This window comes from Podarcis cretensis (genome assembly GCF_951804945.1).
Source record: "Podarcis cretensis genome assembly, chromosome: 11".
NCBI lineage: Eukaryota > Metazoa > Chordata > Lepidosauria > Squamata > Lacertidae > Podarcis > Podarcis cretensis.
This window is the reverse complement of record NC_137180.1, coordinates 19,017,537-19,089,625: the sequence shown is the minus strand read 5'-3', so window position 1 is coordinate 19,089,625 and position 72,089 is coordinate 19,017,537. Positions and strand designations below refer to the sequence as shown.

General features: G+C 41.5%; 2 protein-coding genes across 4 annotated transcripts in view; one reads left to right on the top strand and one right to left on the bottom strand.

The window, feature by feature from the left end:
- Positions 1–14,552: 14,552 nt before the first annotated feature.
- SRFBP1 (serum response factor binding protein 1) lies at positions 14,553–62,020 on the top strand. Of its 2 annotated transcripts, none has more exons than XM_079995693.1 (8): positions 14,553–14,709; positions 34,783–34,871; positions 35,915–35,987; positions 47,214–47,285; positions 52,863–52,944; positions 54,276–55,008; positions 56,120–56,157; positions 57,619–62,020. In XM_079995693.1, the coding sequence occupies exons 1-8, from the start codon at positions 14,680–14,682 to the stop codon at positions 57,795–57,797; spliced, it is 1,296 nt and encodes a 431-aa protein (XP_079851819.1). In that variant the 5' UTR covers positions 14,553–14,679; the 3' UTR covers positions 57,798–62,020. The 2 variants fall into 2 exon arrangements, with proteins under 2 accessions (XP_079851819.1, XP_079851820.1); XM_079995694.1 differs by lacking the exon at positions 14,553–14,709 and adding an exon at positions 14,829–15,052.
- A 1,666-nt stretch (positions 62,021–63,686) lies between these two features.
- Positions 63,687–72,089, bottom strand: part of LOX (lysyl oxidase) — an 11,759-nt gene continuing 3,356 nt past the window's right edge. Inside the window, exons 3-7 of one of the 2 annotated variants that reach the window (XM_079995697.1) lie at positions 70,482–70,619; positions 68,579–68,735; positions 67,189–67,284; positions 66,944–67,059; positions 63,687–64,810 (exon numbers count right to left, since the gene is read on the bottom strand). In XM_079995697.1, the coding sequence (XP_079851823.1) occupies positions 64,804–64,810; positions 66,944–67,059; positions 67,189–67,284; positions 68,579–68,735; positions 70,482–70,619 (514 nt within the window). In that variant the 3' untranslated portion in view covers positions 63,687–64,803. Of the gene's footprint in view, positions 64,811–66,324; positions 66,846–66,876; positions 67,060–67,188; positions 67,285–68,578; positions 68,736–70,481; positions 70,620–72,089 lie in introns of those variants that run through there. The other variant, XR_013843546.1, reaches the window with a different exon arrangement.

Genomic DNA, 72,089 nt, shown 5'->3' with positions numbered 1-72,089 from the left:
AGGGGAAATGTTAATTAAAACTAAATCCAGATGAATTCATCCTTTGCGGGGACTATATTGAGATGGGGTGATGATTAAGAGACGTCATACAGGTCTACCAAATACCTGCATAAACCTCAGTTTCTGCAGTTCCCCGAGATGCCTAATTTTTTCCATGTCTGCAATACTTACAACCTTTTTTGAGCCAGTTCTCGGTTGCAAAAAAAGAACCACCTTTCTATCTCTGGGCTATAACAAGGCAACTACAAGATAAAGGATAAGTGGTTTTAATGTGACTGAGGAGTTCTGGATATTATTATTAATGATTAATAGCTCTCTGGAAATGCACATGGTGCTTTAGGAAACATTATGGTAAAAAACAGGTCATATATATATATATTCCAGATGCGGAGAGAAAGAGAGAGAGAATATTCTCTGACTGAGATTCTAAAGCCAATTTTCAGGACAGTTTACAAGAGCTTTGACACATACATGTGAAATATTTAGCATTACAGTTTTTGAAAAGGTGAAACAACGCTTTATGTATTTTAATTCAGTTGCATGTGGTTGAGTTAACCATCCCTGCAGTCTTTCCTTTAGAAACTCCTGTTGGCTGTTTTCAAAGTGGCTTGCAGGTTTGATGTAGGTTCTTCCAAAGCAAAGATGCATATGTGTCAGTTTGCACTTCAATTCCCGAGTTTGCCTTTGAGTGAACGTGCTAAATGTGCTTATGATGGCATATGAATCACGGCCCTACTTTAAACCACAGGGAGAATGGTTTACTGACAGGACAGGGACAGGACGAGCAAACACAGCCATATAACTGCTATAAATCCGCAGGTTTTCAGACTTGTGTTTCTATATATTTAGCATCGTGACTCTGCTGAAATCTCACAGGCATATTCGCTCAGTAAATCATGTCAGTTGGGGAGGCATTGCTTTAGTGGAAATAATGACACATAGTGGCAAAAAGTCCCCAGGTATTGTAGCTGAACTGCTACTTGCCACAGTTGTCACAGCTCTGAAAAATGTCCAAACATCAAGCAAAGCACAAAAGGACTAAGTGTTTAGAAATTGCTGAACACACACACACACATTTACAGTGATATCTTATATATTTCATATATATATATATATATATATATATATATATATGCTCCATTGTGTTCAGTTGGGTTTATGGATTGTGGAAGAATATGTAGGGCAGGAACAAGTGTGGTTTTGAGATTTGGAGTGAAACATTTTTAAAAATTGCTTTTAGTTGGTAGCATAACCTAATGTACCTGACTTTAATCCGGTGGGATAAAAAAGGTTGTATTCAACCATGCACTCATGAGTCCACCCATTAAAACCAACTTTAGTCTCTGTATTAACTTCACTAGCTCTATTCAGAGTAGGAGTAGCATTTGCCACCTGAAGTGTTTACAGTAAATAAATACAGATATATATATAATGTTTTATATATTTGTCAGGGGTTCAGGAGCAGAGACACAGGGGAGAGAGGAAACGGAGAGCGAAGGGGAAGAATCTGAGGGCAGCGTAGGGGGGTATGACAGTGGCCCGAGAGATTCCATGAGCCTCTCCAGTGATTCAGAAGATTCCCAGAGGGGGGCGCCGATGGCCAGGGCAAGGGGGGTCCCAGGGGGGACACACCAGAAGCAAGGGGCCAGCGGGGACTCCCAAAGCAGCAGCGGGAGATCAGGACCAGTTCCCCCACCAGAGCGGAGTGGGGGGGAAGAGTCTCATGAATCAGGGCCAGTGTCTCCTCCAGTAGGGAGAGAAGATGAGTCAGAGCTGGCCACGCCCCCATCGCAGAGTGAGGGAACGGAGGGGAAGTCAGGTCCAGCTAGCCCCCCCCCCCGAGGGGGGAAGCAGTGACAGGAGCAGTGTAACGGTCAGGAGAAAGGTTGCTGGCTGGGCGCGCGCGCCAAGTTCAAATGTACAGGCGCGCGGGACAGCAGGAAGCACGGATTGGGAGCCAGGTCCTAAAGCACGCCGGAGGCAGGGGGAAGAATCCGGGGACTCAGCATCAGAAGAGTCCAGAAAGGGCAACACCCCAGCGGACAGGCGGACCCAGAGGAGGAAAGAGCAAAGGAAGAGGTGGAGCAAGGCTAGAGTCTTAAACTGGTGTCTGGGGGGTGGAGATTCAGACGGAGCTTCAGCGGTCTAGGGTTTAAGATGTAGGGCTGCACGCCGCGGCTTTGAAATCGAAACTGCGTTTCAATAAAGACTCTTGTATATAACAACGGACTGGCGTTGGTCCTTTGTGAGCTGGGACCTCGGGCAGCCCTGACAATATTCTTTAATGAAAAATGAAAAATTACAAGTGCCAAGAGTAAGATATGATGCAAAGAAGAAACAGGAAATAGTAGCTATGTAGAAAACAAAAGAGAGAACAAAAAAAGATATTGTGCGTATTATAAAAAGGAGGGGCGAGGACTTGCTAACCTTCTTCTTTGGCAATCACTCGTAGCCGAGTAAGATTGTCTTCCATGAACACAGTCTTAACAGTGAGTCCGTGACTGTGGAGGCCAATTCTGATCATGGTGAGGGCTTACCAAGCATGCCTTCCTCTTAGTATGTTTCTTCCTTTTGTCCTGAATTCGAGCTTCTTCAAAGTCCATGGCACCTTTGGTCAAGGCTGTTCTCCAACTGGAGCGCTCGCAGGCCAGTGTTTCCCAATTGTCAGTGTTTATACTACATTTTTTAATATTTGCCTTGAGAGAGTCTTTAAACCTCTTTTGTTGATCACCAGCATTATGCTTTCCATTTTTAAGTTCAGAATAGAGTACTTGCTTTGGAAGTCAATAATCAGGCATCCACACAGCATGACCAGTCCGACAAAGTTGATGTTGAAGAATCATTGCTTCAACACTGGTGAGCTTTGCTTCTTCCAGTACACTGGCATTAGTTCACCTGTCTTCCCAAGTGATATGTAAAAATTTTCAGAGACACTGTTGATGGAATTGTTTGAGGAGTTGGAGATGGCATTTATAAGTGCTCCATGTTTCACAAGCATACAGTAAGGTTGGTAGTACAAAAGCTTTGTAAACAAGCATTTCGGTTTCCTTCTGGTCCTCAAACACTCTATACTTCAATCGGGAGAAAGCTACACTCGCAAAGCTGAGGCGATGCTGGATTTCGGCATCAATATCAAACCTTTTGTTAACCAGACCTCAATTATAAAAATGAATTCCAAATATTGTTTAATTTGTCCATGGCAAGTCTACATTTGTACACAACTTGTTCATGTGTAACCAGTTTGTACATATCTTCAATCCAATCGTTAAAGGGAGATGCATTTTTATTTTTCTAGTTCAGCAATACCAATCTTTTTGTCATAGTAAGGGTGCAGAGAGTCCCTTCATACTGTTCCTACAAATATATAACTTCTACAAGAATGTGAGTCAGATGAAAAGCTAAGCGAGGGTCACATTTGATGCAGACTTAATGAACAGTGTGCAGCTACGCAACCTTTTCCTTAATAAATCACTGGTGCAAGGAAACCCAATTACTACTGTATAGGCACAGTGCAGAAAGGGAAGGTTTGTGTCTTCACTCCACTCTGAGCTTGGAACGGAGAGTTCTCCCCCACCCTGATTCCCTGTCCGGCTGAGATTGTGTCATGCTGAAGGGTGGATTTAAAATACTTTACAGTGGTACCTTGGGTTAAGAACTAAATTCGTTCCGGAGGTCCGTTCTTAACCTGAAACTGTTCTTAACCTGAAGCAGCACTTTAGCTAATGGGGCCTCCTGCTGCCGCCACACCGCCGGAGCACGATTTCTGTTCTCATCCTGAAGCAAAGTTCTTAACCCGAGGTACTATTTCTGGGTTAGCGGAGTCTGTAACCTGAAGCGTCTGTAACCTGAAGTGTCTGTAACCTGAGGTACCACTGTACTTAAAATCAGCACAAAATAGCTGCCTGCTACCAATTTAAGTGCACATGTAGTTTGGCCCCAAGTGCCTTATTCCACTGGGATCTCTGAGGATTGCCACATCTTCGCTGTTACCTGTAAAAATCATTAATTGAGTGGAGCTGGGAAGGGAGCACACCACTCTTTGTAAAATTAAAGAATGTGAATTTAGAAGAGTCGGTAAAATGGCCGAGGTATTAAACAAGAACTTTGATATATTCACAGGAGGATCTGCTGAAGACCTTGCCTTAAATATTTAATTCCGCATTCGGCTTCCCAGCTGATGGACTCTTATTAGAGAAATGAAATTTAGATTACCTTGGCGCAAAAAGCAGATGGATATCACTTAGGGGTTTCAGCAATAGAGGGGAAGAGATGGAAAACGCAAAGAACCATTTGAAAAAAAAAAAAGACGACTGAACAACAACAACAAACTCTCTCACACACATAGTGTCAAAGTGGAATTAGCTATAATGAATGGGAATGACAGACCTGCGCAGCAGTCCTCACAATAGATTCATTCAGAGATTACTCTCTGGCCACACACGCAGGAGAAAACATGTGTATTATTTTGAAGCAGAAACTGAATACTCTACCTCAAGGACCACCTCTTTCCGTATGAACCTACCCAGACCCTGAGATCATCTTCTGAGGCCCTTCTTTTTAAGATTTACAAAAAGTTATTGACATAATACTTCCTCCCTTGTCTCTACACTTAAACAGCTGCTACAGAATCTGATTGGTTTTGGATCTTTGAATCCAAGCTCTTCAAATATCCTTTTACCATCTTTGAAAAATAGAAACTTTATTTATTTATTTGAGCAAGAGGATATGAGATGATGAGATCTGAACTCTTGCTTTGTATTATCGGTGGCCTGGAATACTGTGTCATCTCCTCTCTCATAAAGCTTCCGTCTGGATGCATCGATAGCTGCACATTCTACAAAGCAACAGCAGGGTTTCTTGACCATGTTCAGGCACATCAAAATATCCTACTTCATTTGGAGCTGTGGAAGCCTCTAATTTTCTCAGTTTCAACACCCCTGAAAAATGACTCATTTTGTTCCAAGGCAAAATAGCAGCAGTCTTAGACAGGCAGTATTTCTGTTGCCTTTTCAGCAACTAATGAAGACATGCCTTTTTAGCCGACCTGGCCCCCTCCAGTCTGCACCTGTTCTGGAACTGTTTTAAAGATGTTTTTATTGTTTTATTACTCAATGTTTGCCATCCCGGGGTACTTTTGGAGTTAGGTGGAATATTGTTTTAATTCATTGATAAATAAGATATCCCGTGAACTATCCTTATTACAGAGCGGGTTACGCTCCTTTACACAACTCCATTATTTTGATGATAATGGAAAAGAGGCCAGTACCGTATTTTTCGCTCTATAGGATGCGAAATGAAGGGGAAATGTATGTGCGTCCTATGGAGCGAATGCAGGCTCCTTGGCTTCAGCGAAAGCAATGCGAAGCCTCCGAAGCGCAGAGGGAGCGCTCCCTCCATGCTCCAGAGGCTTCACGTTGCTTTCGCTGAAGCCTGGAGAGCGAGAGGGGTCGGTGCGCACCGACCCCTCTCGCTCTCCAGGCTTCCGGGATAGCCGCCTGAAGCCTTCGGAGTGCAGCAGGAGCTCCTGCTGGGCTCCAGAGGCTTCAAGTTCCTTTTGCTGAAGCCGGGAGAGCAAGACTCTGCCGGCTTTAGCAGAGAGGGAGAGCTGCACAGCGCCCTTTCAGTGAAGTGGGAGGAGAAATGGAAGGGGCTCTGTTTCTTCTGCCGCTTCACTGAAGGGGCGCTGAGCAGAGGGGGGGAGATTATTATTTTTCTTGTTCTCCCCCTCTAAAACAAGGTGCGTCCTATGGTCAGGTGCATCCTATAGAGCGAAAAATGCAGTAAATTGTAAGTAGCTAGGCAAGTTTAATTTTCCCTTCTGCTTTGTTTAGGTAGGTGGAACTGATGAGGCACCCTCCAAATGCAGTTTTAGGCTGATGGGAGCTGCGGTCAACATCTTCTGAAGGGAAAGGCACCACCTTAGCCTAGGACTATCCGGAACAAGTTCTCCAGCTGTTTTTGGACTACAGTTCCCATCATCCCTGACCACTGGTCCTGCTAGCTAGGGATGATTTGAGTTGTAGTCCAAAAAACAGCAGTAGACCCAAGTTTGGGAAACCCTGATCCAGACCTTTGAAAGAGTTTCTTCAGTAGTCAAAACAAAATAAAAGAAAAAAATTCCTTCCAGTAGCACCTTAAAGACCAACTAAGTTAGTTCTAGGTATGAGCTTTCATGTGCATGCACACTTCTTCAGATACACTGAAGTCACCAGACCCTTCTATATACCCTCCCCACCTTCTCACTATATAGAAGGGTCTGGTGACTTCTGTTTCAGTGTATCTGAAGAAGTGTGCATGCTACTGGAAGGAATTTTTTTCTTTTATTTTGTTTTGACTATGGCAGACCAACACGGCTACCTATCTGTAACTGTTTCTTCAGTAGGTTCATAAAACAGAGTCATCTGTGTAGAATGTGTAGGTGTGTTTTAAGATTATCACACACTTTCATTATTATTTGAACGTTTTAAATAGCTATTTTAAACTCCCTTCACTGATAATGTTATTGTTTTATTCTTTTGTAAACCACTTTGACATGTTGGCAAATTCAAAAAATCCGCCCAGAATAAAATTTCACCTCCGAAAAAGAGGATTTGTGCAGGAAAAACCAGATGTATGACAACCCTACTCATTGTTGTTTTCTGCTAACATAAGTGTTGTAACCTTAGATCAAGTGACAAAGGTTTTTGGTTGCAAATCTCCATTTTGAAGGGAGTTGCCTGTTTAGTCTTTCTCTGAAGACGACAAAGAACAGAAGGGTGTAAATGGCTTTCTAAGAGCTCTCTAGCCTTAGGCAGGCTAAGGTAGGCTGGAATGAGGGAGAGAGACACGTTTTGATTTCTGGAGTTATCTTTTGATTCTAAGATGCTGATCCTGTGCTGGACAGGATTCAGTTCTTATGCTTCCAGTCGCTTCAAATGGTGCAATATTACTATCTGCAATACCTGCGACTTCTCTTTTGTGGAAACAGATTTTCATCTTGCAGTGGTTGGTGACAGGTGCCCACTTGCATAAGTTAAAAGGTAAAGGTAAAGGTACCCCTGCCCGTACGGGCCAGTCTTGACAGACTCTGGGGTTGTGCGCCCATCTCACTTAAGAGGCCAGGGGCCAGCGCTGTCCGGAGACACTTCTGGGTCACGTGGCCAGCGTGACATCGCTGCTCTGGCGAGCCAGAGCCGCACACGGAAACGCCGTTTACCTTCCCGCTGGTAAGCGGTCCCTATTTATCTACTTGCACCCGGAGGTGCTTTCGAACTGCTAGGTTGGCAGGCGCTGGGACCGAGCAGCGGGAGCGCACCCCGCCGCAGGGATTCGAACCGCCGACCGGGAGCATAAGTTAGCTGACTGTAAATATAAAGAGTTGCATGAACCAACTGCATGAGAAGCTGGGTGTCCGTAGTGCCTGGTCAAGAGACAAGATGAATTTTACCATGCACCTCCGGTCTGAAATGCAAGAGTAATAAAAATGTGCTTCCATGTGTGGCTGGATGCTACAGATGACTTCTCCCCAGGGCTTCCGCATGTCTCCTTCCAGTTTACAAGTAGGTACCATATGGCTGGTAACAGTTCTCTGTAGTTAACCTTGTGTATTAAACCTTGTGTAACTGCTTATTAATAGGATTGCCTGTAACTTTTCGCAGCTGCAAGAGAAGCAGACCTTCAACATATGTTGCTTTCCTAACCACTGCATCTCTATGACAATTAAACAAACAAACCAACAGACCCACACCTATTGAATTTTTGCCCTTTGCACAGCTATTAAAGGCACAGAACTTCAATCACGATTAACCGTACTGCCAATGGAGCTTTCACCCAGGCAGGCAACCAACGCTAAGCTTTAAGTGATGTAACCATGTAATCAGCTATGAACCCTGATTACTTCAACTGCAATTAGGTGCTGCCACATCATCTCACAAATATCTACACAGCATGTTCATTATGTTCACCGGCGTAAGAAATCTCTGGCATATTGTCTGCAGGAGATTTCATAAAACATAGTCATATTTGCCTCCATCACATAAAGACAGCAGAATGACTATGTAATCTCAGGTTCCATCAAAGCATTACACACTTCTCGGTATATTTGCTCATTTGCAATTTGTTTCATGTGTGGGTGGCATATTGAATCTCCTGCTTTCCTTCTCAGAAATTCGGTGATAACTTGGCTATGACAGATGTAGTGCTGATATTAAGTTCACATGGGATGCAGCTCAAGAGAAAACTATTTGTCCACCAGAGCATTTTGCCCAGTGTCTGGTCTTATAGATACCATCTCGTTTTCCCCTATGGTTTCAGATGGGCACCACAATTTAAGAAGGATATCAACAAGCTGGAACATGTGTAGAGGAGGGAAACCAAGATGATCAAGGGTCTGGAAACTAAGCCTTATGAGGAATGGTTGAAGAAGCTGGGTATGTTTAGCTTAGAAAAGACTGAGAGGAGATTAGATAGCCATCTTCAAATATCTCAAGGGCTGTCACATGGAAGATGGAGCAAGCTTGTTTTCCCCCCTGCTCTGGAGGATAGGACTCAAACCAATGGCTTCAAGTTACAAGAAAAGAAAAGAGATTTCGACTAAACATTAGGAAGAACTTTCTGACAGTAAGAGCAGTTTGACAGCGGAACAGTCTCCCTCGAGAGGTTGTGGACTCTCTTTCTTTGGAGGTATTTAAGCACAAAGATGTATTAGTTGCACTTCTTCCAGTGATGGAATGCTCTCTAATGTGTCTCGTGTTGCTTTTCATTGCTGCGACTTTTGAATTTTGTGTTACTTCAGTTGTATGATGTTTTTACGGATGTTGATAGGTGAGCTGTGTCGGGTTTGACGTGAGATAAGCAGAAGACAAATTATTTACAGACATAAAAAAATATGTCAAGAGAAGAAAAGAGCTGATGCAAATTCAGTGTCCAGCTTGTCTCACAACTAGAGTAAAACCATATCTTACAGCCAAAGGACTGAACGATCCATAAAAAGGAGCATCTCCACCCCCATCGTTCAGCCCGGACACTGAGATCCAGCGCCGAGGGCCTTCTGGTGGTTCCCTCATTGCGAGAAGTGAGGCTACAGGGAACCAGGCAGAGGGCCTTCTCGGTAGTGGCGCCCGACCTGTGGAACGCCCTCCCATCAGATGTCAAAGAGATAAAGAATTACCTGTCATTCAGAAGACATCTTAAGGCAGCCCTGTTCAGGGAAGTTTTTAATATGTAATGCTGTATTGTTTTTAACACTGATTGGGAGCCGCCCAGAGTGGCTGGGGAAACTCAGCCAGATGGGCGGGGTATAAATAATAAATTATTATTATTATTATTATTATAAAAATCATGGAGATGGCTCCTGTTTGTGATATCAAGCTAATTTATTCATATCAGTCCCCTTTCTTTGCTTGTCCATGATGTTTATCAAACCAAGCCCATGTCTAAGTGTGAATCATGACAGAGGACAAAATGCTTTATTGAAAGAGATGCCCAAGAATGGTCTGAACTAAGGTGCCTGTTAATCTTCAATTGAAATACTTTATTGTCACTTGCACAACTTGTATACAGTGAGATTACACGAGCACCCCCCACTCAGCTCTCTTAGTCTTAATTCCCCTCGTTTACTGACGCACACCCACCAAACCCGAAAGTCAGTTGCCCTGTTGTTATCTTTTCATTCAGCAGCCTAACAGCCCACGGATAGAAGCTGTTCTTTACCCTGTTGGTGCGACTAATCATGCTTCTATATCTTCTGCTTGAGGGCAGGAGATCAAGAAAGTGCAGGCCAGGGTGTGAATCATCCCTGAGAATTTTCCTCACTCTCCTGAGGCAACGTTCTTCCGCGATGTCATCCAGCGGATTCACAGGACAGCCCATAATATCTTGTGCTGTATTCACCACCCACTGTAGGCACTTCCTATCAGTTGATGTCAAACCAGCATACAACACTGTGATGCAGTATGAAAGGACACTTTCTATTGTTGACCGGTAGAAGGAGATCATCTAATGTTGATTGACATCGTTCTTTCACAATACTCTGAGGAGATGGAGCCTCTGTTGGGCTTTCTTAACGGCCTGGGTTGTATTGATTTTCCAAGTAAGGGCTTCACTGAGATAAACTCCTAGGAATTTAAAGGAAGAGACTCTCTCCACACAGCCCTCCCCGATGTACAGCGGGGCTAGTTCTCCTCTCTTCCTCTGAAAGTCCAGCACCATCTCTTGCACTAGACTTCAGCCTTTGCATACCCAGAATCCACCTTTAACCCATTCCTTAATTTTTATAATATACAGTGGTACCTCACGTTACATACGGTTCAGGTTACAGACTCCGCTAACCCAGAAATAGTGCTTCAGGTTAAGAAATTTGCTTCAGGATGAGAACAGAAATCGTGCTCCGGTGGCGCGGCGGCAGCAGGAGGCCCCATTAGCTAAAGTGGTGCTTCAGGTTAAGAACAGTTTCAGGTTAAGTGCGGACCTCCGGAACGAATTAAGTACTTAACCTGAGGTACCACTGTATCTGTCTGGTGATAGTGCTGATGTTGCGACTCACATTACCTGGTAGTCTGTCCTGACTCAACCGTTGGTCTAGCACATTCCTTGAAAGTGTTTGGTGGAATCTGAGTCCCATACCCACAGAGTCTTACCTTTCCACCACAACTTCAAACTCAGGTCTATTGTTTTTAAACTGAAGGGGAGAAAGCAGCAGTACCCACATTGCCCTCACATTCCTGCACAGACACAGGGAAGGCCTCAAAGACAGTAGGGATATCAGTTTTGTTCCCGAATGAATATGGAACACTGTGAAATTTTAAAGCAAACACGAAGTGCAATTAGTAAGTTATTAGTGCGCTGAAAACAACACTTCAATATAAGCCGGAGGTTTCTGCCTTTAAAAAAACCCCACACAACTACCCAAACTCAATATGGAGTGCAGTGTGATACAATTGCAATTATAGTGCAAGGTATCTGAGCTTGCACATAGGACACAGGTGGCGCTATGGGTTAAACTACAGAGCCTAGGACTTGCCGATCAGAAGGTCGACAGTTTGAATCCCCGCGACGGGGTGAGCTCCCGTTGCTTGGTCCCTGCTCCTGCCAACCTAGCAGTTCGAAAGCACGTCAAACCGCAAGTAGATAAATAGGTACTGCTCCGGCAGGAAGGTACACAGTGTTTCCGTGCGCTGCTCTGGTTCGCCACATGCTGGCCACATGACCCGGAAGCTGTATGCCAGCTCCCTCAGCCAATAAAGCGAGATGAGCGCCGCAACCCCAGAGTCGGCCACGACTGGACCTAATGGTCAGGGGTCCCTTTACCTTTACCTTATCTGAGCTTGCAGCCATCCACGACGAGCTATCATTACTACAGGGTGTTGTCATGGCAGTTAAACATATATGACTTCTTCACAGAGTTGGAAGGTAAGCTCACTGGCGGCTGCTAGCAATAATAGCAACCTTGCTTTTCAGAGACAATGTGTTTCTGACTACCAGATGTTGAGGATTAACAATATGAGATGGATATTGCCGTCACGCCCTGCAGGCGAACCTCCTTGAGGCTTCTGTCTAGCCACTGCCAACAGAGCGGATGCTGAGCTAAATGGACCATTGTTGCAACCCAGCATGCCCCTTTGCAAAGGTACACAGATCCAAATGTTAAACCACAAATCCTATAAAACGGAGGCATCTGATTCAGATTTAATTTAGATTTCTCTTTTTAAAGCAAGAATATAATTCCTAGACAACAGTGCCGCCCAGAGGCCAGCGAGTCACAAGTGTACCCCAAAAAGTTTATTTGACTAATTATCCTAAACAACAGTGCCACCCAGGGACCAATGAGTTACCAGCAGGTTTATTTAAGTATATATTAGAAGAAAACTATACGAATTCCGAATAAAGCACAGTAGCCTAGTCTCCATCCTAAGCAGTATGAACTGGAAGCGGCATGCAACTTGCATTACACAGCAGTGCTGCTGCTGTCAAAGGCTTTGCATTTGAAACATCCATACAAACATTGACAGCATGGCCTGTATCCAAAGTAGCACTCAGTCAGTTGTTCCATAAGGAGGATGATTTCTGCTTGTGCAAAGGAACTCCTCCCTCTACTCCCCCTGCACTCCCCTAAATCTGTTCTGGAGGTTCCCCCAACCCTCCAGAGCTTATTTAGGGAGGGTGCGGGGTTCACGTGGGGGGGGGGAGGAAGTTCCATTGCACAAGTGTAAATCCTTGTTCTAACGGAACAACTGCATGCTACTGCCCATTCTGGCTTAAAGAGCTGAAAAAGGCAATATATGTTGGCAAAAGAAGTGAAGGAATGCAAATGTTTGCAAACGAATGTATAATGACTAGAATTATAGCGCTTCAAGAGCCATAATAATAATAATAATAATAATAATAATAATAATAATAATAATTTATACCCCGCCCATCTGGCTGGGTTTCCCCAGCCACTCTGGGCGGCTCCCAACAGAGTATTAAAAACACAGTTAAACATCAAACATTAAAAGCCTCCCTAAAAAGGGCTGCCTTCAGATGTCTTGTAAAAGTCAGATAGTTTTTTATTTCCTTGGCATCTGATGGGCAGAAGCCCCTCGGAGCTGGACCTCAGTGAACGATGGGGGTGGAGATGCTCCTTCATATCCATGCAGACCTTTTCCTGTTACATATTTTCCTAAAGGTGTTGTCATTTGGCTTCACCCCGGTCTGCAATTCGAACCAAATAGACTTAGTCAAAGTTCTAGTCCCATTGAACTGGACAAAACTGACTTTCAAGTGGATATGCACGGGATTGTGCAATGATGGGTCTATGAAACACCTCCCCGACCGCACTTTATTTAACAACACCCAACCCTTAAAAAATAATTATTATATTTTATTAAGGTGATTTCAGTTAAAAGAAATAAAGTGATACAGAAAAAAAGAAGGAAAAGTGAGAGGGAGAGAAATAACAACAAAGATACATATAAAAATGAAAATACACACACACAAAAAGCAACATATAATATTCCCATACATTCTTGTATAAATTGGTATACCGTAGTTTTATTGTCCAAGTGCTTATGTAAATGCTAATAGCCTACTACATTTTGTATAAACTCATTCCAAATGTTATCATATTTATCCATATGGAGTCTGTGCCTGTAAGCAGTCCATTCATAAATTGCCAGTGATATCATATCATCAGTCCAGGGTATCATATCTTTATTTTTCCAATTCCTCAACACCCAACCCTATAAACAGGTAGCGGGGAATCCCACAAAGTCACTGGACCATACTTAGAATTGTAAGAGTTGGAAGGGACCCAAGAGGGCCTTCTAGTCTGAGCTGTTGCAAGGCAGAAATCTCAACTCAAGCCGCCAGGCCATCTACCCTCTACCCTCTGCTTAAAAACCTCCAAGGAAGGAGAATCCACCACTTTCCTGGGGAGTCACGGGAAGGATTGAAGCCTGAGACTTACAAACACCTGGATGGCTCAGTTGGTGAGGGCATGGTGCTGATAACGCCAAGGCTGCAGGTTCTATCCCCCTATGGGACAGCTGCATATTTGGGTTGGACTAGATGATCCTCAGGGGCGCTTCCAACTCCACGATTCTATGAAACTATTATCTGGGTTTGCCACCAATCAGTGTGGGCGTAGCCAAGTGGAGGCAGCTGCCCCGCAAATCAACACAAAACTGAGGTTCTGCTCACCCTAGCAAAGATTCTGGCTATGCCATGCCCACCCAAATGTTGTTTTTTTAAAAACACAGTTTTTCATCATATCTATGAGAAACCCCCCAACTCCTTTCCCGCGCTTCTCTTTTTTATTTCATTAATAATAAATTTTAATAGTTTTCAATTACAATCCAATAACAGCCTCATTATAACAATACCAATTTATAATACAGTTATTCAGTGCTTTTTTTTCCTGGGGGGGTGGGGACGCATACCCCTAAACATTTTGTGAATCTTACGTTTGGCCTCATTGAGGGGCAGTATTTCAATATGAGTAGGAAAATGAGAGCACCCCTAAACATTTTTTTTTAGAAAAAAGCACTGCAATTATTAATACCAATCGTTCAAATACCTAATTATAATTCTTTTTTTTAATTTTAAACTCCTTTTCACTTTACAATAGGAAGGGAACGTACCCTAAATGATGCCGACATAAAAACCTTACTCATGTGCCAAGTTGGAAAAACGAATTTTTTTTAGTGTGTTTATCCCCCACCCTCTCCCCTCTCCTCTTCCCCCACTGGATACCACATTGCCTTAGAATGAACACAACCAAAAGACTACTTATTACAATGATGATGATGATGATGATGATGATGTATTGAATTTATATACCGCCCTATGCCTGGAGGTCTGAAGCAGAAAAGAAAGAGAGGAGAGAGAGAGAGAGAGAGAGAGAGAGAGAGAGAGAGAGAGAGATTGAGATTGCACGTTCCTTTGTCGTTCATGAAAATCTTTCATAAAAATAATTTTAAAAAGCCCACAGAGCTGAAGCGGACTCGAAAGCAGCCAGCTTGTCCTCCTAAACCATAGAGGATGAGCTGCAGAGCGGCACCCGGAAGGAGCGCGCCGGAAGGGCCGCGCACGAGCGTTGTTGTTTCGCTCGCGTCCGTCGTAAGGAGAGACGCGAGGGGCGGCGAGGGTGCGCTGCGCGCGTGTGTTTGGGCTCCGAGCCGCCCCTTCCGCGGAGCCCCGGTGCGCGCGATCCGAGGAGAAGCGATGGCGCAGGCGCTGAACCTCAACAACGAGGTGAGCGGAGGGGGAAGGCGCCCGGCGGGTTGAGGGTGACCGGTCGGGGAAATGCGCGCGCGGGGTCGGCCGCGAAACGGCGCCCTCGCCCAAGGGAGTCGAGGGCGGGAGCTCTGCTGAGCGAGGATCAGGGCCCTCCCAATACACGCCGCCTTCTGAGGGAGTCCTTGCGCGGGGTGGGACTGGATGACCCTTGGGGAACCCTTCCAGCTCCGTGAAGCTCATCCCACTGCTGGGCAGGAAATGTCGAATTACAGATTTGGCCGTGGGACCTTTAATTACTGGCTTCGGCTGAATTTAAACCCCACCGGTCTACTACCCTTAGTAAAAAAGAAAGCAAAAGGTAACAGACTTCTGGATGCTTATGTTCAGTCACAAGCGACTATGGGGTTGCAGCGCTCATCTCGCTTTTCAGGGTGATGAGTGCTGCACCCCATAGCCCATAGGTAGTCAAACTAAGGGCCGGATCAGGCCCAATCGGCTTCTCAATCCGGCCCACGGAATCAGCGTGTTTTTACATGAGTAGAATGTGTCGTTTTATTTAAAATGCATCTCTGGGTTATTTGTGGGGCCTGCCTGGTTTTTTTACATGAGTAGAATGTGTGCTTTTATTTAAAATGCATCTCTGGGTTATTTGTGGGGCAGAGGAATTCATTCATTTCCCCCCCCCCCAAAAAAAAAATATAGTCCGGCCCCCCACAAGGTCTGAGGGACAGTGGACCAGCCCCCTGCTGAAAAAGTTTGCTGACCCCTGATAGCCGAATTCAACTGGACTTTACCATCCAGGGATCCTTTACCTTGTTTAGGTAAAGGTAAAGGGACCCCTGACCATTAGGTCCAGTCGTGGCCGACTCTGGGGTTGCGGCGCTCATCTCGCTTTATTGGCCGAGGGAGCCGGCGTACAGCTTCCAGGTCATGTGGCCAGCATGACTAAGCCGCTTCTGGCGAACCAGAGCAGCACATGGAAACGCCATTTATCTTCCCGCCGGAGCAGTACCTATTTATCTACTTGCACTTTGTCGTGCTTTTGAACTGCTAGGTTGGCAGGAGCAGGGACCGAGCAACGGGAGCTCACCCCGTCGCGAGGATTCGAACCGCCGACCTGATCGGCAAGCCCTAGGCTCTGGTTTAACCCACAGCGCCACCTGCGTACCTTACCCTTTTTACCTTTACCCTTATGGTGTGTATTTTTATATTGTAAGCTGCCCTGGGATCTAAGGTAAAGGTAAAGGACCCCTAGACGCTTAAGTCCAGTCAAAGGCGACTATGGGGTTGCGACACTCATCTCACTTTCAGGCAGAGGGAGCTGGTGTTTGTCCACAGACACTTTCTGGGTCATGTGGCCAGCATGACTAAACTGCTTCTGGCACAACGGAACACCATAACGGAAGCCAGAGTGCACGGAAATGCTGTTTACCTTCCCACCGCAGCGGTACCTATTTATCTACTTGCGCCGGTGCGCTTTCGAACTGCTAGGTTGGCAGAATCTGGGGCAGAGCAACGGGAGCTCACTGCTGTCAGGATTTGAACTGCTGACCTTCCCGATCAGCAAGCCCAAGAGGCTCAGTGGTTTAGACCACAGTGCCACCCACTCCGCTACTCTTAGTATCACAAGATCGTCACGAGAGCACTTGGACTAAAATGGTCAACCCAACACTTTGCGTTTCTGGTTTATCACTGCAACAGTTATTAACACTGGGCTTCGGTAAAGCAAATAATTAAGTCAGACACCACCTATATGATATCGAGCGACAGAGTAATTTGGCCACCATAAGGAAATTTTGTCCATGGTATGGTTATTTGCCACCTAGTCGTTTTGACCCGTTGGCACTATCTGCAAAATGTAACAATTCCAAAATACAGGCGTGCTTTTCCTTACGCAAGATGGAATATACTGCCTTCGGCTGTACTTGAGGGTCAATTTCAAAAAATCCTGCTGGAAAAACAGTTATGTCTCTGTGGAGATGGCAGTATTCAGTCAGCGGCTCATGTGCTTCTGGCTTGCACTCTTTATAAAGATTTGAGGAGTGAGGTTATTACCCCTCTATTATTGTCCATGCGGGGTCGCTCAACTATTGCTACTGTGTCCTTTCTTCCAGCAGATCAAGATAATCAGGTGACAGCAAAAACTGCAATTCTTTTTAGCAGGGAGGGGCAATTAGATCTATTATTTGATTATTGTTATAAACCTCCAGAATGTATTTTGTATAATTAAGTTTTTACCTCTATCTTCGGTATATTTTATTTTATTGCTATGTCTAGTGGCTGATGCAGATAACGATGCTTCTTCTTCAGGAGCTCTGCCTCGGCTGTTTTGGCTTTGTAGTGCTGCTGCAAAACTCCTGAGCTTGCTCAGTGTCCGTTGTCCTGCAGATATCGAGAGCAGTGGCCATTTGTTTATCCATAGGGTCATAGAGTTGAAAGGGACCTGGAGGGTCATCTAGTCCAACCCCCTTCACAATGCAAGGATCTCTTTTGCCCAGCGTGGGCCACAAACCCACGAACCTAAGAGTCTCATGTTCTGCTGACTGAGCTATCCCACACAACATATCCCAGGTGCCTTTTCTTCCTCTTAGAACAGCTGCAGCCCCATGCTCTGCATGTTTACCCTCAGAAGTAGACCCTGCTAAGTGCACCAGTTAAAGGTGCAGTGAGTTGCAGTATTGACTTTCCCTCTCGCCAAAGGGCCACTGTGTTAGGTCACATCCACAGCGTACATTTAAAGCACTGTGCTAACATGGTCATGGCTACCCGCAAAGAAGCCCGGGAACTGTAGTTTCTTAAGGGTGCTGACCTCACAGTTCTACTATTGCTAGCACCTTTAACAAACTATAGGGTTTTCCATGGCTGTTAAACTAGTATAACAGCACTTAAAGTCTGTGGTGTGGGTATGGTCTTAGTCTTTTACAGCAAAAACAACTGAGTGTCTTGTCACACCTGGGGAAAAAATGAAATTTATTATAGCATACTTTTTTTTGCAACTTTTCAAAATGCAAGTTTATATTGATTAAATGACCTGTGGTCCACAAACGTTTACGTCTTAATATTCCTTGTGTTGACCCAACATTTGGTTGAAACATTAACTTTGCCTTTCCTTCATTTCTGTGACTTTTCTCCTCCTTTCTTTCATTCACACACACCTGTCTTCATTATCTTCTTTTCATAGTTAGTTTTGTGTTTCACATTCTCCCACATCCTCTCTTTCCCTGTTTCATAGTGTTGCTGTGCATTTTTTGTGCAGAAGTAAAAGAGCTGAAAACTGAAAACTCTGCTGAGTGGGCAGGTACTACTGCCAGTGGTGGCCTTACTGGTGGTAGCCAGCACAAGCCCTCCAAACAGGGAATTGCGGGAATAGGGAAGGTGTGGAACTGAGCCTGTTAAGGATTTGCTGGTTCAGCTACTGTTTGGGTCTCTGCTGCACCAGCATGGATTGGGTGCAGTGAAAACCAGAAGCTCGTGGCCATAAGTGGCAGAGCTGCAGATGCATTGTTCTGTACTGCTACTTCTTCCTGGGAGTTAGACTCACTCCCTAAGGCTTACAAAATACTTAAGGACACCAATTGTGAAGGAGAAGGTTGGATTTCTTCGTACGTGTGCATCTCTTTTGTGATTGCATGGAACAGCATCATGTCGTTGACACCTGAAGAAGTAGGTCAATTTCTAAGACTGTAAATGATGAACTTCTCTGTCCTCTAGTGTCCCACTGTAGATCCAGTGGTCCTTGATCCTTGATATTCAATTCTTATGATTCTCTTATTTGACATCTTCCAGTGGGATCACTTTGTCAGTCTGTTACACCAAAAAACAAAGCAGGTGAAGTAAACTCTAGTTCATGAAAGCTTATTCCATAATAATTTTCTTAGGCTTTAAGGTATCACAGGATGCCTTATTCTCTTTCATTGGGTGTTTGATATATTGGATACTTGCACCAAGTTTACCCTTGCTATCTTTTATGCTTTTTAACGTTAGTTTTAATTGTTTGATAGTTGTCATGCTTTATTCTTATTTTAGTTGGGCTTTGTATTTTGGTTTTTTGCTGTTTTTATTGTGAATTGTATTTTCTATTTTAGATTTAGATCTGACACACTTGCAAGTGCTAAAAAATACAAGAAGTGGTAGAATATGTTTGAAGTTACAAAAGGGATAATACGTTCCAGCAATACATTTAATTTTGTGGTTGTTTGAATATCAGACTTAGAATTTAACACTGGTTTATACTATATGATTTTTTTTTGTTAAATACACGCTATACTTAATTTGCTTCTCCCTGCTGTCCAACTTGATCATGCAGCACCATGGCTGCAGTTTGTTGTGAGTTCCCTTCTTTTCATATCCATGCAAAGCACGTTTGCATCGGAGATAGCTGTTATTGGGTAAGAACTGCATGAGTGTCTGTTGCTGACTAGGAATCGGGAGTACGGACAAATACGTATTATTTTATTCAATTTCTAAATTGCCCTTCGTAATCAGTTACGTTCTCTGGGCTGTTGACAAAACCAGCTCAAATTATTAAAACAATGACGTTCAACCAACAGTTATATTTAAATCAGAACAGCAGGACATCACTCATAATCCCTTCTCAAATTAGCTTCCCCAAAAGGTCTGGGTGAAGAGGTAAGTCACCAGCTGGGGGCCAATAATGATGTTACCAGTCATACCTCCAAATGAAGTTTCATAGACAAGATGCCAACACAGAGAAGGCCTTATCGTATGTCACTGTCACATGAGCAGATCTTAATGCACAGGCAGGATAATAGGAATATATAGCCACAAGTGAAGAAGCCATTGTGCTGTATTTGTGTGAATATTATTGATCTCATTCAAGTCTCTGAATTGTTGGGAAAAGAAAAATAATCTATTCATACATTGGTATGAAGCAGGCTTCATTTAAGGTTAGTGTTGGAGCATGGAATGATCCCGATTTGCAATTATATTTGCGATCTGGAAACAACTTTTTGCTGGAGACCTAAACAATCAGCGATGCATCATTAATTTGTATACAGTGGTACCTCGGGTTAAGTATTTAATTCGTTCCGGAGGTTCGTTCTTAACCTGAAACTGTTCTTAACCTGAAGCACCACTTTAGCTAATGGGGCCTCCTGCTGCTGCCGCGCCGCCGGAGCACAATTTCTGTTCTCATCCTGAAGCACTATTTCTGGGTTAGCGGAGTCTGTAACCTGAAGCGTATGTAACCTGAAGCATATGTAACCTGAGGTACCACTGTAATAGAATTTTGTTTCTTCTGGTCATCGCTTTTTGGCAGAGAATAATCTAAAAGAAAAAATTAAGATGCAGTGGTATTGAAAAATATACTCATAAAATGGCTTTATGTGCAAATTATACTTGAAAATGTTGCTAGGTGGCAGCACAAAATAAGTAATAAGGTCCTCTTAACCCCCACCCTTGCACTGCTTGTACAAATTCTCTTGCAAATGTGCTTAATTTACGGACAGATTAATTTAAAGGCTTTAATATATGTAGTGTTCTAAACAGAATTGCGAGATGTATTCTTTTAGGACAGACTCCCCCGGCCCTAAATTTACGTATACATTTTTAATGGCACTTGGGCATTTGGGGTGAAACTTCAGGACTTCATTCTGCTTTCCTATAGATGGAGCATAGCAAAGCCCTCTCACCTAGACCACATACGGAAACACCTGAAAGACCTACATTGTCTCCCAGTATGTTTTCAAGCACAATTCGAAGTGTTGGTGCTGACCTTTAAAGCCCTAAATGGCCTCGGCCCAGTATACCTGAAGGAGCGTCTCCACCCCACCGTTCAGCCTGGGCACTGAGGTCCAGCGCCGAGGGCCTTCTGGTGGTTCCCTCATTGCGAGATGTGAGGTTACAGGGAACCAGGCAGAGGGCCTTCTCTGTAGTGGTGCCCGCCCTCTGGAACGCCCTCCCATCAGATGTCAAGCAAATAAACAACTATCTGACTTTTAGAAGACATCTGAAGGCAGCCCTGTTTAGGGAAGTTTTTAATGCAGGGGTAGGCAACCTAAGGCCCGGGGGCCGGATGCAGCCCATTCGCCTTCTCAATCTAGCCTGCAGACAGTCTGGGAGTCAGCGTGTTTTACATGAGTAGAATGTGTGCTTTTATTTAAAATGCATCTATGGGTTATTAGTGGGGCATAGGAATTCATTTATTCCCCCCCCAAAAAAAAATATAGTCCAGCCCACCACATAGTCTGAGGGATGGTGGACTGGCCCACGGCTGAAAAAGGTTGCTGACCCCTGTTTTAATGTTTGATATTGTCACTTTTTTATTATTAATATTCTGTTGGGAACTGCCTAGATGGGCGGGTTATAAGTAATTATTAATTATTATTATTATTATTATTATTATTATTATTTTAGTGAATCAAGTGGAATTGTAAGCTAGGTGAATCAAAACAATTTGTGTATATTGTTCAGAGGGGCTTACACTGTTGGAAATATATTTAGGACAGTATCCATTGGTCTAGTTTACATGTGCATAAGCAGGAAGGTTCACATGTCACACAAAATTATAGCTTTGTGAGGCATGCATTAGCAGGAACCAAGTATTGATAACTTAAAATTTGCGTTCTCTCTTCTCTTCCTTCCCTGTAGCTGCAACAAGTTCTACAGCAGTTTCCCCCCCTGCTTTCCCTGAATCCTGGATTGTCATGTTATCCAGACCAAGGATCATACTTTATAACAAACTTTGGTAGGTTTTAAATCAAGCCAATGTCCAACTGTGGTTTCTGAAGCTCACTTGTTTAACTTAGAGTTTGATAGAAAGCACGATCCTTGGTCTGGACAACACACGAAGTTGATTTGGTAATGGAAAGCAAAACTTAAAAGCTACCCAACTTGTCCGCCCAGCTGCAAGGAGGAGAAGTGGGAACGATGGTGGTTTTTCCCCTCTCATGCACATGAATACCATTTCTAGGCTATAGAAATCAAATCTTGAAAGTAGGTTTAGAACTGAAAGGTCATTTCCTAGCCCTTATGGGTTGTAGCTTGCAAAAGAGGTCTGGAACTACGATGGCCAAAATACTCACAGATCTGAAGTATAGAATGAAAGAGTAACAGAAACCCGGATTTCATGAAACTTTGAAGTGCTATAAAATTAAAACCGTTTGAGATAGAGGGGAAATATTTAAGAGGGTTTCTTTCAACCATAAGGGAAGGGTGTACACCAAGTTTCATCAAAACCCAAGACGGTGGGTGGCATGACCGCGTTGAACTGACGTGGAATGACCTGGAGAGTAGCTGGCCACAAACTTCACACACACACTTCCCTCTGCCCAGAAATAGGCTGATTTTTCCCCCTTTAATTTCTAAGGATAAGAGTGATGAGCTAAATTGAGACTACAGTGGTACTTCGGGTTAAGTACTTAATTCATTCCGGAGGTCTGTTCTTAACCTGAAACTGTTCTTAACCTGAAGCACCACTTTAGCTAATGGGGCCTCCCGCTGCCACTGCGCCGCTGGAGCACAATTTCTGTTCTCATCCTAAAGCAAAGTTCTTAACCCGAGGTACTCTTTCTGGGATAGTGGAGTCTGTAACCTGAAGTGTATGTAACCCGAGGTACCACTGTAATAATAATAATAAATAAATAAATAAATAAATAAATTATATCCCGCCCTCCCCAGCCGAAGCTGGGCTCAGAGCGGCTAACAACAGTAAAACGATAAAACATTCTAAAATCATTTCATTATAAAATTAATGAACTTATTATAGTAAGTTAGTAATTCTACACATCTACCAAGTATCTGTTTTATAGAACTTTGTCAGTGTGTGCTAGAAGGCATTGACAGACTGTATTCAATTCAATTTAGTCTTATTGTCCAAAGGCATGAATGTGTAGATTGTTAATTAGCAAACCATTCTTAGGTTGCCCTAAGCCTTTCTTCATCCTTTGAGGATACGTGTAACAAGTTTGTCTCTTGTTTAAAATAGTTTAATATTCTCTAGCAAGTTCTTTAGTAAGAATTTCCTGTGATGGATTGAGTTCTGCTGAAAAAAAATCTCTTGACATTCTTTCGGACCATGTCAGTGTTCTCAGCAACCATTCCTATAAAGCTTATGAAATTTCCAAGCTCAGCCTCTGAGATAGAATTTAGAAGAACGTTTCCCCCCCAGGATCTCTTCCAGCAGCTATTATTCAAGTTTTGAGTTGCCACATCATCAGTTGCAGAACATTAAAGGCATACTGTGACCAGCAGATTCAAGCACATATGCTTGCAGCAGATTATGAAGAAATTAAAAATGCAACAGCAGCCTGCATACTTGTTGCAAACTGAGCAGTATTAAATGAATATAGATGAAAATGAGATTTTGCCTCCCCCTTCTGCTCAGAGTGGTTTGTGTGAAGTGCATTTGGTTGGGCCACGTAGGCTAGTTAGAGGTTGCCAGAAATAAAACATGTGGCTGCTTACTTGAGCTGGTGCGTAATAAAAAAATTGCAAGCTCAGTCATGGGAGCTTGCTGTAGACTATATTTAAAGGAGCTGTAACATAGCTGTGATGAAAACACTGACTGGTTAACTGGTAAAGCTACAGGTGTCTAAAAGAGATATTAATTGTACCAGGTGACTTTTAATCAGAACTGATCATTCATTTTACTTATTGTATATGACATCCCTTCCTTTTCAGTCATTGAACTGTTGAACACATCATTCATTTTTCTTTGTAACTGGGATGAGGCTGTTTTTTGGGGTCTAAACTCTGAATGTCATTCCTAAACCCGAACAGTCACATTGTGTATAACTGAAACTGTGATGCGTACAGTTCAATTTAATTTGGTGTTTTTCCAGCATATGAAGGGAAGATTCAGGGTCCCCCCCCCAGTCCACTTCTCAGTCTCTCTTCTGATTCAGTGATCCCTACTGCATGCAACACATCACAAAAGAGACCCTGCTGAACCTCCTTTGTAGAAATATGGCAACTTTTGCCTGCCTTCTTCTCACCAGGCTCTGCAGTTCATTTCATTTGTTTTTGCATGGTTCCCTGCTCTAGTTCTGCTGGCGAAGGCTTTGCAGTATGGTGGTTAGAATTCTTTTTGTTTAACTTTCTGATCCTGTCAAAAACAAGAGAGGCACAAGCCACAGCTTACACTCTCTTGGTGTAAACACTAATTTGAACCACTGAGCTTATGTATCTTGGGAGCTATGTCCGTAAGCTACAAGGATCTCTTCTTTCAGCTTAAATGGAGCTACATGCTCAGTAGGTGATCCTCAGTTGTGTCCTGCTTGGCTGTGCTTTTCTTAATCCACAGCAAATATTGACCACAGTCCCAACCATGACACTCTGCACATGTCTAGAGACCCCCTTGCCACTTACTGTTCCCAGGCTCCACAAGTAAATTGGGGCATTAAGTGGGACACTCTGCCCCTCCCCTATACTTTCCCAGCTCTATATCCATCTCTCCATCCCCCCCCCAACTCAGCATAAACTAACAAGGAAAAGGAATAAATTAGTTTGGAATTCTCTGCCATGCTTTAATCTGATTGTCCTTTGCTTTAGAAACACTCGCCTGTTTGGTTTAGGTTGCCCTGGGGAAGATAAAACAACTAAAATTCTAATTATCATGCTGATGATAACAACAACTTGACCTCATTCATTGCTCTCTCAGCACCACACTCTACCCATGTACAGTGTGGGGATAATCATGCCACATGCATATCTTTTTATGTTTGGAGCATTTGAAATGTGCCATTTAAATGCCTTCTTTACATGAAGCTAGTTTAACCAGGCCTTCGGCTGATTAATATTCTACAGCCTTTTGTGTTTGCAGGTGGGTGGTTACTATTTTGTTGCTTTCATTTTGATTATTTATTTGTGCCTTAAAGGGCAGTATATAAATCAAACAAACAAATACATGTGGGAATGTTGTAATAATGTGTAATTTATCATTTGAAAAGAATGTGAAGTGTGACATTGGTTCTTGGTATCTTTCTTCAATGTTTCTTCCACATTAACAGGGATTTTGTCGGTCTTCAATATATTTTTGAACAAGTCAGCAAACACTGCTGTTGATAGTACCAGCTAGGTTCACAAGTAAAAACTTTTGATTTTGGTGACTTTGCAAATAAGATTTAACATCCAGGTTAACATTCCCGTTTTATATTTCCTGTCATTTTAGGAGTGTCAGCTGTTACAAGTTTTGGTTATGAGACCATGTATTTGGCATAAGAAAAAAAATTATTTCTTGCAGCGACTCCATGATAGATGGTGGAATATAGGTGGCGAGTATTAAGTATGCAAGGAATGCCAATTGTCAGAAATGGTTGGGAGGAATAATGTTCTACACTACCCTAGAACGAGGTATAACTGCAGCTGTGAACACAAGTATGCCACGCTGCAAGAGTCATTATCGAACTTATGGATAATGGATATTTCCTTCCCAGTCTTGGTTTCTTTTTGACATTTAAAGAGAGTACAGAGTGGAAAACCAGTGGATGTGGAGAGGAGGTCCTTAAAACCTTTCTGATCATTACAGTATTTATTGATTTGGATGGGGGAAAGCTAACACAGAGGTACTTCACCTGTTCCCACCACAGCTTATCCCCTGCAACCCACAGTTGCTGCTTCTCCTTGCAACTGTGTGATTCTGCTTTGTATATCAGAGCTAAGCACCAAACTGGCAATCCTTTCTTGGGCACTGATATTTAGTTCCAATCTTAGTTCTTTCTTTTTTTTTTTTAAGAAAGCAACCACAGCAGATAATGGACTAGTATCCATACCAAATTAGTTGCACTTAAATTCCCTTTGCAGTTATTGGGACCAATTGCTCATTACTTAAGTCAAATTGATTTCAGTTCATTAACTTTTTGCTCTACAGTTTTCTAGTGTGTTTCTTTTTGTCTGTAGCTTTCTCTCACTGTGATGATTATGCTAATTTGTAAGTGATTATACTGACTTCCATATTATAATCCAAATAAGTTTAGCTAAGTGAAGCAATTTAGTCTATATTTGGTCTTTGTATTCCATCCAAATTGGATTGGTGGCTTATCATATTTGAATTAAGGCAAGCCATGAGAATAAAGCAAAGAAGAATCCAACAACTTTGAAAGGGAACTTATAGCTTACTGCCAATTTAAGAGAATTGTGGCCATAGCATGTGTGTTCTATATAAAGCTTGTTACAGCTGTTTTCATGTCAGTTAAGGAGGCCTGAAAAAGGGGCTAGAATCTAAAATTCAGAAAACATCATTCTCTTAGAACTGACCATTCATAAATCTTCATTTTATTTATTTGGTTTTTTTGCAAAATAATTTAATCTGCTAAAATATATCTACTACTGATTTAAGTGTAGGTATTCCTTTGTATATAATTTTAAGTTTGCAATGCCTACAATTGTGGCAGCAGTTGGGGGGGCACTGCTGCCAAGTTTATCTGTGTACATTTCTTCACTCAATACTCTCTTCATGCGGGAATGCTGAACAGTAGAAGAAATATTGTTTTACAGAAATTCCACAAAGTAGGCAGACATTTTGTAAGGAAATACTCCTCACCTCCTTCTTAGTTTTTAAAGCATTTTTTTCCAATTGAAGAAGGGAAATCTGCTTGTAATTGAAATAACACACCCGCATCCATCTCGTACCCTAATTTATGTCACAAGTCACGGGTTATTAGTCTCTGTTTTCTAATGGTTCCACAGACCAACTTGAAAAGCAGGTGCAAAATTTGATGCTTGCTTGCGTAGCAGTTGCTCTTGGGGCAAGCAGGTGAGCGGCTGCATCTGTCTTTCATCACCACCACCACCTTCCAACATGAAAAAGCATGTTGCTGTCAAAAGATGTGTCTGGCATCATCAAAACTCTCCCTAGGGGCCAGTGAAGCCTAGGATGCTGGCAAGACAAAGCTGTTTTAAGACTGGAGATTGCTATCAGTCCCAAGGCAAAGTGTCTGCCAGTTGCAATTTGCAAGATGCTTAAGGAAGAGTGCATAATAATGGGTACAGAAAAGCCAGTGCTCTTAACAAGATTGTCCAGGTAAGGATGTCTAGGGGGAAGAGGAAGGGAGTGAGACTTAGCCTGTGGGAACAAAGCAGGGCAACTTGAGTGAGAGAAAAGATCACTTATTTATTTCACCAGTTTATCTTGCTCTACAGCAAAAAAAAGCAAAAAACAAAAAGCCAAGCCACCCCTATGTTGTTGTTGTTTAGTTGTTTAGTCGTGTCCGACTCTTCGTGACCCCATGGACCAGAGCACGCCAGGCACTCCTGTCTTCCACTGCCTCCCACAGTTTGGTCAAACTCATGCTGGTAGCTTCAAGAACACTATCCAACCATCTCGTCCTCTGTCGTCCCCTTCTCCTTGTGCCTTCCATCTTTCCCAACATCAGGGTCTTTTCCAGGGAGTCTTCTCCTCTCATGATGTGGCCAAAGCATTGGAGCCTCAGCTTCAGGATCTGTCCTTCCAGTGAGCACTCAGGGCTGATTTCCTTCAGAATGGAGAGGTTTGATCTTCTTGCAGTCCCTGGGACTCTCAAGAGTCTCCTCCAGCACCATAATTCAAAAGCATCAATTCTTCGGCGATCAGCCTTCTTTATGGTCCAGCTCTCACTTCCATACATCACTACTAGGAAAACCATAGCTTTTACTATACGCACCTTTGTCGGCAAGGTGATGTCTCTACTTTTTAAGATGCTGTCTAGGTTTGTCATTGCTTTTCTTCCAAGAAGCAGGCGTCTTTTAATTTCGTGGCTGCTGTCGCCATCTGCAGTGATCATGGAGCCCAAGAATTGTCATTGAGAAGCCAGTCCCAGCCCTCAGGCTCACAACATAGGAGACACAACATGAAAGGAGAATGGACAGGAGGGGAGTAGGAAAAATGAGCTCAGGCACTAATTCTTAGTTACAGAGATCTTGTGGTGAATTGCAGGAATGGAAAAATGAGGAAGCCAAAATTTGCCAGTCTTAAGAGAAGCCACTCTCACATCCTGATGCAAAGGCTGTTTGGGGGCAAATTCACACTGTGATTGCTGAAGATAGCCACTGCCATGTGCAAAATTAAGCTTTGTTCATGATGCTGAAGACAATTGAAAAAGTGACCTTGGCAACAACATTCAGCAGTTGGATGGTCACTGGGTGCTGATGTCTTGTGGGCTCAGTAGTCATATGCCTTGAAACTAACAGAATTGAAGTGCGATAGGAATAGTGTCCCACTGAATGGCTTCCAAGTTAACATTGTTAGAATCATAGTCAAACCTGCATTTTAAGTTGTTTTATAGATGTATATTCTAAGATGTATATATCTAAGTGATGTAATAGTGTCCTTTGGCTTTTACTATAAATTCAATGTCAGTTTTTCTTGACTCTTTTTTACTACTTGGGTGTTCAAGAACAGAATGTAGCTCTCATCCTAACACAGGTTGGTGTTAATGTTTTCATACTTTGACCTACCCACGGTTATACGCTTTAAGCTATAGATTTGTACCGTTCATGAGAGCTCTTTCCCCTTTTGGTCAGACTTTCCTATGAATGTTCTTAAATTCTTGGCCGTGGGTTCGCTTAAGTTGGACCCCTTCTCTCTCTTCAGATTTAAAGTAAGCCCCCAAAGTAGCCAAGCATAACATTTTATTCTAATGCAATACATCTTTCCAATATCTGCCACCCCTTACAAGGTCTTTACAATGTATAATCTTTGGCTGTGATCCAGTGAGTCCTTTTAATACACCCTCTTAGCATTCCATCACCCTCCGCAATCTCTAAAGCATGCCTTAAACTTCTCTGCAGTTTGTTAGTTGACTAGGCTCTGCTAGATTTTTTTCTTTCTTAAACTCGCTGCACCACAGTTGTCATGAGTGGAATAATCAGATGCTTGGGATTCCATTGGGTGTAGGAAAGGAAGCAAGGAAGTGTATTTGATTAACATTCTCAAGTAAGTTTAATCTGTAAGCCTTCTCAAAGTCGGGTTTATTTTGGCTGCATGGGAAAACATGATTACAGTTGAGTAATTACGTGAGAGTCAAATGAAGTGATATTTGAAAATGACGCAAGAATGACCTACACTTGTGAATTCGCTAGAGGAGGCATGGTGGACACATGGACCGCAGAAGTGCTGCCATTCCAATTTCCAAGTTTAGAACATGAATCCCCATTTCCTTTTTCTTCGTTCTCATCTGGCTCTAATCCAATTCAAACCTTACCTTGCATGATGCTGCCCTTCCTCTTCCCTCCCCCTGCGATGCTCTGAAATTGCTATGTTAACCATCTTTAAGTATCTTCAGTTCCAAGCATGGATTCCCCAACCATCTGCTACATATTTCCCCATACCCAGGTCAATATCTTGCATTGTTAAGAAAATAACATTAACATTAGAAATATTAATGTTTACATTTCAAAGCACTGCGGTCTGCACAAACATCCCAAGCCAATGTGTTCCCACCATGTGCACAGTTGATATCTATTTGCTTTTGCACTTTACCAGCCCCCTTGGGTGAATAGGGTCCTGGCTTTTGCCCCAAACCACACAACAAAGGAAATTGCATGTAAGTGAAGAAGTAAACACTTGTTATATCAGCCTAGCAATACAGACTCAGTAGCTGAGAAAGAGCTCTTGCAAAGGCAGAGGAGCAGCAACGAAAAATTCAGTCCGACAGCAAAGGCCAAGGTTACTGGCAAGAGCTCCAAGACTTCAGGGGAGCTGCTATGTTGTTTCAGTAAATTTCCCCGCCTCTCTGCCAAGCTTTTAAGCAGGGAGAGGAGGCAGATGAGTAATGAAGTCCATAGACAATTACCATGTTTTTCTGTGTATTGGACGAGGTTTTTTGACTCAAAAATTACGTCAAAAAACTGGGGTTGTCCAATACATGGATAGTGGCATAGGGGGAGAAGCGGTGCGCCGCCAGCCAGCTCATTGGTGAGAGCGCAAATTCCCCCGATGGCACTGCGCATGGCTGGCGCTCCCTGGATCGTTTCCCGCACAGCGGCATCAGAGGAGGTTGTGCTCCCAGGAGCACAACTTGCCCCGATGCCGCTGCCTGCGGGAAACGATCTAAGGAGTGTTTCTTGCCCGCAGCTCAACAACTTTGGGTCCTCTCCCCTCATTTTACTAAAATTGAGTCCCCCAAAATGGGTGGGGGGTGTCCTTATACAAGGTGATGTCCTATAGACAGAAAAATACGGTATTTCCAGGACTCTGAGGGCAATGGTAGGATCTGCAGAAGCTGGTTGGTTTGCCAGACACATTCTAGTCCCTTCACATTTTCTGTCAGGCCACCAGACACCCAAGTCATTGCATGTAAGGTTATGTATTGCACAAAAAGGCCAGCTGTTCAGCTGCCACAGCATCGCTGACGTGCCTGAGCTCATAATGATTCAGGAGGCACATACATGCACAGTTAACAGTAGGTAAGCCCTCTTGCATGGAAAAGGAAGAGTCTTTGGCTCCTTTCCCTTCTGCTATTTCCTCCAGTTTGGTGAGCACAAATAGGTCTTGCAGTTACAGAATCATACAATTGTATTCATACAATTTTCACTGTATTCATGCTGCTAACCCAGAAGTGGCTTCAGCTAACACCCCACCGAAGCCAGTGAAATCCTCTTTGTGCCAGTCTTTGGCATCTAAATGCAAGGTCAGATCTAATAGCTCTGTCAGGCTGTGGGAAATCCCAGTAATTTAGTAAACTGCACTTCCAGAGAACTCTGCCTCCATCTTGTCTGGATTGGGCATCACTTTATTACCTTTACTCTCTCTCATTGCTGATCCAAACACGTGTTGAGAAGATGAGTAAAAAAGGAAAAAGGAGAAATTGGAAGCATATTGGTTGAAATAAGCTTGCTGGAGATATTGGACAGCAGCTGATTTTTCCACATTATACTGATTTGGATTAATGTGCCAAATCAGTATAAGATAACATGTCCATATGTTCTTACGCCACAGGGTGTGTCCTCTTTTTTGCATTCATGGCCAGCAGTTAGTTGACCTTTGGTTAAATGCGTTCCTAAAAATATACTATGTCTCCACACGTAGTCCTGGAAAGAATAAATTAAATATTGGATAGGAAGTTAAAAATATATGTTTGAGTACGTAATGATCTGCTGTGATTTTCTAAATTGTGGGCCTTGCCTGTGCCTGGTTGTTGTTGTTTTTATTATAGCTTGTGAACTTTTCATCTATATCAGCTAACGTATCCATGGAAGTAGGTGGGTTTGACGTCAGTTTGCCAGATCTGTGACAGGCAAGAATTGAACTTGTGCAGCTATTCCTGCTAGAGAGAATGTATTAACAGCTGCAGACGTGTCAAAATCCAAGGCACAGTCCCTTGCTGGGGAGCAATGTTGTAGTGACAAGTCAGATGTACAAGTCGGAGCACCTGATTCCTTAGGATAACGTTGGAAATCTGGTTGGAACAGGTTGGATGGGCAGGTACAGGAAAGAAGATGGGCCTTGTTTGGCCCTGAAGTTTTGGCAGAGAAACATTGATCTAGGGTGGCCAAAAACAACTGCTGGGAACCCCAAGTTTAGTTAGAGTACTTGTTGTTTATAAACTCCATTTTCATATCCGTACTTAAAAGAGTGGCCTAGTGAGTTCCGATTAAAATATTTTTATTTTTTACATCATAGTTTATTTTAAGCTGTGTGCGTTGAGCCTTTTTCCTTATAAACACTATCAGGGATAATATTTATGGACATTCATTCGCTATTACAGGCATCGTTTATTTAAATTTTGACTCTGCAGAAGTGTTTCTGCAAGCCAGTGCTTCCTGTTTGCACGGTAGTAAGATGGAACTGTAGCATGACATGGTCACTCTGGCCAAATTTCTAATTCCTGACCCAATTGGTTGCAGATATGCAAACACTTCTACCTTGCAGTAAACTGTTTTTAAAGGGTTTTAGTATCATTTTACATCAATATTTGTTCCACATGGGGTGCATTTTCCCAGAGGGAGGCTGTCTTTTTGGAGACTGTCTTTTTGGAGACTGTCACAAGGAAAAGGAAAACAAGCCTTGCAAATTATCTTGACTCCTTTTCCCCCCAACCTTAAATAAGAGGTCAGGCTGATGGTTTGGAATTGGCTGTTACACTTATACTTCCCACTACTAAACAAATAGGAAGTGTCTACAGAGTCGGAATTTGAATAATAAACTACCCCTCCCATAGCAAGTAATATTAATAAATATTTTCTCAGGTCTTAGGGGAGGAAATAGTGACATTTTACTTATTTGTTTTTTATTAAATTTCTAGCCTGCGCTTCCAAGGACCGCAAGCAATACAATTTACAATTTAAGGCAATGCAATTTAAAATAAAAAAAATTTAGAACATCTAAAAACATTTTAGAGCAATCACATATCTTCATAGTTGCTAATTTCAAGGTTGCCATGGTCAGTAGTATCCCATCCAACACCTGGCTAGAAATAGATGTTTTTTATTTTCTCCTGAAAGTCAGCAATGAATGAGGCAGAAGCAGCTCACCAGGGAGGGCATTCCACAAATGGAAGCAATCCCTAACCCAGTCCCTGGTCAATGCCAACTGGGCAGCAGCTACAGGTAGCACTACCAACTGGGCCTCCTATACCCGCAGGTCTCAGGGCAGTTCACAGAAAAAAATCAGAATATAAAACCACAAAATATATAATAAAAATAAAAACAACAACCCAGTAACCCCCCAACACACACAAAACCACATTTTAAAAGGGCATAAGATGTCATTCAATGTAAGCCAAGGCCCAATTAAAAAGGAATGTTTTTGCCTGGCACCTAAAGGTGTATAATGAAGGCGCCAGGTGAACCTCCCTGGGGAGAGCATTTCACAGACGGGGAGCCACTGCAGAGAAGGCCTGTTCTCGTGTTGCCACGCTCTGGACCTCTTGCTTGCATTTATAGCTGATAGTCAGTCTGGGAAACTTTGCTGTACTACTAGCTCTCCATCCCTCACACCATTGTAGCGTAAATCCCTCTCTTCTGTCCTTGTTAGCAAATGACCCAATAACTCTACAGTGGTACCTTGGGCTACAGACACTTCAGGTTACAGACTCCACTAACCCAGAAATGGTACCTTGGGTTAAAAACTTTGCTTCCTGATGAGAAAATTGTGCTGCAGCGGCACGGTGGCAGCAGGAGGCCCCATTAGCTAAAGTGGTCCTTCAGGTTAAGAACAGTTTCAGGTTAAGAACAGACCTCCAGAACAGTTTCAGGTTAAGAACAGACCTCCTGAACGAATTTCAGGTTAAGAACAGACCTCCAGAATGAATTAAGTTCTTAACCTGAGGTAGGAAAGGTAAAGGGACCCCTGACCATTAGATCCAGTCGTGGCCAACTATGGGGTTGCGGCGCTCATCTCACTTTATTGGTCGAGGGAGCCGGTGTACAGCTTCCATGTCATGTGGCCAGCATGATTAAGCTGCTTCTGGCGAACCAGAGCAGCGCACGGAAACGCCGTTTACCTTCCCACCGGAGCAGTACCTGTTTATCTACTTGCACATTGACGTGCACATTGACTACCAGTTTTCTGAAAGCCGCTTCCTTCTGCCCACAGAGGCCTTCCCTATCTTCCCGGGGAAAGGGAGAGAGGGGGTCAAATGGGCTCCTTGTTCTGCTTCTTCCTGCAGAATTCGCACCAGCAGCTCTCCAGGCAAGTAAATAGAAATACGGAGTAAGCTGAAAGGGCTACTTTAAAATGTGTTTCAGGTTCCTTTCTAGTGTTGAGTCTGTGAGGTAGGCTTCAAAAAACACCATCACATCCAAATCAGCTTTGATCATGGTGGAATTAAATTAGATACACACACGCATTCACGCATTGCCACATAGCAGCTTTTCACTGAGTTGGATCCAAACTTACATTTTTGTGAATGGAAGAGCTTCCATCTGTGTACTTTTGATCCAGCAGAGGTCTCCTATTAATGGAAGGGGAGGGAGAGGCAGTATTTACCAATCTTCCCTACCTCAAGGGTGTGAGGCACTATAGGAGAAATTGGCATGTCACCTCCGTTCATCCATCAGTGAGAACAAAGTCTAGATCTGGTGGTGTTCTCTGGTTAGAATTTAGTGTTCTTACACAGTTGTACCTTGAAAGCCAAACAGAATCTGTTCCAGAATTCCATTTGACTTCCAAAACATTCAGTAACCAAGGCTCAGTTTCTGATTGGCTGCCAATCGGAAACTGCGCCGGATGTTCGGCTTCCAAAAAAGTTCAAAAACCGGAACACTCACTTCCGGCTTTTGATTGTTTGGGAGCCGAAATGTTAAGCAACTAAGCCATTCAAGATCCAAGCTACGACTACCACATTTCAGGTTCTCAAAGCAATGACCTCAACTATGGCAGCATTGTAAGAGAGGCTAGTGTTGCTATTTTTTATTATTAAACATACTTTAAATAACTTGGGTAGGCTAGCATTCTATTTTTAACTTTGGGGTGTGGTGATTTCTGTCTTATTTATATGGGTTGCTTTTTTTAAGGCGTTAACCCTGTCTTTGTGCTTCATTTTGTTATTTGTTTTTGCCTATTTATTGCATGCTGACCTCATGTTGTAGGACATCATGGAAGTGCTGTAGGAATTTATAGGGTTGCCTAGAAATGTTTGATCTAAGATAAAATTTGGGTCTTCTTGACTGTCAGTGCCCATTTAGTCCATTCACTGCACCAGAAAACAGTCTATTTCTCTGTGAAATGGAATTTGAGAGAGTGTTTTACCGAAGAATGAGTCAGGTTTGCATTAACATCATCTTAAATTAAAACATTCATGTGGTTAACTGAAGGAAGTCTTGTTCTGTAGAAGACTTAGAAGAAAGTACAGGTGTTTTGTGGTAGTGTGAGTACATAAATGAACATGTAACACAAATAAGCTGTCTTCACCTATAGCCAAGCTTAGGTCTAAGAAAATTAAACATGACTGCATAGGAATGTCCTGGCTATTTCATGGCTTGTTTCTTTTCAGAACTCAGACATGTTTTGAGACTTGGTTTGTTCCTCAACTGGCTGGCTGTTTTTGGAAGCAGTTTTGACTTTTAACAGAAAAACTGAATTCAGTCTTTTGTTAAGCAAGGGAGCTAACTATGCTCAAAGCTGTTTGTAAACTTGGAGTGTTTATACAAAATATGCTATTGGTGGTTGTTGTTTTTTACAACACATTTTCTTTCCCCCCCAAAAAACAGGTTGTGAAGATGAGAAAAGAAGTGAGGAAGGTCAGAGTGCTGACAATTCGCAAACTAACTAGACATATTGCAAAACTGAAGGCAAAAAAGTAAGCTTAACTATTATTCTTTTTATGGTTTTCCTGCAGTCCCAGGGCAACAGGTAGTAGGAGCTAAGGGCTCTTTCTAGCAGGAAAGTGGGAAGCAAGCCTCCTGCCCCTGCCCCTCTCTGGCCCAAAAATATCCCTCTTGGTGACATATTTCTACCTGCAGCCTCCCCAGTGGTCCCAAGTCTCCTGATTGGTAGTGAAGGTCACATTCATTTTCTATAAAGTGTTTTAGAATTTCTGGGTCAGTTTGGTAGCTAAGCCAATGCACTGTCCAGGCCTGGAATCATGGTTAAGGAATCTCCTCCTTAACCAGGGGGATAGTGTGGGGAGGGCCAGGGCGACCATGGTCCTGGGCACAGATTTTTGAAGGGGCACAACGAGGGGGCGCAGCCAGGGGTCGTCATCAAGTTTGGAGCAGTGAGAAGGCAAGCCAAGCTGCACCTGGTCCAGGCCTTGCGGGCTGGGGCAGCAGTGTACTCCTCCTCCTCGCGGCTGGTGAAGGGCCACCCATGTGTGCCCTGAGCCGGCCGAGAGGGAGGAAGGGGGAGGGCACCACCACCAAGGAGAGAGCCGTCTCCTCCTTTGCCAACAGGGCACCTCAGCCCTCAGGTCTGTCCTCAAATGGCAGCTTTGAATCTCTTTCTTCCTCCCCTCCCCTCACTTCACCTCACTTGCTGCCGACTCAGACCGCCATGGCTCAGTTGGCAGTGAGGGCTTGGGCTGGCATGGCTGCCCCTCTCTCTCTCTCTCTCTCACACACACACACACACACCCCGGGTGCCAGCAGCCCATGCTACACCACTGTCCTGTAGCCAAGCTAAGTCAGACCTTGGATTAGCTGCCACTCTGCACTCATATGATGTGCTCCCAGTGCAACTTTTGCATTTCCTAACCATGGATAAGAGATTGCAAAAAAGAAAGGGGGGGGGGAGAGAACTGCACTAGGCCTTGGTAGCTATTACCATGAATTATTTTACAGTGAATAATAACGGAACATAACATATGCAGTATTGCAATATTATTTAAATACCTTCCTCTTTCAGGGGCACGGAAGATGCAGTATTGAAAAACCATAAACGTGCAGAGAGGTTACTGGAAGAAATTCATGCCATGAAGGTAACACTATGCATATGCCTTTGGATATCTAGTCTACAAACTGCTTAAATTACAAACATCTGTACAGGCAGGTCTTTTTTTAAAAAAAAATCCACTTCAAATAAATTTGTTTCAGATTTTTGTATGGACTAGTTTTGGCTGTAAATAGAACATATGGGAGAGCAACAGACCACAAACGTGGTGGGAGACTATTTTTAAATTTATATTTTACTTTTTATTGGTGTAACTGTCAAGGTGCTAGACTAATTTGACTTGTACGTGTTGCCAAGCTAAACTAGCATTTGTTTCCAACAGACCAGTGTGCCTCAATTTTTAATTCCTGAACTGAATGATGACTGTTAAGTGCCTCTGCTGCTCAGAAATGCGATGGACATTTTGGTGGTTGACATCATAGTTCCTAGTCTTCCCACTTGCCAACTCCTTACATTTTTCTGCAATGCTGTCACTGCTCTAATGTGCAAAGCAGTAACTGACAAAATGGATTGAAACCAAAGTATTTTTTCTCTTCTGAAGCCAGGGTATTCATTAGCATTTGCAAGGCTCTTTCACTTCTCTTACACTGACATGCTGAGCCAGTAAATGTCTGGCAGGCTTTTGAATAACAGGTCTTTTTTGTAGCAATGAATAGCTTAATTACAGTCTCTTTTCTTCGTACAATATTTATAATTTTAAACGTCAAAGTGCAAGACTGGTCTTTCAAATTAGCCATAAGATTAAGCTGCAGGAATGCTGTTTTGCCCTGCTAATGAATGCATAGTTTACTTTTCTAAACAGGTGAGCTATAGTAATTTTACACAATATGCTGGTTCTTGGAAGTATTTAAGAACTCATTATTAATGAAAAGTAGATTAAACAGCTTCCACTTTGGTGCCTATAGAATTGCCTTAAAATGTATACAGCAGTTTTCAAAGCACATAGAAAATGCTCTCATCTTTGTGATCGCCGAAGAAGAAGATAACTTTAAAAGAGGGGAAATAAGGATATGTTATTTTAAGTCTCTCTAAGACAGGCTACAGACAAAAAACAAAATAATAGCAGAACTGGGTTGGATCCAGAATTTTGCTTAGCAGAGTTTTACTGGCACTGGAAGGAATAAGTGATTTTAGTTTATTTGTCCTTTTCTCTGACAACCCCTACACCTCCTGAAAACTGTTCCATAGGATTGGAGACCTGCAGGAGCTCTAGAGACAGTATGGCAAAAGGAGAAGTCAATGGAAATCCTCTTCCATTCCTCTGGACAGAACCAGAACCCAATGCCTTCTATGAATGAACTCTTCCATTGAAGAAATAGCCACTCTGGATCCAACTCTTTGTCTTTTAGCTATCTTGCCCTTTCTTCATTCCATCAAAAATGAAGGCATTTTGGTATCTGTGGAATTGCAGGACACAGCTATGTTTTTGGACAAGCAAACGGACTTGCATTACAGAAACTTGATGGTGTGTTTCAGGTATCCAGTTTCCTGCAGAAATCAGAAATACTGATTACTTGTGCCATTAATATAGCTATTCCAATTTCCTTCAAGTTCACTAGAAAACTCCCTGTATAGGAATTTGGGCATGTTGCTGTCCCTGAAAGGGGTCAAGCCTTTGAAACTTCGAAGCACTCCTAAAGTGAACCATTGCAAGCTTGCATTTGGAGCACGTGCAGAAAGCTTAGAGGACACACACAAATTTGCCCCTGCCAAGATTGTCAACTTGCTTTCCCTGCTCCAGGGCCTGGAAACCTTCCTTGGTGAAAGGAAGGGAAGTGGGTGAGGCAGTGAGTGTGCCTTGGGCTCCTCCAGTTGTCTTCTTCTCCTGCTGTTGATGGGTCTGAGACTACCAGACCCAAAGTGCCCAAAAAGGCTTCTTTGTTTGTGGAAATTCTGTGTAAAGTTTCTGTTTCCTACCAGTATTCTTGGGCTTGGAGTCCAGTATCATCCCTGGCAGGAAAACACTCTCTGCCGTGGCCTGTGTAGCATCCAGTTCTGCTGTCGTCTTCTTGTGCCTAGTGCATTTCAGAGTTTGGGGCAGTTTACGGGACTGAAGGCATTGTTTGCTTTGATCCTGCTTGCAAACATTCAAGCAGAGGCTCTCACATTTTACAATGAACTCTGCCTGAAAGATTCTGTAATTCCTACTGTCAAGCTCAGGCATAGGCAAACTCTGGCCCTCCAGATGTTCGGGACTGCAGTTCCCATCATCCCGCCCACTGGTCCTGTTAGCTAGGGATGATGGGAATTGTAGTCCAAACATCTGGAGGGCCGGAGTTTACCTATGCCTGGTCAAGCTTTTCTCTAGGTGAAGTTCATTATGTCCGTACCTCTTTCATATGTAAATGTGATGTTTCTTTGCAAAACAGATTTTGAAATGGATTCAGGGGCAAAAACAGCTTCAGCATGGAAAATAAACCATTTCTATTTTGCAACGTAACTTGCGTTATATGAAATTTGAAATACAGACCTCTGTGTGTCAAGGACTCTAATCTCATGTCATGTTGGGCTGTGAGTTTACCTGTTTTTTTATTTTAATGTAAAATACTTTTCGGGGTGAAAACATTCTGCTAGGTGCTAACAGTTACATATGAAGAATTGTTCAGTAGTCACTGTGTATGGTACCCAATAAGATTTAGGCACTTGTGCTTGAAAAATGAATACCAGCCAGAGGATGGTATGTATTTGATGGAACTTGAGAAGTCCTGTCGCTAACTGTTAAAAAGATTAAAGTTTTTCTCTATGGCAGGTTTGTTCTTATTACATCAGTGTGGTCTGGTCCAAGGGGCTTTCCCCCTTGATATTTGCACTTTATATTTATTAAAAGAGGACTAATAGGCATTTGTCTAAAATGCCTATTAAAAGAAGACTAATAGGCATTTGAATCATCTGAATCAGATGATTCAGAAATCCCAAACATTCCAAACTCAAAAGCTAGAAATATCCTCTTTGCAGGGAAACAACACTGGTTAAAAATTCTAGCTACGTGGATGAAAAAACTGGGTTAATTGTTTGCAGGAGTTCTTGAAGCTATTGGAACAGAAAACTGTTTTTAGATTCTCCAGGCTTCATTTTGCCAGAACTGTATAAAACATTTATTTTAAAATACAGGAAAGAGACAAAGAACGCTATGAACCTAGCTAGTTCTTCCTCTGTACGTGATTTATTTTATGGATGTCCAAACTGGACATATAAGATGTATTTGTAGAAAAAGAGGGTGGATTACAATAATACTATTATTTGGCCTTCATTGATTCAATTTATCCTATTTCACAAAATACTTTTATCACATGACATGTTACAAGTTTTTATGTAAACCCATGTCACTGTTCTGAAATGAGCATTCTGGGCCAGTGTAACAGAGCTGGGGTGATGCCCAGCTAATCCCTACTCACGGTAGACCCATTGAAATCAGTGGACTTATGTTACTTAAGTTCATTGATTTCCATGGATCTGCTGTTAGTGTGGATTAGTTGAATGTTGCCTATGATCCGCAAACCCTAATTAAGAAATGGGGAACTTGCCATAAGATTCCATGGTCCCGGCAAGGAACAAATTCCCTCTTCCTGCCTTAACAGCAGTTAAGGCACACATCAGTATCAACACAGCTGATGGTTAAAGCTAAATAAATTTCAAGAATAATCTGCCTCCTATGGTTCAAAGTTGGTTATGAATTTGTCTGCATTCAAATACAGTGGTACCTTGGTTCTCAAACGCCTTGATACTCAAACAACTTGGAACCCAAACATTGCAAATCCGGAAGTAAGTGTTCCGGTTTACGAACTTTTTTCCGGAAGCTGAACGTGCTCCGTTTTGAGTGACACATCTGTCAGTTTTGAGTTCCACACTTCCATTTTGAGTGTTACGCTGAGGTCTGTCTGGTTTTGCTATTTATTTTGCGTTTTTGTTTTTGCTGCTTTTTTGTGACTGTGTGGAACCCAGTTCAGCTACTGATTGATTGTGTGGCTGCAGTACATTGTTCATTGCTTTCATTTTATGCATCAGTGGTCTCGTTAGGTAGTAAAATTCATGTTAAATTGCTGTTTTAGGGATTGTTTCTAAAAGTCTGGAATGGATTAATCCATTTTGCATTACTTTCTATGGGAAAGCTCTCCTTGGTTTTGGAATGGACTTCCAGAACGGATTAAGTTTGAGAACCAAGGTACCACTGTATGGACCTTATAGATATAAACAGTTTTCTAGATAAATTTGTATATTTGTTTGTGTATTAGCAATAGTTCTTTGGAATTGTTTGAGTGTATTTCTTCAAAGTGTGGTGGCAAATGACAGCGCATTGATCAAGTTGCCATGTTCATTAGCTACACCTTGGATAATAGTTTTCCTTTCGCCACAGAGGAAGTGGGGAAATCCTTCAACAGGAAGGAAATGGGACTGAGCTGTTATGGCCAGCTCTGAACAGCAGGGTAAAGGTAAAGGACCCTGACAGTTAAGTTTAGTCATGAACGACTCTGGGTTGCGGCACTCATCTCACTTTCAGGCCAAGGGAGCCGACGTTTGTCCACTCCGCAGACAGTATTTCCAGGTCACATGGCCAGCATGACTAAGCCGCTTCTGCCGCAACGGAACACTGAAACCAGAGCAGCGCATGGAAACGCCGTTTACCTTTCCGCCTATTTATCTACGTGCAATTTTTGGTGTGCTTTCGAACTGCTAGGTTGGCAGGAGCTGAGTCAGTTCGTTATCGTTAATTTCTGAAATAATTGCCACACATCATTTAACAAAACTGGATATATCTTCTCGCATACTCTTTCATCCATAAGGGAATCTTCCATAAGGGAATCAAGTCTTTAGGAATCAGCTGCCACACAGGTGTAGTAAGTTAAGTTGAAATGCTATCAGTCAGAGTGCTATTTGAGGATGTCAAGTACAAACTCTTAAGAGTAATACGATGACTGTTTGGGGATAGTACCTGAAGAAAAATACCCAAAGAGGCAAGGCCACCCTTGGCGTTTAATCGAGGTGTGATCACTCCTTGTTCTGTTCGTTGTCTCCACTCTCATCGATTTACTGCCTCCAGGACTGCCTTCCCCCACTAGCAACCTGTTAATCTTAAAAAGGAGGCATTGTACGTATTCAGGAAACAAAGTACTGCCTTGCTTTCACAATACAGTGGTACCTTGGTTCTCGAACTTAATCCATTCCGGGAGCCCATTTGACTCCCGAAACGGTTTCAACAACCAAGGCATGGCTTCCTTCACTCAATCGGAAGCCATATCGGACATTCGGCTTTCGAAAAATGTTCACATACCAGAACACTCACTTCTGGGTTTGCGCGTTGGGGAGCCAAATTTGTTGGGGAGCCAAGCTGTATAGTTTCCTTGCAACTCCCTTGCCTGCTTTAGAATGGCTGCAGTTGTACATGTATGCATGTTCACTTTTTGTGCCTATAACGTGATACATGTAAGACAAAGAAAGATATGGAAGAGAGTTGCATTTTTAAAAAATGTTTCTGGAAGGAGTTGCAAGCTTGGGGGGTGTATTTGCGTGCTTCTCTCCTCCCAGCGAGATGCCTACGTTCCTGGCATGAAGACGCTTCCTTCTGTGCGTGAAGTTGCCACAAGTTGCCTTTTTTCTACAGTGGTGCCTCGCAAGACAAAATTAATCCGTTCCGTGAGGCTCTTCGTATAGCGGTTTTTTCGTCTTGCGAAGCAAGCCCATTGACAGCTTAGCGGATTAGCGCTATTAGCGGTTTAGCCGCTTTTAGCGATCAGCTGTTAAGCGGCTTATCAGCGGATCAGCTGATAAGCGGCTTAGCGGCTTAGGAAAAGGGGGGGAAGGGGGGGAAACCCGCAGGAACTCGCAAGACGTTTTCGTCTTGCGAAGCAAGCCCATAGGGAAATTCGTTTTGCGAAGCGCCTCCAAAACGGAAAACCCTTTTGTCTAGTGGGTTTTCCGTCTTGCGAGGTGTTCGTCTTGCGGGGCACCACTGTATATGTGAGCTGCTGTAGCAGGATGGCAAATTATAAGCAGATTAGAATGGCTATGGCAGCTTGAACTTTTGCTTTGTGCAAGGAAGAGTATTAATATCACAGAAGAGAAGAACAAATGGCTTCAAGATGAAATTTTTATGTGCCGCATTGTCTCTTCTGAAGTCAGTTCAGGGAGCAGGGTCATAAATAATGTTTGTTTTTCTTAATTATTGGGTAATGACAGCAAATACAATCCAAAACAGCTTAATGGCTTGCCTTGTGACCAAAATGGAATTTTAAAAATCTGCTCTGTGTTCCGACTGCTTTTGCTGCTTCTCTCTGCTTGAATATCAAACATTTTTAAAGTTATTGCAGTTGTTTTTCAATGCCTGTGCCATGTTGGTAAATATGATTGCAAGAAAATGGCTTCATTTATTGTGTGTGTGTGTGTGTGTGTGTGTGTACTTCTTGAACTTCAATTCTAAATTTGCTAACAAATGGAGTTTAGAGTTTTCCTGAAGAATTTATAAAGCAAAAAAGGAGACAGAACTATGTGCTTCCTGTGAATTTACAGCTAGCTTTTCAAGCGAAGGATTTTTTCTACTTTACTTTTACAAAGTGGCATGAATATTTCATCGAATGTACTTGTAAGAGCAGTGGCTAGCTAAATTACAGTTATACCTATGCCAGTGAAATACCATCACATTTAAATTTTAGGACTTCCAACTGTAATGCCATTTTCTGCCAGAAAGGGTTTTAGTGGACTGTTCAAGTTCTAGGCCATGATGAGTATAGATTGGCTTTACCTGCAGCCAATCAGAAGCAGTGGAAGTCCTGTTGGACATTCGGGTTCCAAAGAACATTCGCAAACCAGAACACTCACTTCCAGGTTTGCAGCATTCGAGGGCCAAAATGTCTGAGTACCAAGGCGTTCAGGATCCAAGGAACAACTGTATTTGAAAATTAAAGAGAAAACTGCTTATGGTGATAGTTACTACCTAAGTCCATGCCCACATATCAAAACTAGGAAAGCTTATTCTTCCTTTAATCCTGATATTGCTTATAATTGAAATTTGATTTTGACTTTGGGGAAGGTGATGTGGAACACATTTCAAGGAAAAATTAGAGGATACTATCCCAAGCGAATGCTGACATACACAACTGAAGAATTGCTAAGGAAATGGAATGTTCAAACATTGCAATTTTGGTTTTTGTGATTGCCCCACTGAATGATGTTATGACCCAGCTTTTTCCTTTTGTCCAACTTGGTTTTTGTAGCATCGATAACCAAAATACTTTCTGCAGTAGCTTGCAAAGAGCAGTTTGGAGAGCGACTGTTTTTAAATCACCACAAAATTACGGTCTTGCAAACGAATGTTTTCATCCTAGAGGAAAGACGGTTAATTATATTTCCTATATGTGACTACTGACTTGAATGGGAACCATGGGGCTGAAACCGTTCCTCTAGTTACACTGTCTAAAATGCTCATATCATAGTTTCCAGTTTAAACTTTAAGCTGAAGTCATTGCTTCCATTTTGTTTTGGAAGCCTTTTAAAATCATGAAAATAAGTTTAGGAACATGTCACTGCATTTGAAAAGTTAACTGTGCCAACACTTTGTACTTATCTGAATCGTATCTCACTGATTTTGTTGGTACTTCTCCCAAATTCAACAACTTCAACAACAACAACGACATTTTATTACAGTCATATACCAGCATAAGGAAAGGGGTACAATCATTTAAAATCATATAAAATCTAAAAAACAAAACAAAACACTAAAAGGAGTTAAAACAGAATATATATATATATATATATATATATAGTCCAAAAGAAGCTAAGAAAGTCTAAAAGAAGGGTTAGGAACATCAGACAAGAGTGAAAGAGTGCAAAAGGCTAGTATATATAAGAGCACAGATATCAGTCTTCAGAGCACTCGAACTAAGTATGCACAGAATTACAGTCTTAAATCTAGATGTGAACCAGTAGAGTTTAGTTTAAAAGGAAGCATTATCCAAAGGGGTTATTTTAGGGATTCTAAGGGCATATGCATGCCCAAGGCCTTTTTTTAAAAAATGGTTTTTTTTGGTATAATTTTAACAACATATCTTTGTTCCATGTCGCAAACTGCATTACTTGTTGGTTTTGAAGAAAGACTAGTTCAACTCTGAAGGTTGCAGCCAAGTAAGACTCACTGAAATGAATGAAGCAAAGATAGTCATTAATTTCAGTGGGGCTACTCTGAGTAACATTGAATACAACCTCCAGTTTTTATAAAGGAATTATATTTATTTGGATTCTTGTCATTATTTGGAATGATATTGTGGCTGAATTTAAGTGATTGGGGATTCTTAGCAGCAGAAGATAAATTTGTGTTGATTTAGTACATTGAAATAATGTCACTGTTATTGGTAAAAATACCAGTTCATGAGTTTACTTCAAGATTGAATTTCGTCTTAAATTTTATGTACTTGTAGACTATTTTATATTTTATGAAACTTTGATAAATAACAGCTCTTGTCAACAGAGCAAAATGTTTTAGCAGCCTGCCCACATCTGTCTACTTTGTGTGTAAAGATATTTGTGGGTTTCTTTTCTTTACACCTGTAGACTAAGATTTCCCTGTGCCATAGGGTTGCATTCCTTACCACAGGAGTGGGAAAACTCCACTGGGCAGCCCTAACTAGGCTCATCATGAGCCCCATTTGGTCTGCGAGGTAGTTTTCTCCAAACTACTCCCCCCCCCACCGCCCTATACTTAATGTCCTTTGTGACATCATCTGCAGGACAGGTAGTGACAAAACTGCCAAGGAGCAGTCAGTAGCCTTAAGGTGCCCTTCACAAGGCTGCCAATCAGCCTGTCAAGAACTCTGTAGCATAGCTGGCCCCGCCAAAAGTGAGGCTTGAAGTCATTGCCAGTCAGCTGTAAGGTACTGAATTTAACCTGGCTAGCATGGTTGCACTGTGGAGTTCCCGATGGAGAACTCGGTATCACAGCTGCCCCTGTTGAAAACGCAGCTTGAGGTCCGCTGCCATCAGCTGATCGACACTGACTTCAAAACCTAGGGATTGGTTGTGTGCTCCTTGAATTCCAGCCACAAAGGAAAGATTGTGATGTTGGGGGATGGGGAAGTGGGCATCCCTTCTGGGCATGGGGGGAACCCTGGATCTAGCCCACCAGCTAGAAAAGGCCCCACCATGCCTTATGCATTTTGTCACTACTTGTCTAAGCTGGTCATTCTCATTTTACAGAGAAGCTTGGAAACGTAACCAGAGAGATTGTGACTTGGTTCAACCGGCTCTGTTGGAGTTGTGATTTTAGGCCAGGTCCACTGCACAACTTTATCAGTTACACGCTATTTCTGTGCCATCACACAAGATGCACGCTCAATGCTTCATTGTTAGCCTTAAATATGAACTTGGAGATACAGTCGTACCTTAGAAGTCGAATGGAATCCATTCTGGAAGTTTGCAGTGGACGTTTGGGTTCCAAAGAATGTTTGCAAGCTAGAAGAATCGTTTCCAGGTTTGCAGCGTTCAGGACCCAAAACATTTGACTCACAAGTGGTTCGAGATCCAGGGTACGATTGTAGTGGGTATCAAGTTCAAATTAGTCTTAACTGGTGATTCTTCCTTTAGATTAGGTGGAGGTGGTGTTGGAACTTCTTGTGGGTGAAGTTTATTGTAAAGCTAGTAAGTGGGGTGGGTGTGTTTTCCCTCCGAAGGCATGAGGATGTTTTTCCCCAGTTGGCACCAAAACTTCAAATGACATTCCCATCTGCAAAACCTGGTGTGAATTTGACCACAGTAGCTATCAGACGGCTGGAACTTTCATCACCTTGCTATGACCAAAAGGGGAAAAAATCCCCTTGCTATTTTAAATTTGCAATGCCAGATGTGATGTGTTACTTGCATTTCTTACCAACAACCAGACAATAAACAACAAGTTTTAAAATAGAATACTGGAACGAAAGTCACAAACTGAATTAGCCTAAGCCATTCTCCATATTGTAGCATATTTTAGAAGAATTAAGAACATTTTAAATGATACTCGGTGAACTGCATGTTCAATCCACTGCTCAATCCATTACTTGAATTGTGTCTTGTATGGAGTTGCCAAGATACAGAAGTACATCAGGGTACCATAGGAGACAACTCCCAGGGGCTGTGGGGGCTTTGACCCCCACAATGAAATATTTGGGGGGCGGACCCCCACAAAGTTGATGGGCATTCCCATTCAAATGGTGTGTGTGCACTGTATCATGTGATTGATTATGCAGGGTGGGGCTTACCTGCCCCCCCCATATTTTATTCAGGTTGGCACCCCTGCATTGTACAGAACATCACTAAAGAATGTAATGCCTTATGTCGGTTAGAAATCATTTACTTTTCCAGGGTGACCCGAAGTGGAAACTGTGTGGATTGTTCAAATGCAGATTTTAATTTTTAATTTCATATCCAGTGGTACCTTGGTTCTCAAACGTAATCCATTCCAGAAGTCCATTTGACTTCCGAAACGTCCGAAAACCAAGGCACTGGTTCTGATTGGCGCCAATGCCCAAGGAAACAATAGCCGACAGCCACATCGGATATTTGGCTGCCGAAAAACATTCGGAAACTGGAACACTTCCAGATTTTTTGCATGTGGGAGCCAAAATGGTTCAAGCACCAAGGCGTTCAAGAACCAAGGTTCCACTGTATTTTCTAAATAACATGCATACTACCTGTTAAGCCAGCTGCTGTTACTCTGTATTGTAACTCTACCTCATAACTGTACATTGTATCTCTACCTAGTGTAGCATTTACAGATCACCACCAAAAAAAGGGGGAATTGCAACAAAATAAGGCTATTGTTGCCAATGTACTCCGAAAGAAAACTGTACAGGAGGTGGAGAACTGTAAATGTGGTTGAAATTTGGGGACATTGTTTACTGCACTATGCAGCTGGCGTTATCCTAGAAGGGCTGTGTTATAGGTCAACTTGTGTACATGTGGTGGATTTGTTTTATTTTATTAACATACAAAATCGAGCATAAAACAAAACCATCACAGAAAATAGATATGAAATATCAAAGCAGAAACAAGAAGGAGACCAGAGACATCAGTAATGCCTTCCAGATTTTTGGTATAATAGAATTACAACGAGTCTATATATTAAAAAAATTTAAACACCATTAACATAGATATCTCTTATTTTTCAAGAGGGATGAGCTGCATTTCCAGTTAGATTTTAATCTAAATTAGATTTTAATCCTGTTTTGCCAAAAAGGGGAAATGAAAGCCTTTAGCTAACTCTATTTCTCTCTCTCTTTTCCCCCCACAGGAGATAAAGCTTGACCACGTTACCAAATTAGCACTCGAAAGAGAAATTAATTTTGAGATTGTTTGCAAAAAGGTAGGATTCTTTGTGCATTTGTGTTAAGTCATCATGTAAACATGCTTGCGGGAAATAACCCACTTTCGACCTGAGCAAATATATTTACAATGGTACCTTGTATTACGTACTTAATCCATTCCGGAGGTCCGTTCATAACCGGAAACAGCTCATAACATGAGGTGCGCTTTCGCTAATGGCGCCTTCCGCTGCTGCCGTGCCTCTGGAGCGTGACTTCCGCTCGCATCCCAGGGCAAAGTTCGCAACAAGGAGCATCTAATTCCAGGTTAGCGGAGCGCATAACCCAAAGCTTTCGTAAGGGGGACAGTATGTAACACAAGGTATCACTGTACAGCCATCCCAAAGATTTGTCACAGGGTTTCATGTTATGTTGGTGCTGATGGCGTTTGTCATTGTAGATCCTTCAGAGCACTTTTCTAACGTTCTGACTTTTCAACAACAAAGGTATGTGCAGATGCCTGCTTTGGTCATGATGGGTGCCTTGATGAGATTTCTGCTCTCAGTTGCAAATGTCTCTGTCCTTCATTTTTTCGGTGCACTGCAAGTTTAGAAGAAGAAAAACTCCATACATATCTCATGGAGATACTTTACAAGTGTCTATTTAGATTGTCAGCACTTTTGCTTTTGAGGTGGGAGGTGAGCTGGGGGATAGGACTCTAGATGTTTTTGTAAGCACCTCACAGCTGATCTGCATTGTCCTATTTTATTTATAAACTAGCATCTCTATACGGATGCCAAAATAAATTGTATTTCAAATCTCATCTCTGGTGCAGTTGATTACATAGGTTTTAGGTGCTGTTGTCTATCCAAGAAAGAGGGCAAAAGTTTCTGGCTGGCATTTTGAGATACATTTTGCAGATTTTACTTTGGGTGACATTCAACCCTGTCAGACACTTGCACAATGGACTTCAGTTCAAAGAATTGGGATTCTCTCTTCTCCCTGAAGCCCTTCATATGTCCCCAAAATCTGCTGCAGAGGCTTGGGGGAAATCCCATTTGTTCCTTTGGAGAAGAAGTCCCATCATGTTAGCTGGTGCGACATTGGACCTTGCTCATTTATTTTTTCAGGGATTGTTTTTTCCAGGGGAAAAAAAGGATTTGGCTGCAAGTTGATCATTTGCAATGAAAACCTTTGTGTTGTAGGTTTGTCATTGCTTGAAATGGTCAACATTTGTTTTAAAAATCGTATATTTCCTTTGGTCAGTGGATAACTTAATAGCAAGGATATCTTATCGCAGGATGGAGCAATTTATTTATTACTGAGATCCATCTTGTTCGTTAATGGATATAGTTAGTAAGAGGCAAATTTCTTGTGCCTGCCGGTGTCCAGCTTACAGCTGTTTTTGAAAGGGGAGAGTTCTCAGATTTCTACCAATGCCCTAGCTTTCCTTTCAAACTTTGCCAAAGCGGAATGAGCTGATGTAGGCAGATTTGCTTACTCTGTGTAATATAATTTAAGCATGTAATGTGAGTTTCTTTGGTGGAATTTCTGTTTCTAGCAAAACCACAACATACATACAATTCACCAATATGGTAGTTTAGGGTTTGTTGTGATCTCTTTTTGTTGTCGTTGGTTGATGTTTTTAAAGGAAAAACCAATTTATTAATACAAGGTACAGGAAGCAGTGGCATTTCTCCTTTCGGTGCTTCTCAGTGCATTTCGTTTTGGCCACCACGTTTTAACTAGTATACATACATTAAAAGGAAGCGGAAATTATTTTCAATGCTTGGGGAAGATGAAGAATTAGAATGTAGAATCGAGTATGTTTAAGTGGAGCCGCTGATTACGGTCAACCTAGCACAATGTTCTCCACTCTCCTCCCCCATGTGCCCCCTAAACCTGTTCTGGGAGTTCCCTCAAGCCCTCGGAGCAGATTTCGGGATGGTTTAGGGCATGTCCTGGGGAAGAGGGGGAACCCCATTGTGCTAGTGCTGATCATTGCGTCAAATATTTGTGGGGTGGGGAGTCTACTTTAGAGAAGTACACGAAGGGAGAGTTTCTGTCACGTGCCCCTCAGTAATGGGAACCTGTGGCCACAGGCCTTATTAAGTGGGCCAGGCTTCTCTGTTTGGGTCGTGAGGTCGTTTCAGCTAAGTCACACCCACCTGTACTATACCTGACGTCATAGATATACGAAATAAGGTACGGAGCAGGAAATGGGGCTTGACAGCACCTGCAAGCTACACTGCTCAATACTCAGCTGTGCACTGGGCTTTAGAAGTTGCAAAACACTGACAATCAGCTTATCGGCAGTGCCTGCAAAGTACCGTCTTCAGCCGTGTGGTTTGATTTGAGACCACACAGACAAAGGGAAATGGGTCATCTGATGTTATTGTGATATCAGGTGACTGACAGGTGGATGGCTCCGCCCACCTGTCATACAGGGCACCTAGTGGAGAGGAGAGAAGACTCCAGTCCACGGATCAGACCTAGTTCCCCCACCTTCCATTGCAGTGATCTTATAAGGAGACCATTTCTCCATCATCCAAAGTGTAGATGCACTAGTTTTCTTGGTCCACATGTGGAACAGTCTGCCTCGACCATCACTTTTTTTGTATTTTTTTGGAAGATAGGTGAAAACAGGTCTTTCTCCAATATATATGCACCAATAGATTGTCAGTTATTTGGGACTCAGTATAACTTTGGCAAGCTTTTATGGCTAATGATTGAATAGTATTTTATTGGTAATACTGTTACTGTGTTCTTTGTGAGCCATTTATACACTTCAAAAATAAATTAATATTTTTTAAAAAAAAAAAAAAATACCTAAGCAATGAATGCATGGGAAAGCCCGTTGCTTTTATGCAGTGTGCATTACAGCCACTTGAAATTTATTGATTCAGAAGTTTTGGAATCCAAATCATGATGTTTCTCTGCTGGCTCAAGGCCATTAACTTTGAAAACGTTATGTTTTCTTCATGCTAATTATACATTTATGTTGCTTGATAGAAGATGCTGGCATTTGTTACGACATTAATAACAGAACACATAATTACTTACTTGGATTTTTAACATTCTTTGCTTTATTTAAAAATTCTGTGTGCAGTCCTTAAGCCAAGAAGAAACAAACTTCTGTGAAATCTCTGCTGTCATTTTTAGCTAAATAAGTCTTGGCATTTGTTGGTGACATCTTATACTTAATGTGTACTTTGTAGGAAGTGAGTGCTTGGGATTCTGTCAATATGCATCTCATCCTAAAGTCCAAAGATACATGTGGTGAGCAAGTGTCATTGCTTTTGTAATCTGCACATCTTCAGGGCCAGACCTTATACTAAGATATCCCAAATTACTGCAGTGGGGTAGCCCTGTTAGTCTCTTGCTGCAAAAAACAATCAAACCCCAGACTGTTGTAGCCTCTTAAAGGCCCTTATGGCATTATCTTTTGTGAATTCAAACCCACCTTGTCAGACCACTCTGCTCAGTAGGGCTTTTCTAGTAGGTTAAAAGGCTGCTCGGAGTTCCCTGGACATGAATGCATTAAGAAGCAAGTTTAATGTTTCTTCATAAGGCACAAGATAAGATACCCTAGGAATAACCTTTATAGAGCCTGAACAGTCCCCTGATTCTGTCTGAAATGGAATTGACTGTGGGTGTTTAAAAACCACTGTTTCCTGATAAATTTCCATGGCAAACAGATCCTAACTTCAAACACAAATGGTTGTGGTTACTCTTAAGAACATTGGCGATGTGGGAATGTTTCATGAAGGTGTAAGATTTGTCTCCCTGTGACTAACTCTGTTCCTGTAATGCAGATGATTCAGCCTTGTGGTCTTCAAAAGATTTGTACGTTTGAACTATGTTCTTAAATATTTTCACAGCCTTAAGAATTTGTTGTCTAGCTTAACGTCTCCTCAGTGCCAAAGGTACACTGTCTGCCCGATGATTTTGGCTTTTGAACGGAAATGAACTAGCTCAAAAAAGGTTTCAAGAGTTAATATCCAGTCCTGGTGCCCGACAGTGTATTTTTCCTGTTGGTTTACCTCTAAACACCGTGCAAAAGCATAATGGATAGTTTCCATGTGTACTATAGCCTGCCAAATGGCTTTCCCCATCACATAGATTATTTCTTCACCACCAGGAGCCTGGGGAAAATTTCAGTGAGAACAATCCATTTAATGGGGTTTTCTGTGGCCACCATACAGAACAGCTGCTACAAATAAGCTGTTTAATGGAGCTTTGCAATGGCAATGCAATTCTGAGACCCTGAGAATCCTGAAAAATGAAGGGTCCCCTCCGCTCCTAACTACAGAGGAAGTGAGTTCAGTTCCTAAATCAACGTCTTATGAATTTTGTCTCATACACTAGTCCAAAATCCTGCCTCATTGTTGAGTCTCCTACTGATGCAAGGCATGCACTTCACATAAGGAGTATGGGCAGCCGAGATCTGGATGAGATCAGTGGCTACAGTCACTGTGGGAAAGACTTTAAAATATTTTTGTTTTGTTTGGCATTTTAACATCTATGAATAAGCCAGCCTAGGATAATTGTTATCCACTATGCAGTTGACTTTTTATTTTATTTTATTTTACATTTTTAATGCTATAGCATCAGAGGGAACTTTTAAGCTAAGATTGAGAAGTGAAAAGGTAATGCAGCCTATACATACAGTGGAACCTCTACTTACGGACGTAATCAGTTCCGGAGGTCCATCCTTAAATCGATGCAGGTTGCTGGTAGAAGCGCCGTTGGGCGCAGGCGCATTCGGCAGCAGCGCGCTTTTGCACAGGCGCAAATCGCAGCAAACCCGGTATTTACTCCCAGGTTTGCCGCAGTCGCAACTTGGATCGGGCCCAAGTAGAGGCGGTTGTAAGTAGAGGTTCTACTGTACTGACTTTGGAATAAGCCCCAATCAACTTGGTGGAATGTCCTTTTCAGCAAACATACAGAGCATCAGGTTTTAACTCGATTCATCTATCCATGCAGTCCTGTATCTGCTCATCAGAAGCACATCTTACTGAGTTCCATAGGATTTAGGATTGCAGCCTATATGTACTATAATCTGCATACCCTGGATGCTTTGAAAGACTTAGGCCAATTTTTTTTGCATAGTGTCATGGGCATTCTTATGGGAAAATATGACTGCTACCATTTTTGCCAGGGTTTTATGTAAAGAAAAATACTAGTAAGCTATAAAAATGTGGACGTCACATTGTATGTTTAGCGACCCTTACCTTCTCAGCTGTAACTATAAATGGGAAGAAACTGAATTTGTTGTAAAATGAAAGATTTTAGTGTTTTCCATTCGTGCATGAACTAAAGGTATTTGGTACTCCCACAGAAGCTATGGCTGCTCTTTGGTCACAAGAAAGTGTTTCCTAGTCCCGCAGGTTGGCAAAAGCAAGTTAGATTCATTTTTGGAAATACAGATTCTAGCTGTTCCTAAGTCTCTGAAGATAATAGTATTTGATCTTCAGAAATGTTGACTAGGGTGTAGTTTGGTGTAATACCACTGCCATTGGTAACCTTTCAAGCCCCTTGTTATAGCATATGCAGATTTAATCTTGATAGGGTTCATTTTCTTTTTCTCCTTTTTATTTTGTCACTCAACAAGATGCTTCACCATTTTTCTAATACAGCCTAATTCTACAGTAAGAGAAAGAGCCGTTGCTAGATTGACAACACACCCACTACTGAAGACAAAAATTGCCAATATTAAAGGTAAGCCAGAATTTGCCCAGCTAATCTTCGTACACTGGAGCATGTACAGCTTTAATAATAATAATAATAATAATAATAATAATAATAATAATAATAATAATATCATTGTCTTAAGCTGCAGTGTATCTAGGCATTGATGATCTTCTCAAACTGAGTATTTGCAATAGTCAAGTAAGCTAAATGTATTGTATTCTGTGTACCTGAAACAATGGGAGAGAGAGATCTCAAAAGCAGTGCATCTACAGATGCCTAGCACGCTCATAAGCCAAATGTTTCTGGGTGTGTCTTAAGATTTTCAGGGCTATTCTACAACCATGTGCACTATTGCACGCATGTATTGTTACTCATACCAACAAGTTGAGGGATTACGCTGACTCATAATTACCACTCTTGCTATTTCCATAGTTGCTAAACTAGTGAAATTAAACAGTGATTCAGGAGGTTCTGGTAGAACAATGAATACATACTGTTAAAGCAAGACATGTGCAGTTCAGTTTTTATTTAAAGGCTTTAAGAATGAGACCTTCATGAACTGCTTAAGTCTGTGTGTGATTGAAAGTAATTTCACTATGCTCAGTAGGGCCTGTGACTAAGTAAGTGTGTCTACTTTTGCAGCCAGTGTTTCTTGGTAATTTATCTTTTCATCTTGTTTTTTTCTGAGAGCCCTGGAAAAGAAAGAGTCTCTAATTCCCTCACCTCTGTCTTGGAGAGACTTGGAGTTTTTCAGCCTTGAATCACTGGGGTCATCTTTAACTTCCTTTAAATTTTTCAGTTGTCTTTTTCCATTGTTCAACCTGGGCACTGAGGTCCAGCTCCAAGGGCCTTCTGGCGATTCCCTCACTGCGAAAAGTGAGGTTACAGGGAACCAGGCCAATGGCCTTCTCGGTAGTGGTGCCTGCCCTGTGGAACACACTCCCATCAGATGTCAAGGAAATAAACAACTATCTGACTTTTAGAAGACATCTGAAGGCAGCCCTGTTTAGGGAAGTTTTTAATGTTTAATGCTGCATTGTGTTTTTAACATTCTGTTGGGAGCAGCCCAGAGTGGCTAGGGAAACCCAGCCAGATGGACGGGGTATAAATAATATATTATTATTAGCATTAGTATTAGTATTAGTATTAGTATTCTCTTCCTGCTACCAGAGACCCTCTTCACATGAGGTGCCACAGAGAAAAATATTTTTTTTTTCTACCACTGCACTATAGGGCCCCACTCCAGCACCCTCCACAACGAAATGAGTTTGCTTTAGAACCCCTTTTATCATTTCCGTGTTTGTATTTTTACCATTTATGCTGCATTATTTTTTAAAAAAATCTTGCTTTTTTTTTAGCTGCTGTAAAAGCCTTCAAAGACGCGAGACAGAAGCCAGCAGGACCCATTTCTTCAGAAGAACATAAATCGGAAGAACAACTTACCAAACAATCTGAGCTAACCCAGCATTCCAGTAGCAGTCTACATAAGAAAACAATTAAACAAGCTGGAAACCAAGACCAAATAAAGGTGAAAGAGAAGCCAGGCTCTGACATGGGAAAAGAACAAATTTGTGTGAGAGAGAAGCTGAAAATGGCAGACGGTGAGGAAATATGCCTGTTGGATGATGTTACAGTGCAGGCTGCAGAGCATCATAAATTAGCTCCTCAGGCTCAAGCAGAAAAGTCAGTATATTCCGAAGTTACAAAATGTTTGGATGACCTCCTGAGTAGAACAGAAGTTGATGCACCTGATAGAGTGACAAGTGAGGAAGCTGGAATGGAGAAAGAATACTTTGATGACAGCACTGAAGAAAGATTCTATAATCAGTCTTCTGGCTCTGATGAAAATGATAGCGATGATGACTTCTTTATTGGCAAAGTAAAGAGAACGAAGAAAAAGAAGGGAGCAGCTGATATTTCATTACCTAAAGACCAGAAAGGCAAATGTATCCAGCTCAAAAAGGGCTCGCAGTCTGACACAGCCCAGGACACAGACGCAAAAGGCAAAAATCAAAGCTCAAAAACAATGAAGCTAGAATCCATGTTTTACTCTTCACTGTCAGACACAAATAAGTCCAAATCAGTGAAAAGGTAAGCCATCAAAACCCTCAATCTAGTTTGCAACCTTTTTAGACAAATGTTTTCACCCTTCAAGTGGCTTACACGTTGTGAGAAGTCTTTGCGTGTTTTCTGACTAGCATCCTCTGTTGAGTCAATTTTTGCATTAGACTTTCCCTAGAGGAGCTACCATGGGACGTGGGTGGCGCTGTGGGTTAAACCACAGAGCCTAGGACTTGCTGATCAGAAGTTCGGCGGTTCGAATCCCCGCAACAGGGTGAGCTCCCATTGCTCGGTCCCTGCTCCTGCCAGCCTAGCAGTTCGAAAGCACATCAAAGTGCAAGTAGATAAATAGGTACCACTCCAGCAGGAAGGTAAACAGTGTTTCCGTGCACTGCTCTGGTTCGCCAGAAGCGGCTTAGTCATGCTGTACGCTGTCTCCCTCGGCCAGTAAAGCGAGATGAGTGCCGCAACCCCAGAGTCAGCCACGACTGGACCTAATGGTCAGGGGTCCCTTTACCTTTAGAGGAGCTACCATTGTCAGATTCAATAGCTTTAAGGAAGTCATGGAAACTGAGCCTTATTCACGATGAGACCGTGAGCTTGGCTTGGCTATCCAAACCCCATTGATGCAGAGCAGGGGCGAGTTCACCCAACTAAGTGAAATTCTTAACTTCCTCAACTCCGTAGACCAACTGACAAGGGGGCAGGGTCACTGCTTGTCAATCATCTGATGTAAAATGATGTAAAATGATGTAAAAATGATGCCCAGTGAATAAAGTTGGCCTACAAAGGTGGGGACAGAGAAGTCCCCATGCAGGAATGAACGCTCACTCATCAGCATATAGAAAAGGGGGTTCAATGTGACTTTCTTCAAGGAAAACAGCCACATCTCTGCCTGCCCTCCACCTTGTGTCGCATATGATGTCAGGTGTGGAATAGATGGGTGTGGTTTGGAGAAAGTTGCCTTGTGGGACAAATGGGGAGGTCTGGCTGGCCATATTTGGCCCATGGCCAGAGGTTCCCGCCCCAGATATAGATAATTCTCAGGTCTAATTATGTGCTTTAGGTTTCACAGATATCACATGTTTGTTGCACTCAATAATGTCTTGACTTCTAAAAATATCACTTTTTTCTATTCTAGAACTGTAAAAGACCACCTTCCCAGAAGTAAAGCAAAAGGTAAGTCAAGTTGATGTTGCTACTTGCATTCATGCAGCATCAGAACAAAATCTCATTTTGTATTTAAATTGTAGCAGTAGTTTTTCAAATGCATTTAATTGTATTGAATTTTTTTTTAAGCATTGTACTTGAACTTTATAGAGGCTTTTAAATTTTCAGTTTTTGGAAGGACATTTTTACAATCTAGGTTTGTGCAGCTAATTTTACTAGCCCTACTCGAGGTCAAGCAATCGCTATGATTTTACTGAAGTTTGGAATAATGTGCTATCCTTGTTTTCGTATTTTCCAAAAGGGTTTGTAAGGCACAGGAGTCTCATTTTCATATTTTATTAAATTTCGGGAGGAATTCAGTGTTGCACCAAGAAGATCATTCCGTCAGGGAAAGAAAGCACTGTGGCTTGTCATATGTCATAATGCCCTTTTTTCTCTCTCTCTCTCTCTCTCTCTCTCTCTCTCACACACACACACACACACACACACACACGGCACTGTTCTGCAAGTTCTCTGATGGCCCAAGACTTTACCAGTGCTGCATAATTCAGTACTGTTTTATATACAATCAGAAGAAATTACTTTTGAAAACCACCTATCTCTGTACCATATTTAGAAGTTTTGCTTGTCCTCCAAAACTGCATGAAGTTCCACTTTGCATCGTCATGCCTGGAAGCTTTCCATAAGTTAATTAAAAGAATGTCAGTGGCTTCTGTTTAATGTGTACATGTAACTGGGGGTGTTGCGTCATAAATATATAATAAATAATCACTAAAGCACATAGGATAAGGTGGATCCCGACTTGTGCTCAGTGGAGCTCTGCGATCTCCACTCATCTTTTCCCAGGTGCCCCCTCAAATGCTGCTCAGGAGGGATAGGAGACGTTCTGAAACACCATCGGAGGTGGTGCTGGGGGCTACATAAGGAAATGGGAGAAAATTACAGCTTCACCCTCTTTGTATATTGAGAAGTCTACTGCGTCCTAGGTGGAAAATATCCTATCTGTTCGCAGAAGAGCAAATCTGGTTCCAGTTTTTTATCTCTGAGGCACCAACTAGAAGCTGTATACAGTGGTGCCTCGCAAGACGAAATTAATCCGTTCCGTTAGGCTCTTCGTATAGCGGTTTTTCGTCTTGCAAAGCAAGCCCATTGATAGCTTAGCGGATTAGCGCTATTAGCGGTTTAGCGGCTTTTAGCGGATCAGCTGTTAAGCGGCTTATCAGCGGATCAGCTGTTAAGCGGCTTAGCGGCTTAGGGAAAGGGGGGAAAAACCCGCAGGAACTCGCAAGACATTTCGTCTTGCGAAGCAAGCCCATAGGGAAATTCGTTTTGCGAAGCGCCTCCAAAACGGAAAACCCTTTCGTCTAGCGGGTTTTCCGTCTTGCGAGGCGTTCGTCTTGCGGGGCACCACTGTACCTCTATGGTGTGCGAATTGTCGATGCTCTTAATGGTCTATGAATTCTTGTGCAGGTTTGGAAAGAAACAGTCCACAGAAACAGATGTCCAAAGTTTTGAGTATGAAGCAAGGTATTAAGAGAGAACAATTGGAACAGCCACTTCATCCTTCCTGGGAGGCAAGCAGGAAACGTCGAGAGCAAGTATCTCAAATTACAGCATTCCAAGGGAAAAAAATTAAATTTGAAGACTAAGGGGGTGTTATTTCTTCTTAAGGACTCTTTTCTTTTCTTCCCTTTTTTTTATCTCATCTGTTGACAACTTGTTGACACAGCTGTATAAACTAAAAACAAAGACATTTTCATTCATAGATTTCCAATATAACTGTAATATATAAAATAAATGGTTGATTTTGAAGTCATTCGTCACAAGAGGCTTTTTTTTTCTAAAGAAACTATTCAATGTTTGTCAGGAATAGCTCCATTTGCCATGTTTTATCTTCTTAATGGAATCTTGCATGAAAGATCATGGGTATCGACAATTGGTCAAGATGTACCTCTTTAGATTGAATGGAATCCTTTTCCTTCTCCTGCACAACTGTTCTGTGCTCCTGTTTTGTTGCTTTGGTTGTTTTGTGGTTATATTTTATGATTTGAATGCAAATGGTACTCGCTTACATCGAGACATTTTTGTGACACTTGGGAACCATTCAGTGAAGGGCTAGCTAGAAGTTCAAAAATAATAGGTGTTTGTGGAAATCCCATAAGCAGAAAAAAACATTTTGCTGTACATCATAGGATCTTAGAATTGTAGTTGGAAGCAACCCCAAAGGTAGTCTGGTCCAGTCCTCTGCAATATAGGACTCTTAGCTAGATCATACATGGCAGATGGCCATCTAGCCTCTGCTTAAAAACCTCCAAGAAAGGACAGTTCACTGCCTGTTGTGGGAGACCGTTCCACTGTCAAACAGCTCTTGCTGTCAGAAAGTTATTCCTTATGTTTGGTTGGAATCTCCTTTCTTGCAACTTGAATCTATTGGTTCGGGTCTTAGCTTCCAGAGCAGGGAAAAAGAGGCTTGCTGCATTGTCCATGTGACAGCCCTTTAGATATTTGAAGATGATTATCATTTATGCCAAATGAGGATACCATTCTATGCACCTTGATGGTGTTTTGTTGCTTATTAAGATGCTGCAGGGCTTGGCTGTTTTTGCTTGAAATGTCAGGGATTGTATTCAATTACTAGTTCTGGAACAAATGTATGAACAGAAACCACTGGAAAACAGCACGGGTCTTGCAGTGTGAATAACTGACATATGCTGTCCAAAAAAGGAAGACTCTACATCAGAGGTCAGGAACCTGTGTCCAAATGTTGGATTCCAGCTCTTGTCAGCCCCAGTCAGTATGGTCAATGGTCAGAGATTATGGGAGTTGTAGTCCCAACAACATTTGGAGGGACACAAGATCACCATTCGTGCTCTAAAGGAATGAATCTGGTGTTAAATCGTATATTTATCTCCTTTCTACAGTGGTACCTTGGTTGTTGAATGGCTTGGTTCCTGAACAAATCGGCTCCCGGTTTGCGAACATCTTGCGTAAGCCGAATGTCCGACGCGGCTTCCGGTTGAGTGCAAGAAGCTCCTTCAGCCAATTGGAAGCTGCACCTTGGTTTTCGAACAGTTCTGGGAGTCAAACGGACTCCCAGAACGGATTAAGTTTGACAACCAAGTTACCACTGTACTCTTAAATGAAAGTCGGAAATTGGTATCTATACTGTTCAATGGTTCAATTCATTTGTGTTTTGATATTCTGAGATTAGAAGGGAATTTGACTGAATTGAATGTCATTATATATTTTCAGATCAGTTAATTCTTTTGGTTATCTAGAGTGCATTAATTGAAAAGGCAGGGTGAAGTAGTTTGGTTATAATAGTGCAGGATTTGTCTTTCACGTGCAAAAGGAATTATTTTCACATGGTCATTCATTACTCTTGGGATTCAAGCTACGTGTTAACAAGCTGTAACTATTAGTGGCTCCACTGCTTTAAAGGCCTTTCCTCATTTTACGTGCATGTTGAAGAGCAAAATATTACATATGTTAATGCTAGCCCAATATTAGAGTTTCCTATCCCTTTATTATTTAGTATCATCTTTTCCTAAATTTACAAATGCTACACGACATGCCCTGAATCTCTCTAGTTGATAAAAATCTTTCCATTGGAGAAAAACAAGTTGCGAATGGCTAAAGAAAACTTGCACACTACATAAAGTAATAAGATAATGCCTTTTCCTGTTTCAGTTGAAAATCAAGAAACTTGAAAACTTCATAGCTTGGGTAGCATCTCTTTACATGTCTCTGGACTGCCAAGAGTGCTTAGTTTTTCTTGGCAATTGATGAACAGGAGAGAATTTCTTACTGCTATAACTTATGACCCTAGCAGTATTCCTATGGGGTGTCTAGCACATCAAAGCATTTTTAAAAGTGCTGGATTTACAGCAAAGCTTTTGATCTAAGGAACGAGCTATGTAGACTTTGTCTACATAGGAGGGCAATACCAGGTGAATGTAAATCACATCTCTTGTTTTCTTCTATTCAGATAAACCAGTGTTTTTAAAACTGAGACATACAGAGAAGTAACACCAGTTGAAAAGCACTAATATAGAAAGAAAATCTAGCAACCTTAAAATACATTATTGAATGTTTTTGTTTAGCGGCGTTTTGGATGCATGGTGGACTAGGATTCCATTGTGGTTGTACTGTATTGATACAAAAGTCTCAGTCTTATACTGTATTGTATTTTGTAGAAATAGAAACATTCTGAACTCAAGGATACATTTGAACTCAAAGTAATTTTCCAGACAGGCTTACTAAAACAGTGATACAGGACAATAAACTGGCCTACTGAAGACCTGTTGACTATCCGTCTAATCTTGTGGCATGGTCCTGATCATGAACATCACTGTTATTTTTATCTTATGAGCTTTGTCCCATAATAATCTTGTCATAATGCATAATTAGTAGGATTTTTACAAGCTTTCCCTCTGGAAAGTAGAGGCAGCCCTGTTATAGACTGTTCTCCAAGCTCGATATGGTCTGTCAGCGATAAGCAAACTTTCTGCTTAGATAAGAACTGTGATTGATACATACAATTTTCCTTATCCATCTATGATGACTTCTATAAATTCCTTTAGCTCTCTTAGGTTGACCCTCCTTTCCCTAGCAGGGTAACTACAAAATTATCTAAGGTTTGCATCTGAAATATCATGTTTGTATTTTTTAGAGAATGAAATGCTTCCCCTATAGAGAAGAATGATACAATCATGTATATAGAGATTCCTCTTAACCTGTAAGAAAGATTTTGGTGAAAGCTGGAGAGACGTTCTGAGCATTTGAAAAACAAATTTATTCAGGTCATTTTCACATAAATCTGCAACCACGATACAAGAATTAAACAAGAATATGGAAGTGCAATGAAGAATACAAAGCTAGTGTATGAATAATTATAAATAACTTCTCAGAGAAAGATGCAAAGATTTTAAAAGCAAGGCTCTTTGAAAAAAATAATGAAGTAAATATTAGAATTCCTTGCAAGACGTTAGAGTGGCTCTTCACTAAATTTGTAACATTTGGTTGCTTATAAATTTCCTGACAGAAAACTGTTTATTTCAATTCAAGTTAAAATATGTAAGCACCTTTGTAGTATCTGGAATGTGAAAATGATGTTTTTGATGTAAGGCACAGGGTAGACCACTTGTAAGAGTATAGTACTTCAGTTATCTCCAACTAAACCTATGGGGAGGTACAAAAAGGGTGACTGGGGGGGAAATCGGTTTACCATTAAAAATCCCTTTCATCTAAATGTGAAATATTTGAATTAAAAACATTTTCTGTGCTATAGTCCGAATAAGGGCCTGCCAAAAAAAGTGAAGAAAATCTATCTCTGTGTCATGCAGCTGGAAGGGAAAAGGATTAGTTTCTCGCAAAAAGATGTAGCCCATTAATTCCTCGTATGTTCCAAAAACCACAAGAAAATCTTCCAAGCTGCCATGAATCTTCATGAATTAGTACCTTTCTTTGTTAGAACTGATCTTGGCAAAGTGAATCTTGGCTGAGGTCTGAATCCAAAAGTGTCAGATATTCCAGTTCACATCATATGTAACAGCAGATAACCTGCTTCCCTCCAATAAATGAAAACACAATTTTGTAACTGGAAACGCTGCTAAATGTGGGGATCGTGGTCCTATGAAGTTGCTTGGCTCTATTCCTTGAGATGCCACTGTCAAGCCATCAGCTTTCCTGATCCCCTGCTCTTCTCAGTAGTCACTGGCTCCCCAATACCAGCCCACAGTTTTTCCTGCTGCTACTAAAACATGTTTAAAAAGAAAGAAAAATTTCTACATATAAGCAAGCAAGGCTGCTTACACATGTATCATGTGGATAGTTACAGATAGGTAGCCGTGTTGGTCTGTCGTAGTTGGGGGGGAAATTTAAAAATTCCTTCCAGTAGCACCTTAGAGACCAACTAAGTTTGTTATTGGTATCAGCTTTCGTGTGTATGCACACTTCTTCAGATACACTCAAACAGAAGTTGCCAGACCCTTATATGTAATGAGAGGGTGGGAAGGGGTATTACTCAGAAGGGTGGTGGGAATGGGTGATTGGCTGATTTGTGTGGTAGACCTGTTGACAACTGTAAATGACTGCATGGATTCTTATAGGAAAAAGCAAGAGGTGAGATGGCTTCATCATGTATAATGAGATAAGAATCCAATGTCTCAATTCAGACCAGGTCTCTCCATGGTTTTAAGTTTGGTATTAAGTTGCAATTCAGCAAGTTCTCTTTCCAGTCTATTTCTGAAATTCTTTTGTAATAAGACAGCTACTTTGAGATCTTGTATAGAATGTCCTGGGAGATTGAAGTGTTCTCCTACTGGTTTCTCTGTCTTGTGATTCCTGATGTCAGATTTATGTCCATTTATCCTTTGGCGTAGGTTTTGGCTTGTTTGTCCAATATAGAGAGCTGAAGGGCACTGTTGGCATTTGATGGCATACACAATGTTAGAAGATGAGCAATTAAAGAGTCCTGAGATGGTATGTTTGATGTTGTTGGGACCAGTAATGGTGTTATTCCCACCACCCTTCTGAGTAATACCCCTCCCCATGTAAGGGTCTGGTGACTTCTGTTTTAGTGTATTCAAAGAAGTGTGCATGCACACGAAAGCTCATACCAATAACAAACTTAGTTGGTCTCTAAGGTGCTACTGGAAGGAATTTTTTAATCATGTGGATAGCAATTGTTGTTGACGTATGAAAGTGTGTTGCTTATGTTCATGTGTGATATCGGACATATTACACATGGTAGGACTGGTGATTTCAACATCCACCAGAGCTATCCAAGCTAAGGGGAAGGCACTGGCAAGCAGAATAGGCAGAAGCAGGTCTTGTCAGTCTGGACAGACAGCGGTGTGGATGACAAATTTTTGTTTAAATTTGCAAAACAAATTATAGTACTAAAAGTGGGGGAGCTTGAGTGTCTTCAAGACAATCTGAAATGCGTATTCCAAGCCATCAAACATCTCCAAGAAATGGTTATTGAAAATGTCCTTATATTCCCCAAGCTTAATGTATATCACTTCTTTCATATTTAATGTATGGAATGCACTCAAAATGCAGCAAGTTTTAGTTCTAACAGCTAAAAAGCATGGCCAACTGAATATTTATAGGGCCTTTCAGAAAGCTAGTAGTGGGAAGGAAGACTCCCATCTGCTAGAAATTATTTCACAGTTTTGGGAGGTGGAGAAACCCATCTATCGCACTTTAGCCAAAGGAGGAATGATTCTTCTACCTCTAAAAACCAAATTTCAATTTGGAGTTATGATTTTCTTCACTTGAATTATTTACATGTTTGCCTGTTGAATCCTGCATATGGCAGGTATTATCATATAATACAGTACTGCATTATTTAGTATGCAGCCTACTGAATATCCTGCTAGTATGTTTTTTTTTTAATTTAAAAAAAACATTCTGACTGCCTACAAGGTTTAAAATACAGTATTCATGAACATCCATTAGCTCCTTGTGAATCAGTCTTTTAAGCCTTGTTTTGTGATGCTACCAAACTATATTACTCCTAACCTTTTTTAAAAAACCAATTAAAGTTTGCACTAAATAATGGAATATATTGAGAAATTCCCCCTTTGTAAATAGACTTATTTTTTTCTGCCAAGTGTATAAATCAACTTTAATCCAGGTTACCCAAATTCTATTAACGGAGAATAGTTTCTAAATAATTGTAATTTAAAATCTTTAGAGCTGTACGGAAAAAAAAAGAAGAAAATGTGCAAAGCAATCTGCAGCAAACATTGGAAATGGGTAATTCACTATTTCATATTTCTTCTGAGAAAATGGCTTGTCAAAATAACAATAGGCTTCTGGTTTAAGAAGATACTTGCCCGCTAATACGTCTAAAATGCAGATACTTTCATCTGAAAAGGTGTAATGAACAGCCATTGCTATACACTAAGCCTGAACAGTTCTTAAAAAGTGAACAATACATTTTGTCCCAAGGATAGAAAAGTATCATGCTGGGTGTTTAGCTCTGTTGGAAGTTTCATTTCCCCAGATTTTGGTCCAGATTTTGCCCCATGACCACTGATTTTTCCTCCTCCTCCTCCTTACTCTCAGTATTTATTATATGGCTGCAGACCAAATAATTGTGAAATTAGTTCCATGACCCTTTGGACAGCACTGCCCTGGCCACTTGCCATGTAGCAATAAACTTCCAAAGAAAATGAAATTGTAAAAAACATAGTTTTGATGTGGAAGGGTTGGAGTCTGTTGTTAAAAAAAGTAACATGTGTAAGATTCCATTGGGCATATATGAACCTAAAGTAACTCTTTGAATCTCAGCCTCTTTGAATATCCATTAAATTGTTCCTTAAGCTCATTCACAAATAGCATACTGATTTTCCAGTAGTCAGAGAAAAGGCATTTCTGTGAATGGGTTAAAACTTCCTGTAGAATTTGAAATACTATATATAAAGCACCAATCTTTCACTGTCCTCAAAAAGTTGAACACATGAATTGAGTGACAACATTCATTCTGAAGGAGGTCTTAATGCTTCAGAGTCATTAAAATTCTTTTTGTATATACTCTGGTCCTTTTTTCGTTTTCGCTTTCAAAAGTTTTTACATCCTGTCTCAAGTTTATAAAATAATTTCACCTCAAAACCTTGGGCACCGTTGCATAAATTTTCTTTCATCTTAATACCTATTAAAGAGAAAAGAAGCAGTCGTTAAGTATAATATACATCAAGACAAAAGTACTAAATAGACCTTCAGATATCATCGCTGGATTTAAAATTTAAGCAACATTAGCACAACACTTTCCCTCTGCTTAAACTGCTCCTGTTGGATTGACCTAAATGAGATTCAGTAAAAGGCAAATCACTATTGACTATGTCCTTGCACAGGTCTCTAACATTAACAAGTCTTGTTAAGAGTTTAAACACTCGTGCACTTAGACAACATTTCATTACTTCCAAATGGAATTGTGCCAGGTTCTTAAAGAAAAGGGGCTGTTCCCAGAACGTCGTTTTAAATGATTTCTTAGCATAGTGAGAAGCTGTGACAAATTCCTCTTGCTGCTCTGCTAATGTCACAGCTGACCTCTTAAGAATCCTGCTGTTCTAGCTCTTGGGCTCTTAGAAACTCACACTTGCAAGAATTCATAAAAGCCTGTGGCGAGGCCTCTTAACTTGTTGATTCTGTAAACCAACCGCAACTTTGGGCTAGTGGTGACAAAAATAAGTTCAGTGGGTTGTTTGGATGAATAAATATAATTGCCTATTCTTAGGGCTAGTACTGGTGCTGGTGTTCTCTAGAATGCGTTTAATAGCTCGTTCCTTAATGCAAGCTGAAGAATAAACATGGACATTGGAAAAGGGGTATTAAAGACAAACGTTGCTCATGCTAATTACTGAACGCCAGAGTTGCAACTTCCTCTGAAGCACAGATCCCCACCCACAACAGATATCTCCATGCAACCATGTTAACAATTTTATCTCCCCAGGCACACATTTACATGGAAAAACAGCAAGACCAGATACAGTGACTTCCATAATTGCTGGGGGAAGTCCTGTCCAAAAGACCATTGGCAGTGCTATCAGTGTCAAACATAATCCATCTATTTATGCAAGTGTGGGCCTGGACGATGGACCAGACCAACTGTATATGGGCAACCCCCAAGGGGCTTGGTAAAACTAAAGTCAGCTTGGATTTGTTTGAAGTTCCTTAGCAATGTTCTCTGCGTTTTTGTAAGGATGCTCTGTATGTGGAATGCATAAGCAGTATCCGGAAAGTGGTGTGAGCCAGAAATAACAGCTGACGCTTGCTAAGTCCTACTGCTGTAGGAATGTACAAATCCCTTTAAATCCTCAAAACAAGATTTCTAAAGAAGTATTTCAGAAAGAATCTGACTTGAGTGTCTTGCACTGGCAAGCAATTCAACACTTGCGTTACTCTTAAGTTCATTCTAGGCCATTCAATCCCATAGATTTTATGAAAAGCTAAAGGATAAAGCACATCATTTCACTATGAAGAGAGGGTCAAATCTGAAAGCAAAACAACTGAGTCTAAGAAAAATGACATAAACTGGCCATGTTCATACATTATGATAAACCATGGTTAATGGTTTACTATTAACACTAAGATTGTTACTGCTTTGCTCCCCTGCGTCTGTATGAGTGGGAGCAACAGACTAATCCCTGACCTAGGATTACGCAGGATTGGAGTAACACAAACCATAGTCCTTGATCTATATGTAACACTGAGCCAGGGATTGTGTTCACAGTAACTATGATTTATTGTGATATATGAATACAGCCATTGTTACAATGACAGGAAGGGAAGCATGCATTTTATAGAATGAGCCTTTTTAGTCAATAGCGCTAAACTATATGTTAGCATAATATGCACATAACTCAGAATTGCACAATTCCCCCCCCCCCTCCAAGACATTGGAAGCATCTGCTCTCACTTTTAACTTAACCATAGTTCCCCGTTACATTTGAGCTCAGGAATTCCAATTGATTTAAATCATGGTTTGTTCAAACATGGTTTGATCCTAGCTTGTTTGAACAAAGCCTAGTTTGAACTAGCCATTAACCCCCTGGGATGTGAAAAGGAACTCTGTTAGTTTAAAAACACAAATGAATGCTTCTTGAGCTCATCCTTCTACCAGATAAGAGGAGGAAAGGAGGGTTTATGTGGTTTGGCATTATGTGGTTGAGATAAGACCAAAAAGTCTCATTCTATAAAAGACATGCTGCACAACACATTTTTGGAAAGACCATAAAAATGTGTAAATTTTTGTGTAAAAATGTGTAAACAGAAAATTACTTACGGTGAAATTGTGCAGCCAGACGCATATGCATGGTGACCTGTATAACGGATATCACAACGCACTACATTGTTGGAGTAGTCTGATTCTGGTACCAAGTAGCTCGGGTTTACACTAACCTGCAAAAGAAATGCATGCTGTACTTTGCAAGTTCATATGTTGATATCTTATTTTTTTTTATTATTATTATTATTATTATTATTATTATTATTATTATTATTATTAACTTTAAAATGTAATTTCCATACCTTTAAGATGTAATTTCCAGGTTTAACATCTGTGATATCAATCCATTGGCAGTCTATGTCAGCATTGTATGTGTCATAACACCCAGGGCTCAATCCCTAAAATTGAAGCGTAGCAGCATAGTGAAGTGAAAGTCTTAACTTTCATATATATATATATATATATATAGTACAATGTTGACAAATACCAAAAAGCTTCCCTAGATAATTAAATAACATTTCTCAGTGATTCATAACACCTTACTGCCACCATTACTTCTATCAAAATGATTGCTCTCCTACTATATAAATAGAATGACCCTTATAGAAAAGGACTAAATTCTAGCAAAATAATTTTGCCTTCCAAAACAAAAAAAAAGATCCAGCATTTTCCCATTGACAAGCAAAGGAGCCATTTTCATGAAAGACAAGGATATCAATGGCTGCTAGACACAATCACTATATTCTTCCCCCCACTATATTCTCCCCCCAGTTGTTGCAAGTCACAAAGACAGGACCTCCTGCGAGCTTCCCATTAGGGTAACTTGGTAAAACGAGACTTAGACTTTTTTCATGTCTCATTGTTATTTTGCTAGATTAAAAGGGCGGATTGACTTTAGGAAACATATTTTTGTCCTGAAATGACAGCTCCCCTTAAGCCATGAACTCACAGCCCTTTGGGTCTACGTAATGTGTGCGGTTCAGTTCCTTTCCCTACCCTGAAATCATTCTGAGCGGTGCCTGGCTGCCCCTACGAAAAGTACAATGTTTTGCCACAGACTGTGTGTCACTTGGCAAGGGTTGCGTACTTGCTGTGGAAAGAAAGCTCATGGGTATACTGAGAGCTGGCAGCTATGCGCATTTTTTTAAAAATAGGATGCAGTCTTCATTTGCTGAGGAAAATACTTTGCAACAAGCACAGGTCTCAAAACAGTGGATGAAGCCGCAAGAATTCTAAAAGAATTCATAGTAGCAATCAGATGCTATAATACTTAAGAGACTCAGCTAGCCAGTTTGCAGAAAAGTTAGGAAAGAATTCCAGGACATAAATCTTTAGGGGCTCACAAGAAGGTAGTTGCCAGTTGCCTCTAAACTTAGTTGTACCTCTTGCAACCAATATAGGGATCAGAGCTGGAAGATATCTCAATACATTGTCTGAAACTGGTTTGAAGTTCAGATTGCAATACAGGTTTCAACGTCATTATCCAAGAGATGGCATTTCTACATCTCTCTGTGAATACTGAATAAAAGACCTTAGTAAGAGCTTCTTGTCTTTCCATTACTGGCAGCCTGCCGTGAGGGAGGGGGAATGGATTCCCTGAAGCCTATATGGTGCTGTTGTTTCAAGACTGATGTTTGAAATCCATCTATATTCTGACAGCAAGAGATGAAAAATGATCAGCGGCTACCTTACCTGCGTATGTGCTGTACACGCATACCTTCTATAATATCCATAATCACAGGACGTATCTTCAAGACAAAAGCTTGCTTTGTGTCCTTCAGCGACTCTCCTTTGCGAGCTTGCTTCAAGCAAGTCATAATGGCTGAATTCATCCATACTGTGGTAGTGTCTGTTAAACCACAGGCAAACTTTTTTATTAAGTGTTAACCCAGCAACAACAACAACAATAATAATAATAATAATAATAATAATAATAATAATAATAATAATAAGTGGCCCAGCAAAACAACATTGGCATAGAGCCTTACAATCGCTGTTTATTATTCCAAACTAATGGGCTAATATTTTGTTGCCCTATGATACTGTTCTTCATATAGTTTCATTATTCAACAATTATATTACAAATACAGCTCTTGAGAGTAAATTGTTGCATAGCATTTAGTTTGTTTAAAGACTAAGCAAAATTGTTCCAAAATTTCCTGCTGCAAGAATTAGGAAGCATATGAGTGTCTATATCGTTCATCTGAATTAAAAATGCTTACTTTGTATACTGTAAATTGCAAGAATACTATGGATTCTGATTCTTTTTCTATCAGCGGCCCCCAAGTATTTACGCAAAATATTTTGATATTTAAACTCCACTGTGTTAAATATGTTCTAGTTTTACACACATTGCCTTATTATGCTTCTGATTATTCATTAGTCATATTGTGAAAGGCTGTTCTGTTGCTACATTATATTTCTCACAGTAGAGTAGCTGGAGGGAAAATAGATTCAGGTAGGTAGCTGTATTGATCTGACGCAGTCAAAATATATTTAAAAATTGTGCAGTAGCACCTTAGAGACCAACTAAGTATGTTCTGGATATAAGCTTTTCTGTGTGTGCACACTTCTTCAGATACCTTCTTGTGTGCATGCCCAGAACATACTTAGCTGGTCTCTAAGGTGCTACTGGACAATTTTTCTATTTATTTGGAGGCGAAATAGGTTAACTTTAGACAGCCACCTCAACGTCTTCTCTCCATTGTATTTTCTTATTGTTGATTCCAACAGAAGATGGAATCAAGCAACATGTTTCAACACAAATGTCCCTCTTTGGGTCTAAAGCTGCCTTTGCAGGCCCTCCCAAGCTGATGTGAGTTGTGGTACCAAACATCTGGGAGCACCAGATTGGCAAAGGCAGGTCTAAAATCAACGAAGGTAATATTTGCCCTATGTGTGGCCTAAGCAGCTGAAAACCAAAGGCTACCTTCTGTTGTACGGCAGTCTTCAGATCACAGAAACCATACCTATATTAGCACATCTTTGAATCCTTCCCATATGCAGGAAATGCTCATTGAGTTAAAGAGCTCGGATACCAACATCACCTTGAGTCGACCAATTTCACCCACCTAACATTTCCACTGATTACTGAGTAAGTATGTTCTGAATGTCCAAAATGTATACATGGAAGATGAACAAGTTACGTTTTCCATCACATTGGAATAGCTCCTATTTATTTTCTACAGTGGAACCTCGGTTTTTGAACGTCTCGGAAGTCGAACGTTTCAGTTTACAAATGCCGAAAACCCGGAAGTAACTGCTTTGGTTTTCGACTGCTTTTTGGAAGTCGAATGGCTTCCGTTTTGAGTTTTCTGTAAGTAAATACTGCTGGAATTGCATGCTTTGATTTTTGAACGTTTCGGAAGTCAAACGGTCTTCTGAAATGGATTGCGTTCGAAAACCAAGGTTCCACTGTATTCCTAAAGCAGGGTCGTAAACTTGAGTTCAGTGGGTAAGGGTTCGACTCCTGCTATTTTCTGCATGGCAGCAAGAGCAGGGGAAGGGAGTGGAGTGGAGTGCTGGAAGCCACATCACAACAAACAAACAGCAAGTGAACATAATTGGAAAGTACCATACTGAGCCCTTCACTCACTGATGACAACTGTGCCACTCCCAAGAGTATCGTGGTCGGCTTGGCAAGAAATCCGATGTGCCTTGGTTTTTCACTCTCTGGGGGAATCTCAGAAGCATTCTATTATCATAGTCTCTGACATCTGACCTGTAAGCTGAGCTGCAAATATGTAAAACAAACATGCGCATGAAATAGGCTTGAAATTGCTCGTTAAACACACTTTGCCTTATGGTGCGACATTTGTATTTATTATAGTTGAAACGATCTCTTGGGGCTTTTTAGAGAATGCAACATAACGAGAGCTGAAGCTGCTTAACAATGTCCAGTGCTGTATATATCAGTGTTTTCCCTTCTCTACAGACCCTTTCAGGTGTTAAGATCAGCAGAGGGGGCCCTCTTGGTAGTTCCCCCACCCCTACTGTGAGAGGGGGAGAATGGGAGAAGGGGTTTTCTATGGCAACTCCTAAGCTGTGTAATTCCTTCCCCAGAGAGGAAGAAATCTTCATTGTGCAGTTTCCATTATATGCTGAAGATGTGCCTCTTTACCCTGACCTTTGACACCTGAAATATGTATTTTAGGAGCCACCCTATTCTATTGACTGTTATTGTTTTAACTGATTTTAATATTGTATTATTAAATTGTGGAAGCCTGTCCTGAGACCTCATGGGTAAAAAAAAACCCCAACAATTTACTGTTCATAGAATCATAGAGTTGGAAGAGACCACAAGGGCCATCGAGTCCAACCCCCTGCCAAGCAGGAAACACCATCAGAGCACTCCTGACATATGGTTGTCAAGCCTCTGCTTAAAGACCTCCAAAGAAGGAGACTCCACCACACTCCTTGGCAGCAAATTCCACTGTCGAACAGCTCTTACTGTCAGGAAGTTCTTCCTAATGTTTAGGTGGAATCTTCTTTCTTGTAGTTTGGAACCATTGCTCCGTGTCCGCTTCTCTGGAGCAGCAGAAAACAACCTTTCTCCCTCCTCTATGTGACATCCTTTTATATATTTGAACATGGCTATCATATCACCCCTTAACCTCCTCTTCTCCAGGCTAAACATGCCCAGCTCCCTGTTGTTGTTGTTGTTGTTGTTCCAGTTGCCATTAATGTTTACGTTTGACTCCTTTTTGATTATGCCCAACACATGCCTAGTTGATGAGCATAACCAATTCCTCTCTTCAAATCAGAGGAAGTGTGCATTATTTCAATAAAATATTTAGGAAAATGTTTTTTTAAAAACTAAGAAGTAGTAGGCCATGGCTGAACGTCAGAAAAAAACATATCCCATGCCTACTTTTGTTTACTGAACTTCTTTTTATCTTCCCTTGTTGATGTCCTATGAAAGGTGGATTTTCTGTTGTTGCAATAGGTCAAAATTTGCTTTGGCCACCAAGTCCAAATCTTTTACCAGAATTTTTTGTGTCTGCCGAGTCAGAGTAGGTGTTGATTCCTCTTCCTGCTGATCATGTCCATGTGATCTCCACTTCCTTCCTCTCCTGCCAATTTCAGCAGAGTTTCTATATTTCCCCTTTAAAATGTCAACTAAGAATATGATGGAGTTGTGTAACATTAGCTAGCTATTTTTCTATCATCCTCAAGTACAATATACTCTTAATCAATTTGCTAG

Bases quoted from the DNA above. Each gene is read 5' to 3' on its own strand.
- SRFBP1 (XM_079995693.1), top strand. From the start codon at position 14,680: ATGGCGCAGGCGCTGAACCTCAACAACGAG. The intron at 34,872-35,914 runs GTAAGCTTAACT...TTCCTCTTTCAG, and splicing joins GCAAAACTGAAGGCAAAAAA to GGGCACGGAAGATGCAGTAT. The intron at 52,945-54,275 runs GTAAGCCAGAAT...CTTTTTTTTTAG, and splicing joins AAAAATTGCCAATATTAAAG to CTGCTGTAAAAGCCTTCAAA.